This window comes from Delphinus delphis, chromosome 3 (genome assembly GCF_949987515.2).
Source record: "Delphinus delphis chromosome 3, mDelDel1.2, whole genome shotgun sequence".
Classification (NCBI taxonomy): Eukaryota; Metazoa; Chordata; class Mammalia; order Artiodactyla; family Delphinidae; genus Delphinus; species Delphinus delphis.
In genome coordinates this window covers 40,305,468-40,358,250 of record NC_082685.1, presented here as the reverse complement: position 1 = coordinate 40,358,250, position 52,783 = coordinate 40,305,468, and the positions used below count along the sequence as shown (strand labels likewise).

Genomic DNA, 52,783 nt, shown 5'->3' with positions numbered 1-52,783 from the left:
GACACTGATGAAAGAAATTAAAGATGATACCAACAAATGGAGAGATATACCACGTTCTTGGATTGGAAGAATCAACACTGTGAAAATGACTATACTACCCAAAGCAATCTACAGATTCAATGCAATCCCTATCAAATTACCAATGGCATTTTTTACAGAACTAGAACAAAAAATTTTAAATTTGTATGGTGACACAAAAGACCCCGAATAGCCAAAGCAGGGGAAAAAAACGGAGCTGGAGGAATCAGACTCCCTGAATTCAGACTATACTACGAAGCTACAGTGATCAAGAAAATATGGTACTGGCACAAAAACAGAAACATAGGGCTTCCCTGGTGGCGCAGTGGTTGAGAGTCCGCCTGCTGATGCAGGGGACGCTGGTTCGTGACCCGGTCTGGGAGGATCCCACGTGCCGTGGAGCGGCTGGGCCCATGGGCCATGGCCACTGGGCCTGCGCGTCTGGAGCCTGTGCTCTGCAACAGGAGAGGCCACAGCAGTGAGAGGCCCGCGTACCGCAAAAAAACAAACAAACAAACAAAAAAACAGAAACATAGATCAATGGAACAAGATAGAAAGCCCAGAGATAAACCCACGCACCTATGGTCAACTAATCTATGACAAAGGAGGCAAGGATATACAATGGAGAAAAGACAGTCTCCTCAATAAGTGGTGTTGGGAAAACTGGACAGCTACATGTAAGACAATGAAATTAGAACACTCCCTAACACCATACACAAAAATAAACTCAAAATGGATTAGAGACCTAAATGTAAGACAGGACACTACAAAACTCTTAGGGGAAAACACAGGAAGAACACTCTTTGACATAAATCACAGCAAGATCTTTTTTGATCCACCTCCTAGAGTAATGGTAATAAAAACAAAGATAAACAAATGGGACCTAATGAAACTTAAAAGCTTTTGCATAGCAAAGGAAACCATAAATAAGACAAAAAGACAACCTTCAGAATGGGAGAAAATATTTGCCAACGAATCAATGGACAAAGGATTAATCTCCAACATATATAAACAGCTCATGCAGCTCAATATTAGAAAACCAAACAACCCAGTCCAAAAATGGGCAGAAGACCTAAATAGACATTTCTCCAAAGAAGACATACAGGTGGCCAAGAAGCACATGAAAAGCTGCTCAACATCACTAATTATTAGAGAAATGCAAATCAAAACTACGATGAGGTATCACCTCACACCAGTTAGAATGGGCATCATCAGAAAATCTAGAAACAACAAATGCTGGAGAGGGTGTGGAGGAAAGGGAACCCTCTTGCACTGTTGGTGGGAATGTAAATTGATACAGCCACTATGGAGAACAGTATGGAGGTTCCTTAAAAAACTAAAAATAGAATTACCATATCATCCAGCAATCCCACTACTGGGCATATACCCAGAGAAAACCATAATTCAAAAAGACACATGCACCCCAATGTTCATTGCAGCACTATTTACAATAGCCAGGTCATGGAAGCAACCTAAATACCCATCAACAGACGAATGGATAAAGAAGATGTGGTACATGTATACAATGGAATATTACTCAGCCATAAAAAGGAACGAAATTGGGTCATTTGTTGAGATGCGGATGGATCTAGAGACTCTCATACATAGTGAAGTAAGTCAGAAAGAGGAAAACAAATATCGTATATTAACACATATATGTGGAACCTAGAAAAATGGTACAGATGAACCGGTTTGCAGGGTGAACTTGAGACACAGATGTAGAGAACAAACATATGGACACCAAGAGGGGTAAGTGGCAGGGGGTGGTGGTGGTGGAGGTGTGATGAATTGGGCGATTGGGATTGACATGTATACACTTATGTGTATAAAATTGATGACTAATAAGAAAAAAATGCAAACCATATATGGGTTTTATACAATTTAAATAAAAACTCTTATTTGTAAAGGAAGATTATACAGCTTTTGAGGACATGGGTTGGAGTACTTTTTAAATGTAATTAATCTAAAATAAGCCAGGCAGAGGAAGACAAATACTGCATAGAATCACTTATATGTGAAATCTTAAAAAAAAAAAAAAAAAAGTCAAAGGCTAGAAACAGAGCAGAAAAGTGGTTGCCAGGGTGGTAGTTAGGGGAAATAAGGAGAGGTTGGTAATAGGGTACAAAGTTTCAGTTATAAGATGAATAAGGTCTGAGCATCTAACGAAAAACATGGCAACTAGTGATAACACTGTATTGTATAATTGAAATTTGCTGAAAGAGTAGAACTTAAATGTTCTTACCTCCCCCCCAAAAGGATAAATATGTGAAGTGATGGATGTGTTAATTAACGAGATGGGTGGAATCCTTTCACAATGTTCACATACATCAAATCACCACAATGTACATTTTAAACGTCTTGTAATTTTATGTCAATTATACCTCAGTAAAGCTGAAATAATAGGTCTAAAAAAATGCAGACTTGTTAGAATGCATTTGAACTTAAGAGATTATTAACTTAATATAACTATATTTGATAATAATAATAATATATATAGTAGTATGATCATCACAGTAACCACAAACCAAAAACCTATAATAGCTACACACTCAAAAAAGAAAAAGGAATCCAAACATAACACTAAAGATAGTCATCAGGAGCTTCCCTGGTGGCGCAGTGGTTGAGAGCCCACCTGCTGATGGAGGGGACACGGGTTCATGCCCCGGTCCAGGAAGATCCCACATGCCGCGGAGCGGCTGGGCCCTTGAGCCATGGCCACTGGGCCTGCGCGTCCGGAGCCTGTGCTCCGCAACGGGAGAGGCCACAACAGTGAGAGGCCTGCGTACCGAAAAAAAAAAAAAAAAGATAGTCATCAAATCACAAGGGAAGAGAGCAAAAGAAGAAAAAAGGAACAAAAAATAACTACAAAAACAACTGCAAAACAATTAACAAAATGGCAATAAGTACATACCTATCAACAATTACTGCAAATGTAAATATACTAAATGTTGCATTCAAAAATCATAGAGTGGCTGAATGGATAAAGAAAGAAAACAAACAAGACCCATCTATATGTGGCCTACAAGAGACTCACTTCAGATCTAAAGGCACACATGGACTGAAAATGAGAGGATGGAAAAAGGTATCCTGTGCAGATGGAAACAGAAAGAAAGTTGGGGTAGCAATACCTATATCAGACAAAATAGAGTTCAAAACAAAGTTTTGTGATGATATAATAATTGTAAATATATATGCATCCAACATACGAGCACCTAAATACATAAAGCAAATATGGAAAAACATAAAGGGAGAAATTGACAGCAACATAATACCAGCAGGAGATTTTAACACCCCACTGTTATCAATGGACAAATCATTCAAAGAGAAAATCAATAAGGAATCACAGACCTTAAATGATACATTAAACCAGATGGAATTAATAGATGTACATATAGATCATTCCATCAAAAGCAGCAGAATACACATCTTTTCTAGTGCACATGCAACAGTCTTTGGGATAGATCACATGCTAGACTACAAAACAAGTCTCAGTTAGCTTAAGACTGAAATCATACCAAGCATCTTTTCCAACCACAATATTATGAAATTAGAAATGAACTACAAGAAAAAAAACAAAAAGTACAAACAAACGTATGGAGGCTAAACAAAATGCTGCTGAACAACAAATTTGTCACTGTAGAAATCAAAAAGGAAATCAAGAAATACCTAAAGACAAATGAAAATGGAAAAAACGATCCAAAAAATCTATGGGATGCAGCAAAAGCAGTTTTAAGACAGAAGTTTATTGTGATACAAGTCTAGATCTGGGAATAAGAAAAATTACAAATAAATTAGCCTTAAATCTAAAGGACTAAAAAAAGAAGAGCAAACAAAACCCAAAGTTGGTAAGGGGAGAGAAATAATAAAGATCAGAGCAGAAATAAAGACCAAAAAAAGAAAAAAAATAGAAAAGATCAATGAAACTAAGAGCTGGTTCCTTGAAAGGATAAACAAAATTGATAAACCTTTAGCCAGCCAGACTCATCAAGAAAAAGAAAAAGAGCCCAAATAAATAAAATCAGAAATGAAAGAGAAATTACAACCAACACCATAGAAATAGGATCATAAGAGATTATTATAAACAATTGTATGCCAATAAAATGGGCAATCTAGAAGAATGGATAAATTCCTAGAAACATACAATCTCCCAAGACTGAATCAGGAAGAAATACAAAATATGAACACACCTATACCAGTAATGACATTGAATCAATAATTTTAAAAACTCGCAACAAACAACAGTCCAAGATCAGATCACTTCACAAATGAATTCTATCAAACATTTAAAGAAGAGTTAACACCTATCCTTCTCAAACTATTCCAAAAAAATGGAAGAAGAAATGTTTCCAAACTTATTCTACAAGGCCAGCATCACCCTGATACCAAAACCAGATCTGCTATATCAACCACCTCCCCATCCTGACTTGATGGAGGAATAGGGCAGAGAGGGAGAGTTGCCTACCCTCCAGGGGAGCACTGTGCTCTTGACCAGTATTTGAACACCAAAACTAATACATTTTACTAACTGGGAAGGTATGGTTTTGGACAAGATTCTTTAAGGAAATTGCTAACCAACAACAAAGGAGAACAAGAGAGAGCAGTTATTAGGGGAAAAAATGAAGTTATTATTTATTTATATACCCCAATGAATTGAGACATCTAAAAACCCAATTTCATAAATAAAAAAGGAACTTATTGGCTTAATCTCTCAACAAATATTTATTGATTGCTTCCCTTGTGCCAGACACTGTTCTAGGTAAGGGCGATACAGCTTTGAAAAATATTAAACAAGGTCCCTGCTTTCCTGGAACTTATAAGAGTCTAGGAGTAGCACTGGCTCCAGGCATTGTGATCAGTGTCATCAGAAAATTTTTTCTCCATCTTTCAGACTTTTTCCTTTTGTGCAGGCTTAATTTGGAGCAGGGATGGGCTCTTCCTGCTTGAAGCTTTGTGGCTACCAGTGTAGCAACTGTAATAGGAAGAGAGTCTCATTTTCCCAGTCATTGTAGCACAACGCTAGACTGTCTCATTGACGTGGCTTGGGCTAGGTGCATATCTCTGAACCTGATTAGACAGATCTCAGTTATTAGTGAGGCCGCCACAAGTGTTTGTGCAGGTTATTCACTGCAAAGAGAACAAGCAGGAGCTGAGGTCCAGTGCAGGGCACACCATGTTTTTGCCTCGTGCAGAACTATATCTGCTGGAGAGGGTGCATTTTTCTAATTCACACTGTGACACTACAGTGGTTTTAGTCAAGTGCTCACCATGGAGCAAAGGTGGGATAGGGTTATCCTCACATAAACCAAATGGTCTGAGGGTGGGAAAAGGACAGTGGGGTGCCTTTGGCAAAAGACAGTAAAAGGGATGTTGAGTAGGCAAAAAAACAGCTATCCACTTCATTCCTTTAAAACATAGAAAGGCAAGGTCATAGAGTAGAGAAAACTTGGACTTGGCATCAGAAGGACTGGGTTCTAATTCTGGTTGTTGAAGCCATGGGATATTGCGCATATCACTTAACCAACTCCCACAGAGTTTGTTTCCTTTCTTGAAAAATAGAATTATTTTTCTGCCTCCCCCACACACTCATTGAAAGGGAAAATGAGATAATAAATGAGAATATGGTTTGAAAATTGTAAGTTTCTTACATCTGGAAGGTATTATGATTATTTATTACATTTTTCCAGTCAGTATCTTGACCAGTGCCCTTACACATTGAAGGTTCCCATTAGGTATTTATTAATTGCCTGATCCATGATATGGAAACTCATGTCACTCTGGGTCCTTTTCCAAAACTTTGTACAAGCAAAATGTTTTGGTGAAATATTCATTCAACATTAAAATTCAACGACACTAGGAACATGCAGAGCACGCTATCTTTTGACCTCATCATTCAGATCTCAATTTAAGTATTACTTCCTCAGGGGAAACTTCATGATTCATCCCCAGTCCCCCAATCAGGGCAGGGCCTCCAACCTGTTTCACAACACTTAACACAATTCTAGTTTAATGGTTACTTGTGAAATTCTTGTTTAATGCCTGTCTCCATCATTGGCCATGAACTCCATTGTGCAGGCACCATGGCTGTATTGTTTGATGTTGTATCCTGTTGTACATGGTACATAGTAGGAAATTAAGAAACATTTGTTCAATGAATGAGTAAATTCATGAGATTAAGTGGAACAAGGTCAAGTGGACTAGGAAACATACATCTAATTTCCCCTTTCTGTTCTCCTAATTTTTTAAAAAATATTTACTTATTTATTTATTTGGCTGCGTCGGATCTTAGTTGCACGCGGGCTCAGTAGTTGCAGTACATGGGCTTAGTTACCCCGCCCGTGGCATGTGGGATCTTAGTTCCCTGACCAGGGATCGAACCCATGTCCCCTGCATTGGAAGGCAGATTCTTAACCACTGGACCACCAGGGAAGTCCCTCTCCTAATATTTTTTTCCAAGCCCTCCAGGGACCACGTCCTCATGACTTACGGAACTGCTGCTAAGTAGAGAAAGAATGGGTAGTTGACTAAGCATGTCCCTTTAAGGACACACAATCAATGACTATTCAGAAATAAAATCCATTCACTCTGACCCATGCAAGCTACGTCTCAAAAATTCAGAATAAATGTATTATGGCAATTACAAGATGTGTAATCATTAATTTACTCTAGAATAATAGTTCTAAATTTTATACCTGTGTATGTCCTAGTATGTCCTAATGCTTCTCTCTGCCTCAAAACTGTGACAGAACTAGGCAGTTCATTCCTGGAAGCATATGACTTACTCCCAGCCACAAATTTGATTACAGTGGTTCAGAGCAGGGAAGGAGACTTCAGAGACAAATTATTCCTTCTTACCCGCCTCCACCCTAAATTTCATTTACATAATGCAGTTCTTAGTATAAATGAAATGAGTCAGCATTGGGGAAGACAAACTGAAACGTGACTTCCATACCAAAGGCAACTTTTCTTTCTGTCAGTCTTAGTGAGTAAATGATCTTCTAAGTAATAGAATTTTTGAAAAATAGAGGTCAGCATGCAGTTAGGTCATAAATATCTATGTGCAGAATTTTTTTAACTTTTAATTTTGGTAAAATACACATAACAAAAAGTTTACCATTTTAACCATTTTTAAGTACGGTTCAGTGGCGTTAAGTATATTCACATTATTCTGCACCCATTCCCCAGGCCTCTTTTCATCTTACAAAATAGAAATTCTATACTCATCAACAACTCCCCTTCCCCCACTGCCCCCATCCCCTAGCAACCATCATTCTACTTTCTGTCTGTATGAATTTGACTTCTCTAAGCACCTCATCAAGTTTCCAGAATCATACAGTATTTGTCTTTTTGTGAAAAGTGTCCCCTCCCTCAAAGCCCCAGTGCAGGCCAGGCCTCTTACTTGAAAGGGCTTGGAGTGGGAGGTCCAGGGTCTGCTCTTTCACTCTGCTCCCACTCCAACAACCTGGAAGGAGGTGGGAGGCACATTCTGGTTCTGAGATTCTCTGCATCACTCCCCTCTTTTCAAGGCTTAATTCCAATTGAGGGCTGAACTAGGCTGTAGACAAGGCAGTGGACTTCTACGTAATTGGCTGGGTGGTGGGAAGTCCTCTCTTCCTGGGTTGGCATGGTGCCTGGGGCCATGTTTTTAGCACCAGCCTGATCCTCCAAGGATCGCTTGAAGAGAAGCAGCCATAGCTCCCTTTGGCCCTTCGAGCTCTGTCTGTCTCCATATCGTCTCCAGGAGGGGCGACTTTACTTGCCCAGTGGCCCCAGAGGCAATTCCCAGCTCCTGCCCCCCACCAACCTCTGAGATCCTTCTTATGGGACTGATAATGATAATGATCTTTTCTAGGCCCCAAAAGCTGAGGGGGACTGCAGTGAGGTATCCCCATCCTTTCCTCAGCTACTGCACATCACTGCTCCTTCTCATCTACTGGGCTAGGCTGTTCCAGAAACCTCCAAGTGGTTTGATATGATTTCAGATCCACTTGTTTATGACTAAAGTGAAGTTGTTTTAATCCACTTGTTTATGGCAAAGGCAAAAAAGAGCTGTTTTTAGAAATAAAGTTGTTTCAGGCTTCCCTGGGGGCGCAGTGGTTTAGAATCCACCTGCCAATGCAGGGGACACGGGTTTGAGCCCTGGTCTGGGAAGATCCCACATGCTGTGGAGCAGCTAAGCCTGTGGGCCACAACTACTGAGCCTACAGTCTAGAGACCACGAGCCACAACTACGGAGCCTGCGTGCCTAGAGCCTGTGCTCTGCAACAAGAGAAGCCACTGGAGTGGGAAGCCTGTGCACCGCAACAAAGAGTAGCCCTGGCTCGCCACAATTAAAGAAACCCCACACGCAGCAACAAAGACCCAACACAGCCATAAATAAATAAATAAATTTAAGAATCTTTCTTTAAAAAAAAAAGTAAAGAAATAAAGTTGTTTTGCTATAAGAATGAAGTAAGTTGTGTCAGGATGTCATTATCTCATCTGTTGTCATCGATAAGCACCCAGCAGCTCAACTGCTGAGGGGCCCCACTGGGGGCTTATCAATAAAAACAGACTAAGAAGCAACTGTGGTGAGGAGTTTGTGAGGACTATCCGAGAGTTTTGAAGTGGGCAAGGTGACTCTTTGCTGACCTAACAGCTCTCTGAAGACCCTTGGAGCATAAGCTTCTGCTGGTAAAAGTGACTCTTTTACCAGCACTAGCGAAAGCTGTGCAGGGACCCAGCAAAGATCATATTGCACCTCAACACCAGGCTTCATTCCCTAACAACATACTCTAGCAACAGGGGACTTTCCACTTTCGTTTAGCTGGCAGCTGGACATCAACTTGTGGTTGGCTAAGCCAAGTCTCCTGAGAACCAACCACATAGGAAAGATACACCTCAACTGAATTTGGACTTTCTCTTATCTCCCCTTGCCTGGAACAATAGTGTAAGCAATCTATCATCTGGAGTATGTTATTTCTTTATTGGCTTATTAGGAGACATATCCAGTATGCTATTGGCTTGTGAAATTATAATTCCCACAGTGAACCTATAGTAAATAAAATATTAGCAAAGACAGTCTCAGTCTCTGAGCATAATTTGGCCCAAAACAAAACACATCTCTATCTCTATGTTCATCCCTGTCTCTATTTCTATATCTCTCCCTGAATAGATATGCAAGAAACTGGTAACAGTGATTGCTTAAAGTAGGGAGTTAGGAGTCAGTGAGAGGTTTACTTTTCACCATATATACTTTTATACTGTTTGAATGATATTTTTTTAGGGATATATATATATGAAGGTAATGAATTCAAAAAAGCTTTATAAATCATACAGCATCGTACAAATATGAGGGTTTTACTGTTACTAGTATCTACCAGCAACAAGATCTCAAGCATGAGTCTTTGTGAAAAAGTTGAATGACTTAATTTAGTACTACGTATGTTAGAATGAGTCCTTTTAATTAATTTATTTAAGTCACTCTTTGAAATATTTAATGACGTTGGCAAATACTCGAGGTGAGTGGAAAAAATACAAAAATTGCACAGGTGTCTGATTCCAATTTTGTGTATTCCCTGTGTAAACATACATATATAAAAACAGACCGTAAGGAACCTTCCACAGTGCTTTGACGGGGAGAGGGGAGGCATGAAGTGTTAATTTTCTTAATTATATTTTTCGAAATATCCCACATTTTCTACAACAAATACTATTTGGAAAGAAAAAAATCACAAACCTTCAAACTTGGCCAGAGATGAATTTTTTAAAATTTCGTGAGAATGATTTGTTGCAGGACGGAAGGAGACAGGCGAGCAGCTATGAGTAGTACTAAGGGAAGCATGGAACTCTCCTTCCAGGCCCGGAAGTCCATTAAGAACTACAAGGAGAGGCGAGAGAGATGCTGGCCTCCACTACGGCTAGACCAACCATGAGAAGACACAGGAACTTCCGGGGCGGAGCTCTGTGGTGTTTTCATTTCCGTGGGGGAAATGTGGGCTGCTGGCGCCGTGAAAGTTAGCGGTTGCTTGGCTGCCTTTTCCGTCACTTTGAGACGGTGCTTGAAATTGGGAGCGGCAATGGCAAAGAGCAAGTTCGAGTACGTGCGGGACTTCGAGGCTGACGATACATGCCTTGCCCACTGCTGGGTGGTGGTGCGGCTGGACGGCAGGAATTTCCATCGGTGAGTGAGCTGGGCTCAGGGCTGCGTGGTTCGCCAGTGCTTCCAGAGAATGCGACGCATTTGTCGCAGCCCAGAGCTCATGGTTACCGGGGTAACTCGGCAGCCAGTGAGCGCGCGGCACTGAGCATCACTGCGTGCTGGCTACAACTGGCTTGAACGCGAGCTGGGTGGGGTAAATGAGACACGGTGCTCCCCTAGTGAGGAGCTGGCTTGGGGTGTCCGTTAGCAAGACTGTGGTGGAAAAAGTCACTCTCGGGCCCATTATTTCAGCTCTTCAACAAATTGACAAGCTATTTTGGTAGGTATCTTTGAGGGCTGAGTGTTTTGCGGCCCGTTCTGGCCTCGCTGTGGGCACCACTGTAGAGTATGTTGTTTCATTATAAGTAGCAGAACACATGGACTGGATTCAGGAGGGAAAAAGTCAGAAAAAAAGAAAAGTGTAGCAGGAAGATAGGAATTTAAGTCTTAAAAGTGTTACTTTAGTAATGCTTATTGTAGTTAACATTTATTGAGCGCTTCCAAGGAGCCAGGCATAGTTATATTTATCTCCCTCTCATCTTCAGGAGAATCCTATGAAGTAAATTTATCCCCATTTCACTGAAAAGGGAATGGAGGCTTAGTATTTATGTTACTTTTTCTCAGTTGGTTAGAGCAAGAAAAACTAGAGTTCTTAACGAAATGGATCAGGTTGTGGCTACTGGAATGTCTGGACTCACAGCACACTCACAGCGCTCTTTGAGTAGCCCCTTTGATCTGTGGTATTAATGACAAGCTCTCTTCCACCCATACCCTTTTCCCTCTTCTTTTTCCCTTATGAAGGTTTGCTGAGAAGCACAACTTTGCAAAACCTAATGACAGCCGTGCTCTCCATCTAATGACTAAATGTGCCCAAACCGTAATGGAAGAACTGGAGGATATTGTGATTGCATATGGGCAGAGTGATGAGTACAGCTTTGTGTTCAAGCGGAAAAGTAATTGGTTTAAAAGAAGAGCCAGGTAATTTTGTGGCCTAGCTCCTTCAGAATATTTCCTACCAGCATTTGGCTTCTGCTTATCTTAATCACAAACTTACAGACTGTAGTATTTGCAACTGCAGAATGTATGTATATAACAGGTTAGACTGTTGTACTGCCATCTGATTCCTGAGCATTCTGTATACCTCTTTAAGTTTTCTCTGTATTCGCCATCACCTTAGCTTCTAGACTGATCTGGCATTGAACATTAAAACTAGAAAGAGAAACTAAAGTTTTAGTTAAGGAGGATCTCAGTACAAATTAGACAGATCTGATATTTGATTTGGCAGTATATTGAAACTCTCACAGGAAACAGATCACGTAATGAATTGGGATGTTTTTAAAACAATGGTTCCCCTCCTTCCAAGACTTGAAAAAAAACCTCTTGAACCATAAGTTCACGTCACACGCTATGGAAGAACATTTGACATTAGTAAATTACTTATAGGACTAGAAGGAGAGACAGGCTGCATTTTAAATATATAACTGAAATACTAAAATAGTTTTTCTTGACCCATCACTCTTGGCTTGCTAGACCGTTTGTGTTATCTCTCTGTTACACCCACAGACCCTGTCATGGTGTTGAATTAATATCATGTATTTTCTCTTTTCTTGCTCCACCCACTGTGCCTTTTGCAAGTAAGTTTATGACTCACGTGGTCTCCCAGTTCGCCTCCAGCTATGTGTTTTACTGGAGGGATTACTTTGAGGACCAGCCCCTTCTGTATCCCCCAGGCTTTGATGGAAGAGTCGTGGTGTATCCTAGCAACCAGACCTTAAAGGACTATCTCAGCTGGCGGCAAGCAGATTGTAAGTGAAACCAAATAAACAGATGTAGTTAAACTACTGATTCCTTATATTAGAGGTGATGATCTGATACATTTTTGGCCCATGTATTTTGTTTGGAATGCAGTATTTCAAGTTTTTTAAATTAGTTGAAAATACTTGAAAAATTGGAAGGTTTTATGTAAATACTACCTATTTCCAACTTTTTTTTTTTTTTGGAAAAATCAGATCTGGCAATACTAGGTCTATATTCCCACTTAGTATTGGTCAGAACCTGCATAGTGACTACTGCCTTTATACACGCAGACACACACACACATAAACACACACACGCAGGCACACATTCATGCACATAGGAGCCAGTGTGCCTCAGCCTCTACCATTCCCTGTTGTTCCCCTGGGAACTCTGCTTTACACGCCTATGTTTGTGCTGGCTTTAGTGGGTATTCAAGTTGTGACCCTTCCTTACATGACTATGGTGAAATGTTTGTTAGACTTTTATTCATTTGGTGTGTCTTGATTTTGCCAGGAGAACTGGAAGAGAGGTGGGAATAATATAAATCAAATAACTTGGAAAGTATTCCTTAGCTTAATGCACAAGTTAACAGATTTGTGTAAAGCACAACTGAAATGACAGGATAAAACTGTTAGGAAATAAGTTTTTTCTGCTTGACCACTTCCCCCTGTGTTCCCTGTGTATGGCTTTGCGCAAGTAATTATATGTCTCTGCGGGAGAGAGGTGGGGTTCCAGTACTCTTTGAAGGGTGAATATTGAATAAAGATTCTATGTGCGTACACAGTGCCAACTATGTTTTCCTTACAGGTCACATCAATAATCTTTATAATACAGTTTTCTGGGCACTTGTACAGCAGTCTGGATTAACACCAATACAAGCCCAAGAGAGATTACAGGTATAAAGATCTTACTGCATTAATACTTAAGGGGGGACAGTTTACTCTCTCTCATGACATTTGGCCTTCTTTTTAAGCTCTTAAATTTTTATGGTTTTGTTTTGAAAAGATAGAAAGATCATACTAGTAGCAGGTCTGCTGCTTGCTTGCTTTGTGACTGTGGATCAGTTGTTACTACTCCCTGAGCCTCAGTGTCCTCAGCTGGAAAATGGAATTAATAATGGCTCTACACTCCCACATGGTAGTGCTTAGCTGGAGCTGTGTATAGGCTGCCCCCCTATAAAGGGCACATGCTCTTCTTTTTTTGTCAGCCCCACCTGGCTGCTTCATGATTGTCAATCCCTGCTGGGGACCTGGAGTTTCTTGGGGTTAGGACTCCTGTGTATCATTAAGAGTTTAGGCTCTGGGGGTCAAATAATTGTACTCAGAGGCTTTTGTTTAATTTTATCATCTCTGCCTTAGTTTTTAATAGGTAAAATGTAGAAGATAGTAGTTCCTACCTCATAGGTTTCTGGTGAGAGTTAAATGGCATGATGCATGTAAAACACATAAAGGCTAGTACAGGGCACACTGTAAGTACTTAATAAATACTGGCTTGTATCATTAGATGACCATGCTACTTGTAGGAAAACTAACCGTGAAATGAGATGATGTGTTGTATTAGCTCCTAATACAATGCCTGGGACTTTAAAATGACGCAGTAAATGGTTGTCATTATTAACAATCATGATAAAGTTGCATATGTAGCAGTAATAGGAAGACTGGTAGATCTAGCCAGAGTTTGGAAGTGCTGAGATCAGATTTTGATTCTTATACGAATAAGAGCACTTTTGGCCTCGGAAAATTTATATAATCTTTCTAAGCTTCAGAGCTCTCATCTCTAAAATGGAGATGGTTATGAGGGTCAAATAATACAAAAACTATCCAGTACAGAATCGGTACTCTTACTATTAGTTCCTCTCACCCCATCACAGTAGTGACTTGTAAAGGCAGTTATTTGCTACAAAAGAGAATTTTATGAATTTTGATATTTAAATAAGATTTGAACTGCTTTTACGATGAAAATTCATTAACACCTATGTGACGTTTGATGAAATGCTTCCACTTCTTGATTTGTTGTGGAAGTCTAGGTAGAGAGTGGAATGGATAGGTGGGGTTAGGGGAGAGAAAAGACCTACAAAGCTTTTTATATGTGTTTTTATTTCTTCAGGGAACTCTTACAGCAGACAAGAATGAGATTTTATTTTCTGAATTCAACATCAACTACAATAATGAGCCACTGATGTATAGGAAGGGAACTGTGTTGATATGGCAGAAGGTAATGCTGTTATGTCTGAGGAAAAACGGAGGTCAGAAGGAAAGCCTGTGCCCATCCCAGGCTTTGTCTTGCCTGCTGCCTGTATGCTGATGTGACTCCAGTAACTAGCACAGATTAGACCCTTTCCAAAATGAGATGCTGTCGATTATTATTATGGATGCTCGTTTTGTCAGTTTGTCAGTGAACATTGTGATCTGGACTCCCCCATTCTGTAAGTAGAATCACAGAATTTTAGAATTATTACACTTTTCCATGTCATAAGCTCTCCCCAAATCTCATCAAACCCCTTTAAACAGGTAAGTGCAGATATGAGAATTTTTGCATTCAGAGAACATTTAAAAAAATAATTTCTCCTACACTGGATAATTCCACTAAATGGTCCATCCATCCCATGAGAACTGTAATATAAGGAACTGATGTTGCATGTGAGGGTTCTGTCCCTTGCAGAATGTTTGAGGGCTTCCCTAGACATTCATACTTAACTTAATATTCTGTCTGTGCATTCACCTGTATCCTTAATTCTACCAATATTTTTGCTCTGTTCCAGCTCCTGGGCATAATGAAGTCTCTAAATTTATTTCCTTCTGTCTAAAGTATTTTTTTCTGAAATGAATGTTTTCAAGTATTAAGGGGTATTAGGTATCCCACTGGCAGCTTCAGCTCTTTTATTAGTATTTTTAAAACATTTGTTTGGCACAGACTCGGATCCTTCTTAATGCAGGTGGGAGAGCAGAAATGTCTTTAATTTTATGGTTATTGCTAACAAGGAACATAGAATCCCTTCTTTGTTCCTAAGGTCTCCTTTCAAAATATAGCAACATAACTTTTTTAAAAATTATTTTAGTTGTAAAGAAATTCATGTATGGTGAGAGATATACATATATCTCTGATATATATATATATGTATATATATGTTCATATATATACATATATATATATATATATATATATGCCTGAAAATATGTATTTGTCAGAAGTACATAAAGTAAAAAAGTAAACTTCCCCCACTTCTCCCTCTTCTCTCCCAAACTGACTCTCTAGTTAATGTGTCAATATTTTAACTTTACCTATAGGTGGATGAAGTCACGACAAAAGAAGTTAGGCTGCCAGCAGAAATGGAAGGAAGAAAGATGGTGGTGACCCGGACCAGGACTAAGGCGGTGCCCTTACACTGCGATGTCATTGGGGATGCTTTCTGGAAGGAACATCCAGAAATCCTACATGAAGACAGCTGACCCTTTGCTTTTCATTACTGTTGTGCTTGACCATGCAGGGTCCCCCAAGTCTCCTGGCCTTAGGTGGCCCTAGCATCTGTGCCATGCAGAACAGTGTCCTGGGAGTGACATGGCTCTGGTTGGGAGGGGAACAGAGAAAGAAGGGATGAATGTGGGTGGTGTATCTTGTTCTGCTTTAAGTGGAACACCTATTTTTCGGTGTTGAAACATGGTTCCTTTGGTAGAAGTACAGTTTTTTAAAAATCGTGGTACTATTTTTATAAAGCAAGAACTATTTTATGCCTTGCAAAATGAATCATTTTTAGATTGTGGCGTAAGCCTTATAAAAACTTGTCAAGCTCTTTTCACCTATGATAGAAGATGAGCCCAAACTTTACTCTCACCCACTTATTCTTTTTTTTTTTTTAACATCTTTATTGGGGTATAATTGCTTTACAATGGTGTGTTAGTTTCTGCTTTATAACAAAGTGAATCAGTCATACATAAACATATGTTCCCATATGTCTTCCCTCTTGCGTCTCCCTCCCTCCCACCCTCCCTATCCCACCCCTCCAGGCTGTCACAAAGCACCGAGCAGATCTCCCTGTGCCATGCGGCTGCTTCCCACTAGCTATCTACCTTACTATGTTTGTTAGTGTGTATATGTCCATGACTCTCTCTCGCCCTGTCACAGCTCACCCTTCCCCCTCCCCATAACCTCAAGTCCGTTCTCTAGTAGGTCTGCGTCTTTGTTCCTGCCTTACCCCTAGGTTCTTCATGACATTTTTTTTTCTTAAATTCCATATATATGTGTTAGCATACGGTATTTGTCTTTTTCTTTCTGACTTACTTCACTCTGTATGACAGACTCTAGGTCTATCCACCTCATTACAAATAGCTCAATTTCGTTTCTTTTTATGGCTGAGTAATATTCCATTGTATATATGTGCCACATCTTCTTTATCCATTCATCCGATGATGGGCACTTAGGTTGTTTCCATCTCTGGGCTATTGTAAATAGAGCTGCAATGAACATTCTGGTACATGACTCTTTCTGAATTTTGGTTTTCTCAGGGTATATGCCCAGTCACCCACTTATTCTTAACCACAGAATCCAGTGACCTTGGTCACCTTGCCCACCTATCTACTTGCATTCATCTTTGGCAGACCTGGAGTTAATATGGGTTGATGCCTGCCTGATGCCTCTGAATTCAGGAATTCCAGGGCAAACTCAGGGCTTTGTGCCAATCTCCAGATTGGCAACTTGAGCTGAACAAATGAGTTGTAGTTTGGATGTCCTTGTGTAAACATTCCCTAGATTGATTTTGTGGAGTTGGCAGCCTGATCATCACGATCGTCTTGCCAGGGGCAATGATTACAAGGCCAGTTAACCTCTTTCTAAGAAGAAAGAGAATTACCTGTTTATGTGGGAGAAAGAAAACAGCGAGAATGAATGAATGAGGAGGAAGAAACATTTACTCTCTGTCCTCTAGACACTTCAGTTTTGAAAATCACCTTCCTGTGGACTTCCTGAAAAAGATTCTCAGGTAGCCTCTGGATAATTGGAACAGTGACATTTGAGTTGGAGAACAGAGGGACCAATCCTCATCTTGGGGTCACAGGTAGCAGGTGGCAGAGGAGTCCTAATAGTTCTGCCTGCCGACGGGCCAGTGGAGTTGGGCGAGGAGCAGCAGGAACTGCGTGTCGCCAAGCCGTTGGCCTCTGAAGAGGGGAGGCAGTGGGGGTAGGTGGTCGAGAACTCATGTCTCCTCTTGTCCTCATTTCATGTTGTAGAGGAAGAAGATTAATTTGGCTCTATAAAGAATTAACTAAGAGACAGCCCACATCCCTGTGCCTGGTCTTGCACTGTAGAATTTACAGCCAAGAAGAAAATGTATTTTTGAAAGGGCAACGGCTGGTCTCATCCCTCACCAATTGACACCCCATCTGTCAATGCCTTTTTTTCCCTTCCTGTTCTCTTCGCTTCGTGGGAATAGGAGACATGGCTCATGTTTGGTAATTGATAAGATTTCTTTGAGAGAAAAAAATAAAGCTTTCAACTCGGCCTAATTTTTCATTTGTTTTTTTTCATACAAACGCAGTATGAGTCCAACTTTCATGTGTGTATGTCTTTACATAAGCCAGGCTCACATCCCTTCATCACAGTGGTGGTTCACAGACTTCTGAATGCAACAAATTTACTTGAAATACTCATTTAAAATGCCAGTTCTAAGCTTTCCGCATGAAGATTTTGGGGTTCAAAGGCTTTTGGTGGATAATGGTCAATGTACCACACTTTGTGTAACAAGACCCAAATATGATATACCTAGGCTAGTACACTGTGATAGGCCAAGTAAGGCAATAAGAATGTAGCTCTTGATTGGCAAATTTAATTGTAAGTAAATTATAGCATTTTATATCAAAACAAATATAAGGTATTAGTACAAATTTTTAAGACAACTACCCACGGAAGTTTTGTGTTTTCTGTGGGTGCTATGTGATACCACAAAGGCTATCACTTGATTTTGTTACAAGACGGGGATGTGCACTTGCTCGTTGAATTGCCAGCAGTTTGCAGGTTTGACGTTTGTGTTGGGGCAGGGGTTTTGAGCAAAGGAATGACCCGGGTTTACCTATTGAGTTATGTAGTGCTATCAGAAGCATTGTTGGTAGTTTTTATGTTATCTTTTTTATTTTGCATCATGTATTCTAAAGTATACTTCACAGCTGTATATTTTCATCCTGCTAAGAGAATAGTATTCTCTGGGGCTTCCTTTCCAGGTCTTAAGGAAACTTTAAAATATGCACAAAAGCAACTAGTATAGAATTAATACCAGTTGATAGCAGTTTGGGAGAGTGGTGGCAGTTAGGAAAGTGATTTGTGTGGCCTGTAGGTGACTGGAAACACCTTGGCTCTGCTGGATGAGGGGGTAATATCTGGGCCTTTGGTGTAGAGTAGACTATTATTTTAATATCAAAAAACAAAAATATTCCGCTGAACAGAGGCTCCAAAGTACAACCAGGTTTTGAAAATCTTGTTATCTTGTCCTCCGATCGCGGCATCCTCATTTCCTCCAGGTGCTAAGCAATGCTTACAAGATCAGTGATAGTGAATTTGCCTTAATACTAGCGTCTTTCTGGTGTATGCGTAAATTTCTTTTTGCAGAGGGTGTAGGAAATGCAGTACCAGAGTCCACCCATCATCCTTCAGTTTCATTGTACACTTAACCAATATTAGTTAACATTCACAGAGCATTTATTATGCGCTCTATATGCAGTATCTCTTCATTCTTTGGACAATTCTGTGAGGTAGGCGACCATTTCTACATCTCAGATGAGAATGTAAAGAGCCAGAGAAGCTAAATAGTTGGAGCCCACCTAGGCTAAACCCCAGTGGTACTCGGCATGAGAGCAAACTAGGGCATTCCTTGCCCTCTTTCCCACTGCTTCCCGCCAGCGCAAGCTAGGAGTAGAGCGCAGTTCCAGAGAGCAGAGAAACACCTGGGGAGCTTGTTAAGCTGCCGGGCCCGGGCTCCACCCCCAGGGAATCCGCACCACTAGGAAACACCCAAAGTGATAATCATATAGATGGGGGAAACACTGCGTTAGAGCAAATTAACCTCTTCCCCGAACGCTGATGCGCTGCGAGGACCGGACGGGTCGCAGCCGCTCGCCACACCCCCGGAGACGCAGAGCGCGGGCAGATGCTGCCCCCTGGCAGCCAGGCAGGCGCAGCGAGACCCGCGTCGCGGCTGCGCAGTGCCGCCCTCTGGCGGCCCCCTCTCCTTCCCATCGGCCTCAGCTTGCGGGCCTTTCAAACATGGAGGAGCGGGAGAGGGGGGCGAGGTCGGCTCGCGCCGGCAGCCCTGCGCGCCCGCCCAGCCCGAGGCTGGATGTCAGCTCTGACAGCTTCGACCCACTGCTGGCCCTGTACGCGCCTCGCCTGCCTCCCATCCCCTACCCCAACGCGCCCTGCTTCAACAACCTGGCCGAGTACGAGAGCTTCCTCAGGACCGGGTGCCGGGGCGGCGGGCGCGGACGGGCGCGGGGCGCGGCCGCGGGCTCTGGGGACCCCGCCACCGCCGCCGCCGGGCCCTTGGGCAGGACCCGCCGCCGCCTGGACGTCCCCGCCCCGGACCCCGAGCGCATCCAGCGCCTCCGCCGCCTCATGGTGGCCAAGGAGGAAGGGGACGGGGCCGCCGGGGCGCGGCGGCGGGGTCCAGGTCGGAGCAGGAAGGCGCCGCGCAACGTGCTCACGAGAATGCCCTGTGAGTCCGGCGGTCGGGGCTGGGGCCGGGCCAGCTGTCGAGAAGGCGGCGGCCCTGGAGGCGTTTGCGGGGTGATAGCGGCTTGGTGCGGGTCTATGTGTATCGAGGGAGGGTCTTGGTAAAGGTTGAAGAGATAATCAGCGACTGTGGGGAGGGTCAGCTTGAGGAGTGAAGAAGGGTCTGTCTGAGCTGCGGGGGAAGAGTGGTAAGGCTGTGGAGGTAATAAATAGCCGTGGGGAGTGTCTGCTTGGATAACGTGAGTAAAGGTGATGGGGTCCACGGAACTGCCTACAGAGGTGATGAGGAGCCTGCAGAAAGGATCTGCAGGAGTGATGGGGGGTCCGGAGAGGTGGTGGGCCTGGAAACGGGACCTCACAGGTAGGGTTTGCAGAGGTGTTGAGGTCTTGGGACCACGCACGGTGCGGGGAGGGAGGGCATAGCCAATATTAGGGGTGGGAGAGTGCTTGGTCATTGAGATTTGGGGATGTTGGGATGCAGTGTGAGGAAATCTGTTCAGGTAGCACAGGAGACATGATCCCACAACCCCTGCACGTTAAGTGACAGCTCGTTCTCAGTGCTGTAAGCAGGAGGAGGGCTGCAGGGTGTTGATATACCTATGTTCACATTAGCAAGTCACAAGTCCTGGAATGCAGCAGGCACAAAATGCCAGTGAAGCACAGACGCTATTTTACGGCCACTCTGCCAGGCTGAGTGCAGGACTGTGTCTTTCAGGCTCATACTACCATATGCACAGGTTATTTCATGTTCTGAAGGTGTAAATGGCACAAGGGAATTTCTTGCAGCCTCCTAACAGATCCTTAGAGTAAAGCTGTAAACAGCAGAAGTTGCTAATGTGTGTTAGGTCTTGTATAAATGGAATAAAAACAGCCCAGGGTTATATCTTTGTCATCTGGCAAGCAGTTCTGACATCTGCCCCATGGACACAATGACCTACTTAGCCATTCAGAGCATCTGTATCCTGATAGCTAAATCTTGGCATTATTAAATCACTGCCTTTGGAATGGAGGGTTGTGCTAAGCAAAGGAATATTTTGTTTCATTTCTAGAAATGTGTTTGTTAAGAGAGAAACATCCTGAAAGGCTGAGTGCTGTTAGGGGTGGCTTTGTCGGATGATTTACTATGCTGGAGAATCCCTGCCTGAGCTAGGGTTTATTCCAGTTTGCTTGCCCAGCAGTGGCACAAAGATAGATTATGCATGTTCCTAAATTAAGAGCAGTTTGGGGGACCTTATTTTGCCCATACTTTTTGCCACTATCAGATCTTTGAAATGCACTCCAAGTCTCAGATTGTAACATTTATTTCCATTTTGCCAATCATTGCTTTGCTTCCAAGATTTTCAAGAGAAAAGAAATATTTCCATGTGGTGGGTGGTTTTGCCTTTACCTGTGGAGCACTTTGCTATATTATTGGTATGAAAGTGTGTGAAAGCCAACTTTATTGACTTCCCATGATAAATATATGCCTGGAATCAAAGTCTCAGAATGTGAGACTCGGCACTGAAAATTTTAATCCCACCACTGGAAACACTTGGGTGTACATGGTAAAGATGAGTAGATAGCACAAAGAGTTGATGACCTTCAGAAAGCGAAAAAAGTACAGAAGCGTGGGTGAGGATTAGATTTTTTCAAGAAGTAGTTCATGTATGAGGTCAGCTTTAGGTCTTGAAGTTAAGGAAGGGCATGGTTGAAGATAACAGCAATTATTTTAAAATCAGACTATTGACGTATAATTTACACATAGCAAAATTCACTCTTTTAAAGTGAGTTTTGACAAGTGTATGGTCGTGAGATCACCACCACAATCAAGATACAGAGCAAATCCGCACCAGAAAGTTTCCTCATGCCCCTTTGTAAGTCAGGTGGTAACTTTATTGTTGTTAATTATAGCTGCTATTATTGAGCCAGTATGTGCTATACACAGTGTTAAGCCCTTTAGATGCATTGCATCTCATTTTACCCTTGGATCCACTTTTATAGATGAGGAAACTGACACTCATTGAGTTCAACTTCTTGCCCAGCATCACATAACTAGTCAGTTTGCCGCTCATCCTGGGTTGTCCCAGTCCAGGGGCTATATGCTTAACCATTATGCTAGTCTCAGGAGAGGAAGAATACATTCTAATGTTTCCTTCCTTGCTTTTTTTTTTTTTTTGGTGGGTGGAAGGTGCTGCATATGTGGTTTGTGTCCAGATCAATGAGAACTGAATTTGGGTCCAGAAAGGGATTGGTAGCCAGAATGTTTTGAAGACCAAAGAGTTTTTCTTTGACTTTGTTATGAGAGAGAGTGGGAACCATGGTGTATATTCTTAAGCAAAAGGCTTTGTAGGGCAAATGTTTCTGATTGCTGAGTTTCTAGTAGTAAAATGTGTTTGGGGAGGTAGAGTAGAGCACAGCCTCAGGGGCTTGACTGCCTAGGTTTGAATACTTGCTCCTCCACTTTCCAACTGTTTTACTTTAAGCAAGTTAATTAAACTCTTTGGGGCCTCAGTTTCCTCATAAGTGAAGTGAGGACAATAATAGAATCTAGTTGTGAAGTTTAAATTAGTTAACACATTTAAAGGTTTACAATTGTAATGTGGCCTAGCATGTAGGGAAATACTCAGTGAGTGTTAAATGTCACTGTTTTTATTGTTGTAGATTGCTGTTGTGGTTATTATTAGTTTTAGACTCTCATAATTAAAAGCCCCAGGTCAGAATGCATATAACCTGCCAGTATTGACTGTTGGCTCAGCTGTTTACTAGGTAAGTTACTTTGAGCAAATTATTTAAACCTGTTTGAGTTGTGAGGATTAAATAATGTGTATAAAGTTAAACTTACCATAGGGCCTGGCCCATACTGAGGGCTCAGTAATTGGTGATAATGTTGGTGACAGTGATGATGATGCTGTTGCTGATGTGAAGGAGGGGAGCTAGGAGACTCTTGAAGTGAACCAGTCATCTGATGGACCCTGGACTGTATTGTTAGTTGTGGAAAGAGAAAAGAAAGGGCAGGTCTTAGTTATTGAGAATCTATTGTTTGGACTTAGTATTGGCTACAAGCAGGGAAAAATAAGAGTGGGGTTAAAAATGACCTGGATTTGGAAGTGTGTGGCCCAAGAGTAATGGCAATGGAGAGCGGGATTTGGAAGAATAACTTTTTCAAAGATAAGGCATATGTGTATGTGATATATATGTGTGTGTGTGTATCTATCTATCTATATATATAGAAGCCTGATTCATATCCATTTGGAGTTTGTCACAGACACTGCTGCGAAGAGATTCAGACTGTGCCTTCTGATTCAGAATGTGAAGTTCATTTTTGTCTTGGCGTTTTGCTCTGATAGGTGGTGCTAGTGTTGTATTTTTGATCACATAAGGAGAGAAATACTCCCTGGAATTACACCTTATTAAATCTTTGGAAGAAAAAAAATCAAAAGAAAAGCACACATGTGAGGGTGGAAAACCTGAGTTTGCCATTTAATTAGAATAAGAGACAGTTGTTAAGATACATGCCTGTCCTTCCTCTCTGATTTAGGGGTGCATGGGGAGAAATGGTGCCCCTGTTTTCTTTCAAGTTAGAAAAAGAGTGGTCTTTCCACCCTTTGTGGAACATATACATGTATGGTGAGAAAGGGGAGTGAATGTGTATAGGTAAACGGAATAATCCAGGCATTGTGATCAGTTTCTAAGAAATTGAACTATAAAGGCTTATTCCTTACATGACTCTAGAAGTTAACTAGTCTAACCTCATTTTATGAACGAGGAAATTTGGGCTTATAGAGAAAAAGTTGTTTGCCAAGTTCACACAACTAGTTATAATGACCTAAAAGTTGTTTACAGTGCTTGATTTGACACTGTCTATAACACATATCCAGATATATGTACATACATCTTTATATGTCATAGGTTCAAAGAATTTTAAAAGATGGCTAGAGGAGGGATAGGTGATGAAGATCAGACCAAGGTTCTCATGTTCCTTTCCAAGGCCACTGTTTCTGTCACTCTGCCTCCAACTGTGCCTTCTTGCTGAACCCTCAATCTGAGGGTGCTAAGTCACTTAATCCAAGCATATCTTCTTGTGTTAATTTATCACTGCCATCATTTATAAGCCAATCTATGAGTGAGGGGTAAGGAGGTTAAGAGTAACCACCTTAGTTATCCAAGTTGAAGTGCAAGACTTTTGTTCTCTTTTATGCTACTAGAAACAAAACAGAGATTTTTTGTTTGTTTACTGTCAATGACAATAACTTCCAAAGAATTGTGCCTTGCAAACTTGGGGGGAAGAATGAGACTGTGTATGTGTGAGTGTGAATGTGACTGTGAGAGAGAGAGTGTGTGTGTGTGCACGCGTGTGCTCACGCAGTTTTCTTTAGGGAGATTTTATGTAGTATAGCCAGCATATTTTGAAGGCTAAGTTAACATGAAATAATAAAAATAAAATTCAGCCTTGCTCCCAAACTCTGAAAATAAGAGTCCATCATAGTAAAAGCTGCAGAGTTTATAATCCCAGCATTCCTCCCATGAGTTGTCATACTGCTCTTTTTGTATGATGTTTATCAGCAATGTCATAAGAGTCAGATGCTCAGCAGGTGCCTTTATACCAGCAAGGCTTGGAATACAACCAGGCCTCTTCCTCCTACTGTAAAGATGATATACACTGAAACACTAGTGGCCCCAGAGAGCTCGTGCATGAAGTAGCTCAGACTTGAGAGGCCGAAAGGCCATTATTTCTTAGACGATTGCATGTGTTTCAGGGCAAATGAGTTACATGGTTCATTCCTTTAAACCTATGACGAGGGTTTTTGTTCTTTGGAAGGCTCAAGCTGGATATGTGGTTCATGAGCTTTATCCTGAAAAAGGTTGTCTTAACAGGGCACAGAACTGAGAAGAATCTAGCTGCTGATGCACACATTTAATGTAGTATTTCTTTTTTTCCCAAAAAAGTTTTAAAATGATGGTGCCTCTTAGAATCAGTGACATCATAGAAATAGGGTAGAGAGGTAGTGAAACATTTGGATGGTAGCTATACAGTTCGTTTATCCACGTTCCAGAGAATCTTGTTTCGATTCAGTGTGCATTGCCTACGCTAGCCATTTTGCCCACTGGGTCTTCCTGCTCCTGTGGTGTGGCTGACACTACACCGTGTTGCCTTGTGTTGCTGGAGATGGTTGGGTGGTCTTGGTTGTTAATTCTGGGAATGAGAGCAGGTGTTCATACTGTGCTGACTGTTCTTCTTGTTTCAGTGCACGAAGGCAGCCCTCTGGGTGAACTCCATCGTTGTATCCGGGAGGGGGTGAAGGTGAATGTTCACATCCGCACTTTCAAGGGACTTCGGGGCGTCTGTACGGGCTTCCTTGTTGCATTTGACAAGTTCTGGAATATGGTAATTAAACCTTTCTCAAGGGGCTGGAGAACCTTCTAGGGATTAAATTTTTCATATATCTCAAGGACCTTATTCAGCAAAACCTCCAGAATAACTTCCCAGAGGAGCTAGAATCTTTGCACTATCTTGGGCAATAACAAAAAAGTTCTTTTTATTGCTTTTCCCAAAGGCAGAGGCTTTCACCTGGAGTGATTTTGCCCATTCCTCCTTCCCAGGGACATTTGGCAATGTCATTTGTTTTGATTGTCACGACTGTGGAATGGGGTACTACTGGCATCTAGTGGGTAGAGACCAGGGCTGCTGCTGCTGCACATCCAACAGTACACAAAGCAACACCCCCCCCCGCCCCCGCCACCCTGCCCAACAACAAAGAATTATCTGGTCTAAAATGTTATTAGTGCCAGGGTTGAGAAATCTAGCCTTAAGGAGTAATTACTTATTTCATCTTTTAGTAATTTTATGTTGATTTCCTACCAACTATTTTTCATTCATTTAAAAATATTTGCTGACTTCCTACTTTGGCTGGGCACAGTGCTAGGTACAGAAATTTCAGAAAGGAACTTTTACTCTACAGCTTTCGGAAAGACAGATGTGGATAGAGGGGAAGCAGACATATTAATAAGCCGGACACTTTGCATAGTGTTTCCTTGTGAAGGAGTGTACCACGTGCCCTCAGTCTTCTAGAGGCTTACTGTCTATTTACTAAACATTTGTAGGAGAGAAGGGATATATTATAGCACAACTATGATAGGAGGCAGTTAAAATAACTTTGATAATAATAATAGTTGCTAATACTTATTAAGCCCTTGCTATGTGCCAGATACTGTACTAAGGGCTTTATATATAATATCTCAATGAATAAGTTGTGGGTCTGTCACTGTTTTATTTCACAAATGAAGCAATTGAGGCTAGCGATTTCGGAAGATTGGTCCCAGATCACACTGTTAGTAAGTGAAAGGACCATGACTTTATCCTTTCTGGCTTCGGAGACCATGTTTTAAGCTGTATGGAATCAGAAAACCTGGATTTGAATCCTAGCTTCACCATTTGGTAGCTGTGTGACTCTAGGCCAAGTAATTTCTCTGAGCCTCAGTTTTCTCATCTCTAAAGTGTAGGGAAAATATTTTATTATAATTTTACCTTTGAAGGAAAAGATTTAAAAGAATATATTTGATAACAGTGGTGGTAATCATAATACTGTCAGCTTATATTTGTAGGGTGATTCACACTTTTCGAAGTAATTTCTCATACCTGATCTGATTTGACCCTAATAGCTCTCCTGTGAGGTTGATCTCTCCACAACAAGAATTCACCAGCAATTCTATGCGTTACCCTGGTTAATCTCTATTAATTGCTGTCATAAGACATACAGACTGAAAAGGGAAAAGCAGCAGTAGTGTTTCTTAACGTGTGGTCTGAGGCTGTCCTGCATCAGAATCATGGGGTTTTTGGTTCAAGTAGAAAGTTCCTGGGCTTCATCCCAGGATGAAGAATCTCTAGGAGGATAGCCTTAGATTTGTATTTTAATAAACTTTCTAGATATTCATGCTCCCTGAAATTTATGAAGCTCTACCCTGCATTGGTAAAGTCACCTTACCATAGGGGAAACCCATCTTACGTGGTCATAGCCGCTTGGAATTCCTATTCAGAGGGTGCCACGTATAACCATTTGTTTCTGCCCAAGAGCCGAGTCACCTGTTAAGGTTAGTTCTGCTATAATTAGATGTTATTCTGCCTTTTAAATTTTTTCCTGAAAGCTATAAAAATAATATTTGAATGCTACCTTATTTTCCCCACTTTGGTCTGTTTTTCTCTAGGCACTTACTGATGTGGATGAGACCTACCGAAAACCTGTTCTAGGCAAAGCATATGAACGGGATTCTTCATTGACTCTCACTAGGGTAGGCGGTTTCCCCTGACTTTCTGAGTACCCAACATGCTTTCAAGCTTAGGAATTAAGATCACTGAGCCCAGGGACCAGGGTTTCCAAGTGGAAAAGCCCTATTGCTATCAACCAGGTGTGCCTGGACCACGGTCTTCATTAGTCTCTTCCCATGCATCCAGCGAATCAAAAATGAGTCTGTGCTTCTTACTTGCATATTGTTTGAACAACAAGTTACCTCTTATAAGGTTTAAAAGTCTTTCAGTTTTATACCATAGAAAAAGTGGGTGCCTTTTCTCTTGACATATTTATTGATTTATCTGAGTTACGGCTAGAAATAGAAAATTCGTTACTAACTTTCTTTTTTTTTTTTTTTTTTTTGCGGTACATGGGCCTCTCACTGCCGTGGCCTCTCCCGTTGTAGAGCACAGGCTCCAGATGCGCAGGCTCAGCGGCCATGGCTCACGGGCCCAGCCACTCCGCAGCATGTGGGATCTTTCCAGACGGGGGCACGAAACCGTGTCCCCTGCATTGGCAGGTGGACTGTCAACCACTGCGCCACCAGGGAAGCCCACTAAATTTTTAAAAATTGCAAAGCAAGCAGTCCACAGAGCATGATAAAGGAATCTAGTCTTTCTTCTACATATTGGAAGAGGGATGTTGTAAGCTAAAGGGAAGGCTAATACTTGTCATTGCTTTCCTTATAGCTCTTTGATCGACTAAAACTGCAGGATTCCTCCAAGAAGGAAACAGATTCCAAGTCTGCAGTTGAAGACTCCACTCTGTCCAGATACTCCCAGACATCCACCTGGAAGGTGGCTTCAGTGTGGGGACGAGGAGACACTGACCGGGGTTCACGCAAGCGTTCCCGCTCCGTCCCTTCTTCCCTGCAGGCATCGGCAAGGGAGGAGTCCAGGTCAGAGCTGTCAGGGAGGACTACACAGACAGAAGGGTCGAGTGCGGGAGGTACCTTTTCCAGGGCTACCACCCTTTCCAGGGGCCAGCCCCGTAAGAAAAAGCGAAAGCCCAAAGTGGATTACCAGCAGGTATTCACTCGACACATAAATCAGATTTTCATTCGAGGCGAGAATGTCCTGCTGGTTCATCTTGCACAGTGACCAGCTCGGCCTCACTTGAGCTTTGGTTTTTCGAAATAAGATGCATGAATCGCTGCTATGCTATATCCTAGTATCCCAGTGAAGCTATGAGTTGGAATGATTCCCTCTGGTCTGCCATGTGCAGAGCATAGAGCCAGGCTCGGGCCTTCTGGGAGATGAGGTCCCTGAAGGGGAAATGGGCCTTGAGAGGGTGGGTGGGTGTGTGCATTAATATCAAGGCAAAAGCTGTACAGAGGTACATGCATCTTATTTGGTATCTTGGTCTACTTCAGACACTCAAACCAAATACTAGATTTGAATTAGGGAGCATGGTATGAATTGAATTCACTCCACAGACACTATAGCACGGTGAAGAAAAAAAACACCTCAAAAAGAATGATCTCATTTCTAAAAGCTAGTGCCCTGAGTACTCATAAATTTGTTTCTAAGAGTAGCAGTATAAATCACCCTGAGCCCTGAACCCACATCTTGTAAATGACCTTTGAATTTTGCTCTACACCATTCTCTCTTGATCAAGAAATGTAATTTGTTATCTTTTAATATCTATAAGATATAAGAAGCCCACCAGTTTATGTAAGAGTGAAATTTGGGTAGGTGGTATGCTCAAAGCATCTAGCAATGAATGTTGTGTTTTTATGCCTCTCCACTTTATGGAAAAAAATATGGGACCTCGTTGTTGGTCTTCCTCTTGCCAGAGATAGCTTCTGCAGATGGTGTACCAGATGGGACTATAAGATGCTCTTGTCCTTCTCTTTCACTTCTGTGGCATGGTGCTAGTGCATGTACCCTGTGTATTGCCCCTCTGTATATAGTGTGACCTGTCCTGTGAGCTTTATGTCAGGAGACTGTGACCTTCATGTCTGGCTTCAAAGAGTTCTGCATGGACTCAATAATACACACTCATCATGTGGCCGAGAGTACTCTTTCCAGGCAGGGCTGGCCCCTGTCTAGAGTATCTTTTAGGATGGTTTCCATGAAACAGGGGTGGAGTTTTATTCCCTTGTTTCAGACCAAAGAGGTTCTCACAGAGTACAGCGGTGGTGTCTGTAAGGGACACTTTACTCAGCCTGGCTTGAGTAACAGGAACACTAGACCACCCGCTACTACTTCTACTTGAACCATATGCTTTTCCAATCACCAGTGCAAAATAGGCTATATCTTGATACAGACTGTTAGGCAATGTTGACCTTTTGTTTTGTTAGTTTATACATTATTTGGTTTTATTTTAGATAACTTAGGTTCAAAGTGAGAATGATAAATAGCTAACTAGTTAAAACGTTTGAAAAGAAAAACTTCCTCTGCTGTATTTGTCGTGTTACTTAAATAAGCCTTCTGAGAAGCTGGTGAATCAAGTTCAAGGAGCTGGGACTCTGGCTCATCATGTAGTGAGAGGAGAGCAGACTAACCCCTCTGTGCCTCAGTTTTTTCCCACCAGACACCTACCTCACAGGGGCACTGAGTAAAAGAATTTGGGGAAGGCATTTTAAAGTCTTTTAACACGTGTAAGTGCCATGAGTGATTTTTACTCACCCTGTTTCATAGCTTGGTAAAAGTTCAGTGTTTCATGAGCAAGGTAGGTGCTATATAATATCAGAGAGTAATCTCCATAGGTGTCACAGTTACGATCTTGTTATCAAAAAGCAGTGATATCTTCAGGAACTGTTTTCCATATTCCGTTCCTTCCTCCTAAGGGACAATGGAAGTGTTCAGAAGAGTATCTTCAGTAAAGGAAGAGGGGCATTTCATTGCTGCCCGCCCCCCCCCCCGTATCCCAGCCCCCACCCTCTGCTGGTCAGGATGAGAGGGAATTCCACTGCACTTTCTGAGGGGTTTCTATGACAGCACCGAAGGAAGGATGCGCACCTAAAAACAACGCATCCCCAAAGAGGCATCTGTGGAAGTTGTTTTGTTTTGTTTATTTGATTTTGTTTCAAAATGCATTTTAAATATACTCTTTAGAGCCAGATTAGGTGCACTAAACATTTAGAGAAGTTCTAGGTTACAAACGCTCGTGAACAATTATCTTTGGAATCTGCCAGTCTAAATCTCTTCTAAACAGTATGGCTAAAATCTCAGTTCCCCAATTAGTAGTTGTCTTGTTTAATCATCAGGCACCCCTGCCTCTACCGCTTTACCAGTCCTCCCTGTTTGGCAGTCGCCATCTGTCTGTCCTCTTGTCCCTCAGCTAGAAGGTGTAATGGTTACTAGATTTTCCCAATAAAGTGGAAATTTGGAATCAAAAGGAATATAATCAATTTCCATTCATTGTAGTGCCTGATTAAATCTAACCTGATTTATTTTAAACACATGCTCGTTTTCTAGTTTGCATTTAATTTTCATGTATCCATATAAGGATTGATTTACTGCTTTTCTGCCCAAGTTACTAATTCTGGATCTGAAAATTATTTTAAAACTGTGTGTCGGGCTTCCCTGGTGGCGCAGTGGTTGAGAGTCCGCCTGCCGATGCAGGGGACACAGGTTCGTGCTCCGGTCCGGGAAGATCCCACATGCCGCGGAGCCGCTGGGCCCGTGAGCCATGGCCGCTGAGCCTGCGCGTCCAGAGCCTGTGCTACGCAACAGGAGTGGCCACAGCAGTGAGAGGCCCGCGTACCGCAAAAAAACAAAAAAAACAAAACTGTGTGTCATCTGTCTTATGTGCCCATATACCCCCATTTATTTGTTTGGTTTGGACAGTGATTCTGGAATGAGTATTATCTAGTAAATGTGCTGTTGTGTACAAAGCATGATAACCATATTTTTAGAGAAGTAATTTTTTTTGATTATTGCTTTTTCTTTATTATGGGAGAAATTGTTCAAAAGGAATGAAAAATATGTCCTAAAAATGTATATGCTGCTCAAAAATGTGGTCATCTAGGACATTTAAATAAGTTGCTATGGAAATAGCTGAAGTCTTCCTCAGAAGGCAAGAAAAGAAAAGGGGAAAGTAAAAGCCAGAATGGTAGATTTCTGGAGGCCCCCCATCAACTCGTCGAGGGGGTCCTAAGCAGCCAAAACACAGCAAAACTGGCTTCTGGTATTCTCTAGGGATTTGGGCTTGAGACACTCGTACTTACTTTTGAACATTCAACTTTGATTCTTCAAAGTAATCTCTAGACATGGCAGTGTGTTTTCAGGGCAGTTCACAGGGCAGACCTGTACACTTGTTGAGGTCTTCTCAGGAGTATCCAGCTTTGTTAGGAAGTAACAAGGGATCGAGAAATGGAAGGTGTGGCTGCACCCCCAGAACGATTTCATGAGCCATTCTTTGTACACAGAGATGGTTCTACTGCTTCACCACTAGGAGAGACTGTACTTTTGGTTGTTTGTGCTAGTATTTGGGAAGTATTTCTGCTTCCTCTGAGAGACCATTTACAACAGGTGGGCCATTTGTGCGATGGTTAGCTGGAGTTACCAGTGTCTAAGGCAGGTGGCCTTGGACTGGTTGGTTCCTTGCTCTCCGTGCATGGCGCATGTCAAGTCAGAAAGCCTAGAAACCATTAGCGTTAAAGTCTAGGTGCGTAGAATCCTTGCTAGAGTCGTTAGCGAATGAAGAAGGGCTTTACCTATCCTCATGGTGAAATAGTCCAGGAGTACTTTTCGAGATTGTCAGGCCATGAGCTATGAGCTGCCCTTCATCCTCAGAAGGCTTACAGAAACCTAGGTGTACTGCTTCTATCCCTTGAGAAAAAATGGAAACCTAACTTGATCTAGAGTGGCTATTTGTATTTCTGTTTGTACTGTTTCCATAGCAGCTGACATGGGCAAAACCATGAAATAGAATCTGTTCTGTAAATTACTTCTTTAAGTTTCTCTTAATTTTGCCTTTAGGAAAAAATTAAAATTATTCAAAGACAGCTAGCTGTCACTGGTGCTGCCCCAAAGCTTTCTAAGCCTTTGTGTATTTTTTATGAAAGAAATGGTTGCTGAGGGAAGGTAAAGATTCACCTAAGAGTATCGTGGTATAAATGTAATGGTTTCCAGATGTTTTAATTTTCGTTTTCCTGTGCCAGATATAGAATGCAGTCGACCCCTTTTCAGTAGCTTCTGTTCATCAGCCTGTGTTCTTCTGGGCAATAACTCCCAGAAGGCTTTTCTTAGTGATTGTAAAGAAGGAAAATCCCATCTAGGCCTGTGTGGCAACGGTGAGTGGTCTGTCATGACTTTCTGGCAAATTGAGTTGATGGATTTAAGATAAGCCTTTGGGGTTCCTGTCACAGTTTTCTGGGCTCTGAGGAAGGGTTGGGCCTCCTTTACTGTCGGTGTTTCGAGTATTTTTCACATGTTTGTAAGTTCTTTTGCACTCCTCTAATAAAAATGAAAGCTCTCTGTCAAGAAATGGCTTTGGATGGTTTGGAGATCTGGGGGAGGGGGTGTGTGTGGAAGAAGTACACCCGAGACCTTCAGTTGGTCTTATTTATTTAGAATAAAGAGTAGTCTGATAAGCTACCAGAGTTAGTGCTTCTTTAAAAACATTCTCTGAAGAGATAGGAACTGTCCCTCAGGAAAGCCGTAAAAGCTGTTCCGAATACACTGCAATTGATTTTGATTTTTAGTCCTTCCGAGCAAATGTCTGATGTTATGTTTTTAGAGCTGTCGGTGGCGGGGGGGATGTGTTTTAAAAAAATTTAGGGGTGATTGAAACAATGATTGTCTGGCTGAATTATGTGTGAGCTAAGTTCTAGGGCAGCAGTCCAGTTCTTGTTCTGTTGTCCTGACAGCAAAGCAGATAGTAAGCAGTGTCTTGAAAAGTGATTTGCTTATTTCATACTGACATCTAAAGGCATTAGCCTTCTGTTTGGCAACCCTGGGGATACCCCTCTGCACCGTGACTTATTAATGTTTTTTAGACAAGGCTAAACCTGGATGACTCTCTGTATTTATAGTTTCACTGTTCATATACCAGCTGCTAAAAGAAAAAACATGACTTTTATTCTTGTCTTGAAATTACTCCTCATTGTTAAATTCACCTAAACCCTTCCTCCCAGGAAGGGTTTAGGTGGGTTGCTGCTAGTAACGTCAGCTTGCAGTGTTCTTCTGCTTTAGGTATTTGTCATATGGGAGTCTGGAAACTGTAATAAATATGATTAATACAATATACTGGCTGCTTTGTGTCTGCTGATTGGAGAGGGGTGGGTGCAGAGAAGGAGGCAGAGGAGTCTGTTACCAAGGGAAGACACTGATCTAGAAAGCTGAAACATCTCAGGCTTTCTGCAGTCTTATTGTTGTAACCTTGTGCCTTCTCTTTACCAGAGCTCACACACCTACATCACTATCCTTGAGCTTGCTTTGTTGTTCCAAGTTTATTTGAAGTTCACGCTTAGAAAAGGAAATTGGCCCACGTTGTGAATTATCTCCTCTAAGCCCCAAGCAGTGGTAATTGCTCTGTGAATTTATTCTACCTAATAGCTCACTGGCATTAATCGACTCTCTTCACAACCTGCTGAGATCACCATTGACTCTGCTCACCTCAGAGGATTTTACTGCGTTTGACTCGTTGATCCTCATATGCTTCCAGGAATATCTGAATTTGCCACCAGCTCCTCTGTGCATGTACAGGAAATTGATCTGCAGAGATTTGCCACATTGATTACTTGATCTCCTCTGTGTGCTTCTAGCTCTGAGTCACCTGAGTAAGGTGGAGAAGCAAAAATGACGTTGATTCTTAGAGGGGGAAACCTCAAGTTAATTGTCAAGACCCGATTCCCTACTTTCAAAGAACACATTAAGTTGGGCGCAGCTGACATCAGGAAGTTTCTAACCACCACGGTGGAGGAAAGGGAGGCAAGACCCAGGTGCTCCAGTTCTGGCCCTTGCTTGTTTGTTTTATATCTCAAAGGCTTGTGATTAAATGAAAATGTCCTCATTAGTCAAAATAAAGTCAGAAGAGTCCGCTAGCTTGACATATAAAATGTACAGTGATGGTTAAACATTGGCAGGGAGTGGAGGCCAGTGGAATGAGATTCATCTTCTGTCACTTCTTTCCCTATGCTTCCTGGGTAGGGTGGCAGGGAAAAAACAAGTTCCTTTTTGCCCATCCCCATTCTCTTGTTGGACATAAGTGAAGCGCATTTCAGTCTGCTCAGTTACCACTAGGTGGCAGTGGTTTAAAGAGAACTGTTTAACTACAGAGTCCCAGGGGGGGATCTGAGTCTCCAGATCTCCAGGCACTGCTACAATTTATTGTTAAATGCTCACCAGTCTGGACTGAGATAATCAAGAAAAACAAACTATAGTCAACCCAAGTGGCAATATAAACATCTCTTACCACTACTGAATTTACATAATGTGAAGTTAAGGAAGCCTGACCGATGGCAATCAGCCAGCCAACGTGCCCGCGGAAGAGTGATGAAGAGAGAGACGGCCCGCTGTCCACTATGTTAGGGAGTCTGTTGCTGTTCTCACATTGTGGGCTCCTCATTTCTTCTCAGAATACTGTCCGCTCCGCCTGGCCTCTTCCCACTGGGTAGGAGATTACTCCAGGAAAACTGTCTTGATACCCTTATTTCTTAGCCGCTGTCTCGCTTTTGGAAACAATTCAGTTTCCTCCAGTGTTGATGCCTGAGAGCCCATTTATGAGAGAGGTTGCAGTTCTCTCACAATTCTGTGACCAGAATTAAGCCTCCACTCCAAGGCTGCAAGCAAGAAAATTTCTAATAGGCACAGAAAAGTGTGTTGTTTTAGGCTGGGCACTGGGGGCAGGAGGGGTGGGTGGGCAGTGCTGGTAAGTCTTCTAAGCACTTCACATCAAGGCCTTCAAAAGACCTTCCCCTCTCTATGTCAAGGAATAACTTCCCAGCAGCCTGTGGTGAAGAGGAATACAGTATGTGAAATAACTAGACGCTGGTCTTCAAATGAACAACTAAAAATAAGATGATAATAAGGAGTTTTATTTCATGCCTTTTTGGACCATGACAACTTGCATCACATTTCACTCAGTTGCGCTCCGTGAGGGGGCAGAGGACAGAGCATGCGATAAGAAGTACTGTCATTCTTGAGCATTAGAGCCCTGTGTGCCAAGTGTATTACACACATTGCCTTGTTGAGATACAGCCACTGTGAGGGGAAGATTTTATCCCCAGTATATATGTGAGGGAACTGAAACAGGTTAAATAACTTACCAACATCTCTCCTGCTAATAAATGTCAAATTTGGGACTCTGTCTCTATCTATTGATTAGATATCTATCTATCTGTTGATTGTTAGCCAGTTGCACCTTAAAAATATCAAATTTCTCAGGCATTGAGTAGGAAGCTTTGAGGACAAGCTGAGTCATCCCCTTAGACTAATCAGAAAACAGAGGGCTGAGTTAAACTAGGGCTTTTGTTTTGTGCCAAGTGTCTCTAGTTCCTTTTGCCCTGATCTTCGGCTGGAAGTGGATACTCACATGGGCCTTCATGGCTCCCAGAAAGGACTGTGGCAGTGGGCAGCCCCAGGGCAGTGGGCCAGCTGCGGCTCTGGTAAGAGTGGCTGCCAAGTGAGGGCCACTTGGTATTTCATTTCACCCACCAGTTAGTTTGGCCCTGGAAGGGGTATCAATCCAATAGTCTTGTTAAAAAAGCAGGGGGAGTGGCTAGTGGGCTTTCCCAGGTCTTCAGAATGCATATAGAAAGGCTGCCATCCCTTTCTTTCCAGTGTTCTCCAACACCTGGGAAGAATGCTTTCCCTAGGCCTTGCCTTCTTAATCTTATTATTCATCTTATTAAAAAAAAACTTTTCTAAAGGCTACACTGTGGATGTGCTAAAGCAACAGAAAAATAAAGATTACCTGAAGGCCTACAGTCTTTACCCTGAGACCTAAAAGGGGGCACAAGCAGAAAGGTTTGGCAAGCTGTCTGTCTGGTAATATTTCCCTTCTACTTGGTGATGTATTAATTTCCACAATATGGCAATCCTAGGAGGAGTGCCTATCTTAGATGCTTACTAGTGACTTCTGAGCCTCGGTTTCCTGATCTCTAAAATAGGGATAATACCACCTACCTTATAGGGTTGGTGACAGGAAGTGCTCAGCCCAGACAGCAAGCACTTACTGTCATTTATGCTATGATAAACTTGCTGTGTGATGCTCAGCTGCTTTCTTCACTTCCCTGTGCTTGCATTTCATGTCCTGAGGCCAGGCCTTTTTCTAACACACAGATGTTTGAAAGATTGTTCCCAGGCTTCCTGAGTTCTCCGTGCCGCCTCAGTTGGTTCTCCCTAGGTTAAAACTTCAGCATGTCATCAACTTCTTCACTGCTGGGAGAGCTGTGTGCTCCCCCGGGAATGACATTAGGCTCCACGGGACATTGATTAGTTGGGGTTACGAGAGGACCACAGGGCACTGGAATGGTAATTTCCTACATGGGACCCCAGTGACCCAGAGCGAGCTAGCTCAGCTGGTCTGAGCATGTGGCTAATGAGGGAAGGGTCATGGTTTCACTCCTGTGTGGGCCAATTAGTGTCACGTGGAAAAGCACGCTCCTGGGGCATCAGGCAGCAGCTTTACGTGTGTATGGCACTGGTCTCCAGGATGAATGTGTGGCCATCATCGCTATCAGAAATGCAACCCAAAGCCTACATCTTCCTTCTTATTATTACCTAGCCCATGGTTTCCAAGACTTGGGTCATTTGCAGAGCATCTCCATGATTTTTGCCTTATCCCAAATAGACCACTGCATTTTTATTTATTTGATATGTTTTATACATTGACTCACTTTTTAGCTAACACTTAAAAAGAAGCTATGCATCACTACCATTAGTGCAAAATAGGGAAATTTGCCTTAAATTGAAAGTATACATGAAAATAAATAGGCAACTATTGAAATTAAAACGTTTATCTTCAGACTATAGGCAAAGACCTCCTGAGCCACAAGTGGTCAGTGTCCTCCTGTGTGTTATGAAATGCATGGATATAAGCTGCATGTGTTACGTAATACACACTATGTTCTGTAATAAAATGGTCACGTCAGCAAAAACAATATTCTAAAGCAGTTGCTTCCATGGGAGAAGTTGGAATGAGTGACTAGGGAGTTTCACACTTGAAGTGATGAAATTATTCTTGCAGGAATTTCAACACCAAAGATCTTTCTAATAGCCATAAACGTGTAGCTATAAAACCTATAGTCTGGGGTTTAATTTACATCCAGCTCTTTCTCAGAAGTCATGGCTTTTGTTCACACTCTCCATCGGCACTGTCATTAACACTGTGCTTCTTACACATCCTTATCATTATCGCCCATTTTATGATAAACAAAGCACAAACGTGCAAAGCAGATGTGTTGACCGCACATCTTTGTTCCCCTCCAGTCATGAGCCAATGCACGCTAATCTCCCCAGTTGGCCAGTTCCTTATGGAGATCAAGATATAACCGTTAGTGGTGTTGGTAATAAAAGTGTATTCCTTAATTAATTGAACATGTTACATCCAATCCACTTATGAAAATGTGCACTGGAGGACAAATACACATAAAAAGACACACACAGAGACACACACGGGCCTCTTCAGGGTAGAGAGAGAGCCTGGCCATTTCCATTATTTGAGGCTTGCAATACATGAAAATAGTGAAGAAATGTCAAAGAGTCATAAATGTGGTGTATTTGTAAAATTCAGGCTGAATGACGTACAACTTCCAATCCTCACTGTGTACCTGTGAGTGGGTGCATAGCCTCATTTGGAGGTAGAGCCACAGTCTGTATGTGAGGCGTTTGTGAATGTGAAGTCCAAAGAGTCCTCTCTCCCTGCTTCCAGGTCCAGAGATGAGCCCCAACCAGGAAAATTGTCTCATATAGGAATCTGGATTCAAATATACCATAAGGCAGAGTGTAACATTTTAGCGGTATGGAAACACGAAGTTGTCAGGGCCGTAGAAGTGTCAGCAGGTGAATAGCTTTTCCTTTTCTTTTCATGTCTCCCTTACCTTGTGGGTTCTTGCTGCACAAGAACAGCCCACAAGAATAACTCCTGTTGTTTCAGTGCTGCTTGGGTTATCCCACTTTTGTAGCTTTCTCATCCTTGGAAAGCCATGAATTAGTAACAAAAGGGCCAGACCATTTTATAAGTGCCAGAAGACTTACTCAGATTAGAAAATCAAAATGTTAAGAAGTGGGAATGCAGTTGTATCAGCTTTCTTCCCTTGTGTGTGGACCTGATGACTACTTTAACCACAAGAACTACTTTGAACGACTGCGTGCGCGTGCACACACACACTTTAAATATGACTCAAAAGTTGTAAAAAATTTGGAAGGATGTCAGAAGAATTTTTACTTTTATTTATATCACTTGTGTGAACAAAATTTATTGTTAGTGATGACTATCAAGAATTTGAAGAGACCGTGATTAGTAAGTATTGATTGGATTAAAAGTCTTCAGGAATTGCTATTTCAAGCATAAAATCTGATATTAAAAAACTATATTCATAAAAAACAAATTTTTCATTAAAAATCAGAGATTATTTTTTAGAAATTTTACACAAATTCAGTATTTAATATCTTCCCTAAATTTTGAATTTTATTTTCTTATAATTATATAATAAAGAGTAGTGAAGGCTTTTGCGAAGCCCCATATAGATGCCCGAGTCCCCTCGCATTTACCCCAGTGTGTGCTTTAATATTATAATTTTCTATGTGTGCTATGAAATGAAAAATGTTAGGAGCAGCAGTCTAGCCAGCAGCTTTCCCAAGGAGTCTGAAGCAAGTCATCTGCTTTTGCCCACTGGTGGCTATAGAGGATATTGGGATTTGACTTGATAAATCAAGGCATGACTGAAACAGGATTCAACCATGGTGAAAACTAATAGTACTTCATAAAGTTGTTGAACTGGTTACATGAGATGCTGCATGTAAAGTGCTCAGAATAATGCCTGGAACATAGGAAATACTCAGTGAATGGCAGTTACCATTACCTGGTACCTTGGATACTAGTAAGTTGACAAATTCTGTTGATTCTGTGTCCACAATGCCTCAGCTCTGTTCTTTTATTTTTTGATAAATTTATTTATTTATTTAGTTATTGGCTGCGTTGGGTCTTTGTTGCTGTGCGTGGGCTTTCTCTAGTTGCAGTGAGCGAGGGCTACTCTTTGTTGCGGTGCACAGGCTTGTCATTGTGTTGGCTTCTCTTTGTTGCAGAGCAAAGGCTCTAGGCACCCAGGCTGCAGTAGTGGTGGCACATGGGCTCAGTAGTTGTGGCTCACGGGCTCTAGAGCACAGGCTCAGTAGTTGTGGTGCATGGGCTTAGCTGCTCCGTGGCATGTGGGATCTTCCCAGACTAGGGCTCGAACCTGTGTCCCCTGCATTGGCAGGTGGATTCTTAACCACTGTGCCACCAGGGAAGCCCCTCAACTCCATTCTTGACTTTACTTTCCATTCGTCTTGTTCCACCCTACCATGCTTAGCATTTTATCACTGCTCACCTGACAGTTATATTTGCCTCTTAATTTGCCTCTCAGCTTCCAGTATCTTCATTTTTGACTCCTCTGGTTCAGTTAAGATGCTTTAGGCAGCACGTAACAGAATATTCAACTTAAATTTATTCTTTCATATTTTAAGACATCCAAAGTTTCTAGAGTTGGTTCAGCAATTCAACAATATTAGGCCTCAGGCTTAGGGAGTATGTTTGTGTATGTATGTGTGTGGCTTTGTTCGTTTGTTTTGTCTTCCCCCTCATGGTGTCAGTATGGCTGCTATAGCTCCAAGTAGCACCACCACTCATGCTAACATCCAAAAGCATAGAGGAAAGGAGTGTTCTCCTTGTATATTTCCTTTTCCATTCTTCAGAAAGCCTCTTTGAGTTCCTCAGAACACATCTACCTTAAACCAATCATAGACAAAGGGCAATGGGATTACAACAATTGATTTGGACTTCTCATCATTTATCCCTGGGCCTTGGCCTACTTTCCCTGAGCATAGTACTAGTGCTATACCCAAATAGAACTGGGATTCTGATAGCCAGGAAAGAGTGATGGCTGTTGGGTAAACAACCAGCATTTCCAGCCAGTCCTTCCTACATACCACTGGCAGGTTCATCAGGGATTTCCTGCTTGAACAAGAGCTCACAGCCTGCTGGGTGAAGTCCCAGCCCCTTCACCTGGAATTAAGTGTTTGATCCCTAATCTAGCTGATGAGGTCAGATTCCACCAGCAAAATCCTGTACTTTTCCTTCATAGCTCTTTATTACCTTTTGTAATTATACATGAGTTTAGGGAAGTTTATGACTAGTGTCTCTGCCCAACTAACTCCAGAATATAAACGCCATTAGGACCATGTCTGTTTTCCTCACCATTATACTCAACACCTAACAATTCTTGGACAATTCATTCTTGAGTGAATGAATGTCTGTACCTGTCAAAAGGGAGCAAGCAGCAATTTCAACAGTTAGATATTTAATCTGGCAGAAACAGGTTTCTATGCAGCTGTCAACAGAAGTTGAAAGAATTTGGTACCTCAGCATCACCAACATTTTGTTAAAGGAATAATTGCCAAGCCCCATGTGCACGTGGGACCATTAGTAATTCTGTAGCTATGCAAATTAAAACAGTGATGTATGATTTATAGCTTTAATAACATTCTGAAGACTCTTAAATTTTAATCACCTGCAACATCCTTTTTAATATTCAATTACTTTATTAACTAATTAGGTCACTTGCTGAAAAAGCATATAAGGCTGGTGCTATTTTAATATCAGCTGAGCCTCACAAAATACCTTTGAAATGGTGCAAATGGTTTATTTATTTTAAACAGATCATTAAGATGCTATAATTAATAAACCAATTACTAAAAAAAGGCCAGATAGTGATAGATGCACAAGTACAATAGCAGTGTCCAATGGATTAGTCATTTTTATACACATACATCAAGGGGCAAAACTTAAATGAAAACCCACTTTAAAAAGTGCTTTCCTAAATAATTAATTTGTTCAATGACTGATAACCCTATCACAGCAAACCTGACTTGAGGCTTGTTCATTACGAAAACCTGTACTGTGTACTTTCATTTCATCCAATGACACTCACGATGGAAAACCCACAGCACACTAAGCTTGGTGTTCCTTGATTACTTATGAGGGGCTTAATTTGCAGACCAAGCTGGGCACTTCATGACTTATCAGTGTGTCAGAGTGAGCCAAGCCTCCCGGAGGAGAATCAGAAGGAGATACACGCAGGGTTGGCAGCATCCCTCCTTATTGATTTCTCAGCACCGTGTTAAGGTCTTCAAAGCAAACAGTGTGAACAAAGAAAGCTGAGGCCAAGGCTGTGGGGATTTTTCACCCAATATTCTCAAAGGAGACTGGATCGTAGCACTAAGCCTGCTTTTTTTTTTTTTTTTGGCGGTACGCGGGCCTCTCACTGTTGTGGCCTCTCCCGTCGCGGAGCACAGGCCCCGGCCGCGCAGTGAGCCTGCTTTTGAGGGCACAGAGGTGTTGGGACTATGGCTGAGGATGGGTAGGATGCAGCTCTGAGGCCTGGGGACAAATTTTATTTCTAGGATCAGGGTGAGGCAAGAGGAACCAGATTCTTTTGCTGGCCTGGGAAAGAATGTGGTCAAATCCTAGAGGCCAGGTAATTTTTCTGGCTAACAGCAGTATAATAATAAAACCATAATAACCACCATGTATTGAGTCCTTACTATCTACTTCCTAGAAACTGTTGGTTGCCCATGTCATCTGTTGGATATTTCAGGGTATTTGTTGAGTCAACATTTATTAACTGAGCACCTCCTGGGACCAGGCACTGTTCTGGGCACTGGAGATCTTGGAATGAACTGGACAGGCAAATCCCCCGCTCTCATGGTGTTTACATTCTATTAGGGAAGAGAAATAAAAATCATACATCACGAGAAAACAAAATACAAACAACTACTTTAGACAATGCAAAGTGCTAGGGAAAAAAGTCAACCAGGAGAATGGGAGAGTGTGATGACGGTGACTGGGGCAGCTCTTTGTGACTGAGTCATCAGGGGAGTCCTCTCTGAGGAAAGTAACATGGCAAATAGACAGGGGAGTCTTGAACAACTCAGAGTTTCCACCCCCCCAGCCACCCCATTTCACCAGTTGTTCAGTTCTTTTCTGCTTTGTGTCCTGTTCATGTTAGAGCAGGAGGATGGCGAAGGCAACCAGGGAGACAGACAGGGAGGCAGGGTGGGAGTGAGAGTGGAAGGTGAGAGAGACTGAAAGAAAATGGAGATGGCATCATTACGCTGCCATCATTAGCATTACTGTTCTTTTGCAAGTGCGGGCTCTTTTTTGCAATCAGACCCCAATATGAACTTGTGTGCATTTTGTTGTTAGTGTGTGTACGTGAGAAACTGCAGAGAGAGCTATTTCTCTTCCCTTATGTCTTCCTGCCACTGTCATCCTCTGCAAGTGGTTACAGCTATGTTTTATGTATTTCCAATCTGTTTTAGCGCCTTCATGATGTGTTGATGAAACTTTAAAATATTCATAAATTTCCACATTGTCCCATGGATTCTAAGTTCTTTGGGAAAAGCGACCTAGCCCAAACAATAAATCTGATGTGTGTGCTCCTCAGATACGTGGAAAAAGTATCATCCTGCCTGGGTCCTTAAGAGAAAGCCTCAGAAAGGACCCCCATAATCTCTGTCAATTGTAAACTAAACAGTGGTCCAGTAAAGTGGAACCTTAGCTCGTGAACCATTGGGCCTTTTTTTTTTTTTTTTAACACCCATGAAGAGCAGTATATACCCAACTCCCAACACCAGCTGAATTATCTCTGAGAGGTGTGTTGAGAACATAATATTTTAATGAGACAAGAAAAGGTTAAATATAAGCAGACCCTTATATTAATGAATAATTACTTTGGTGGGTGAAGTTCTGTCGGAGTCAAATGAATCTTTGTTCTTTCCGTCTTTACCAACCCAAGATGGATGCTAATCATGAATGTAAGTGAAAGGAGTATACTAGTGATACTCTAGTATTAAGGAAGAGAGGCTCTGTGAGTTTTGCAGTGAACTTGGACAAGAAAAAGCCAGTTCTGTGTATCTTTCATGTCCTCGAAGGAGACTAGAAGCCATTTTCCAAGTCTTCATGAAAGTCTCTATTTTTCATTCTCATGGTTTTCTCTACCTACAACATGGTTCAAAATACATTACTCAATTTTTGTTCCATTAATCACTAGTATTGTAACAGCATTATAATCTGTAAATTGTCATTGCAAATGTCTATTTCTGCCATATTGAGTATTAAATAGATCTCTTCTAAGAAAATGAATTACTATAAGCCATTTTTATAGAAAAATTAATTCTGAGTTATAGATGAATACTAAGAAGATTTGGGAACCCAGTCCATTTGTGGCTTGGGTCTTCTTTCCTTTTTGAAATTTGGAACTGGAACAAGATGGTTGGGTTTTGAGATCTCCAAAGGACTGTAAAAAACAGCATATGATCCTTCACATGTGAGGGTGACCTCTTGGACACACATCTTTTATTCAAGGGTGGCTTCTTCAGGGTCTTCTGCCCTCTCTCACTTCACCCTTCCTCAGGGATAGATAGGGGGGGAGAGAACAAGCCTGCCTAGAGAAAACAGGTCGCAAATACACCAATAGTGCAAGTCCTAGATCTAATCAACCCCTTTCTCACATCTGGTAGTAATCATACCTTTTTGATTGAATGTCCTATTTGTAAAATGGTGTTTAGTGTCCCACTCCCAAATGTGTACACTTATAAAATAGACATCTGCTCTATTGTCAGTCTGTGTATTAATCATTAGCAAATTTATTTTTCTGTATTTTATTTTATTTTTTATTTTTTTTTGCGGTACGCAGGCCTCTCACTGCTGTGGCCTCTCCCATTGTGGAGCACAGGCTCCGGACGCGCAGGCTCAGCGGCCATGGCTCACGGGCCCAGCCGCTCCGCGGCATATGGGATCCTCCTGGACCGGGGCATGAACCCACGTCCCCTGCATCGGCAGGCAGACTCTCAACAACTGCGCCATCAGGGAAGCCCTGTATTTTAGATTAAAAAAATACAAATAGATATTCCAGCCTTGTCATGCCTTGCAGATCCTCTGGCATTCACCCAGGGCCTGTGTAAACCTACCTTTGAAGATCACTGCACTGAACAATTGACGTAACTTGTGGTAAATAACCAAGGGTTCTTGAAGAAATGTGCCTTATGTTGATGGGGAACAGATCTACTGCTAGGAGCACCTTAAGAAGATTCGGGGTATTTCTTGCATAAGAATCTGGATGGAAAGTGCATTAAACAGAACATTCTGGCCTTTGACCTTCCCTGGAGTTTCTTTTGGGATCACTGGTCAAAGCTTTCAGAGATATGCAGTTATTTCATATGCCAGTGTTTCCCCAAGTTCTGCCCTGCTCATATTACCATCACAATTTTTACCTTGTCAAAGTACCATGGTATTATTATTTTAGAAACACTTGTCTTTAAATTTTCTCATTTTCACTTAATATATTCAAAAAGATTTTTTATATCACTGCCATAAATGGAATGCCAACCTTACTTGCCATAAATAGGAAGAAATTTTTTAAAACAACTAAGTGTGTAATTATTAAATGTTTTAAAACCACAATGAGATGTCCCCTCACACCTATCAGAGTGGCTATTATCAAAAAGACATGAGATAACAAGTGTTGTCGAGGGTATGGAAGAAAGGGAACCCTCGTGCACTGTTGGCGGGAATATAAATTTGTGAAGCCACTGTGGAGAACAGTATGGAGGTTCCTCAGAAAATTAAGAACAGAACTACTGTATGATCCAGCAATTCTGCTTCTGGTATATATCCAAAGGAAATGAAAATAAGATGTTAAAGAGAGAGCTGCGCTCCCATGTTCACTGCAATATTATTCATAATAGCCAAGATATGAAAACAACCTAAGTGTCTATCAATGGATAAAGAAGATGTGGAATATATATACAATGGAATATTATTCAGCCACAAGAAAGAAGGAAATCCTGCCATTTTGAAAGCATGCATGGAGCTTGAGGACATTATGCTAAGTGAAGTAAGTCAGACAGAGGAAGACAAAACTGCATGGTATCACTTATATGTGGAATAAAAAAAAAAGTCAAACTCATAAAAACGAAGAGTAGAAAAGTGAGTGACAGGTGCAAGAAACAGGGAGAGATTGGTAAAAGAGTATAAACTTTCGCCTGTATGGAGAATAAGGTCTGAGGATCTGATGTAAAACATGGTGTCTGTAGTTGATAACATTGTAAAATTGAAGTTGCTAAGAGAGTAGAACTTAAATGGTCTCACCAAAAAAAAAAAAGTTAAATATGTGAGGTGATGGATGTGTTAATGAACTAGATGGGAGAGAATCCTTTCACAATGTATATGTGTATCAAATCACCATAATGAACACTTTATATAACTTACAATTTTGTCAGTTATACCTCAATAAAGCTGGGGGGAAAAGGCTTTAAAAATGCCCCCCGCAAAAAAAAAATCTTCCGTGTGCTACCCCAAATCACCAAACCAACTCAAACAAGCAAAAAACCCAAAGCACCACATGTTGGGAAAGATTGCCTTAAGCTATTTAAAAACTAACAATGTATCTGCTAGACCTTCTTTAAAGGGTTTTGCTGGCTATCTTGACACGTGTAATCAAGCAACAGATTATATCCTCAGCTCCATGAGGAGCTTTCCTCTTCCATTTGGAGGCTGTAAAATTTAGTTCTCAGGCTCCTCCTAGCTCTGCCATTGATTGACGTGCTGTGTGATGCAGGACCTCGCTTCCCCCAGCCATTCACTGATCTGAATCACTGAGAAGTCAATATTCTCAGCTCTGTCAATGCCGATGGTTCTCCTCCCATATCATAGATTTCTGTTTAAAAAAATGATCTCATTTGGTGTTAGCAGTGCTAAATATTTGAGAATTCACTTGTATATTCTCTGGAAATATTTAGTCCCAGGTTTTCTCCTAGCTCTATTAAGAACGTTATGGGACCTCAGTTTCTCCTTCTGGAAAAGGAAGTTAACTTACTAGTCAGCCTAGGGTAACAAGCATGATGGGCAGAAGAGTCCCTTTTTTAAAAAAAATGTTATTTTATTTATTTATTTTTGGCTGCGTTGGGTCTTCGTTGCTGCGTGCGGGCTTTCTCTAGTTGCGGTGAGCGGGGGCTACTCTTTGTTGCGGTGCACAGGCTTCTCATTGCAGTGGCTTCTCTTGTTGCAGAGCACGGGCTCTAGGTGCGCAGGCTTCAGTAGCTGTGGCACGCAGGCTCAGTAGTTGTGGCACACGGGCTTAGTTGCTCTGTGGCATGTGGGATCTTCCTGGACCAGGGCTCGAACCCGTGTACCCTGCATTGGCAGGCGGATTCTTAACCACTGCGCCACCAGGGAAGCCCCGTTTTTTTTTGAAAAGAAAAAAGTATGCTGCCTGGTGACGGAAGAACCAATCTACGTAACACCCAAACACCCAGACAGGCATGAATTCTGGCAGCCCAGCCATCACATTTCCTCAGGGCTGTGTCCCGAGTGCCGTGGCAGGCCAAGTCAACAGGGCCTGTACGCTCCACACATTCAGTATTGTGGAGGAAAGACGATGGATAGCCACAAGTCAAGGCAGCATGTGGGAAACATACTCAAGCGCAGCTAGAAGGGGCCACACTCCACACCTTCAGCAGCCTGGTTAGCAGCGTGAGCTTGGGAGTTAGATCTGGTGCAACTGCGGGGGCTGCCAGGACCGTGAGCCATTTTCTCCAGCCCTGCTGAGCCCCAGTTTGCTCCTAATCTGGAAAATAAGGCGTACACTGTGGATTTGCATGTTACTTCAGTAGCACTTGAAAGAGTATAGGCTCTTTCAAGGCCCTTTCTTCTTCGTGCATGTTTGGCCTGGAAGGGATGATGGGAGACCCAAGTCTGCTGTTTCCTCTGCTGGGTTCAATTTCCACCTGACTCTCATGTGAACTTCGAGTGTGTCCTAGTGTTTAAAGACGTAGGGCCGGGAATTCCCAGATGGTCCAGTCGTTAGAACTCCACGCTTCCGCTGCCAGGGCCTGGTTTCAATCCATGGTCAGGATTATGCTCCACTTACATATGTTTATTATATGCTGTATATAACGCTATATGTTTATGCATATATAGTTATGTAGGTTTATGTACACAAAACCATGTACAATTTAAGGGATTTTCAAGGGCAATTCTGACCCTACCCAACATCTACCATATTCCTGCTTCTACAGTCAGACCTCCACAGGAGCTGTAACTTCATTGTAAGACCAGCTGACAGGACATCATGAGAATTCAATAGGAGAATGTATATAAACTTTTTGGCATAGTGCCTGACACATAGCTAATACTAAAGGTTAATAGAACCATGATTATAATGTTATTATTGTTTTCCATCCAGAGAGGGAAATATCAGCTGTAAGTGCCTACTGGTTATTATTAATATAATTATCTAAGGAAAGAGAGACAGAAATCACTTCCCCTGGGGTTACTCAGTCTTCTCAGAGAAGTATGGGTATTTCAACTGATAGACACTGAGTCCAGGTGAAGGCCTCCAGGGTCCTGGTTCAGGAGTGGCCTGGAGCAGCAATGGGGAGGAGAACAGGCACTGAGTGTGCCAGGACTGGGGAGCAGTTTCCTTTGGTTGGCACGTGAGAGCAGAGCCAGTGGATAAAATCTGGAAAAGTACCCTGGGGTTAGATGGCCTTGAATATCTAGACTTGATTCATTTGGGAGTGGGGAGCCACTGATGATTTATGAGCAGGGAGAGATGCATAGGATATCTGAAGTGAAGGTTAGTGAAGTTAGAAAGTGAAGGTTAGAAACACGGAAACCAGTTAGGAAGCTGTTACAAGGTGTTTGTGAGAAGTCTTTCTGAGCTCAAACGAGAGATGGCAGAAGGAATGGAAAAGATATTAGTTGATTCAGAGCGATTATAATCCTGTATATTTCCTGAGCAGATCTTGGATTTTTTATTGTTCTTTTTTGCTATAAATAGTTATATATTCTCATATTTTCAACCAATAACAAATTTTAAAAAATCCTTTTAAAGTATAAATATGTAATTTTGAAAGCTACAATAGGAATTTAAATAATGACTTAACATTACTGAAGAATTTTACCAACCCCAGCACCGATGGCTGAATCCTGAGAATGCAAGTGGGAAGCCCATGGAAAAATCCCCAATGTGGGGACCATACTTGCCATATAACAATAAGAATATAACGTATAACCTTGGCAGAGAAAAATACCATCATCTCAGATTACACTCCTAACTGAAACCAAATGAACATATTATCTGCTCCCAAATAATTTTGTAACGTGGTGAGGTAAAGGAGGAATAAAAGAATAATAAAAGGAAGTTGCCTTGCAAATATGTTACAAGGGGTGAATGAATATTATTATTTACATTGTCTAAGTCATTTATTTGTTAGTGTTTAAGATATGCAGGTGTACGTACAAGATGCAGCACAATTTTCAAAGAAATTTTTTTCTTTAAAAACAAAAATTTAATTTTTGTAAAACTTGTATTGAAAATGCTACAGGTATGATTGCATCTGCCTAATAGTGTCAACCTGAGTATGGCCTTGGAACTCCTTCAAATAAATGTCTCCCCTCCCATTCAGAGTTAGAGAATATTATTGCATATCCAAATATATGATTTCCTACTAGTTTGTGGTATAGAATATTGTCGTAGTGACATGAACAGTACAACCTGTCCTTCCCTACAAAACTACTTCCATCCAGCACTGAGCCAGTCCACCATTTGAAATTTTTGGTGTTTGGCTTTCCAACTGTAATGTGAGCATATTAAATGGGGTGGTAGTTGTGGTGTCAATTTTTATAGAGTTTTGGGGGGAAATAGATCTTACATTCCTACAAAAAATGTTATAATTTCTGTGTAGGAATTCAAGGTGATGTTTTATTTAACAAAGGAGTCACTCATACAACTGAGAGATTACAGACTTTTACATTTGTATTTGATGTATGGGTTCTTTCAAAAACAACAAAATTCTCAGCTTATAACAGAATACCACATTTGTAATAAATCATTTTCCTGTTGCGGGCAATGGGGCTGTCTTAATTCCCATTTTTAAACTTATTCCCATGGTGTGCATTTTCATTTATTTTCCAGCCATGAAATGAGAAAAAAAATCAAAGTAAAAAGAATAAAGCCTAAGGTTGTATTGGGCTTTTTCCTTGAAAAGACCAAGGGGAGAAAATGGAACCTGATTAAGGGCCCCATATCAAGGTAAGATGAACAGAAATCCAAAATAAGCCAAATGACACTTCCTAAAACATAGAATTATTACATGATCCAGCAATTTCATTTCTGAGTGTATACCTAAAAGAATTGAAAGCAGAGATTCAAACAGGTATTTGTGCACCCATGTTCACGTTCACAATAACCAGTAAGTGGAAACAGTATACATTTAAAATAGACTAATGGATAAACCAAATGTGGTATGTACACACTATAGAATATTATTCAGCCTTAAAAGAAATGAAATTCTGACATACTCTAAACCATGGATGAGCTTTGAGATATGCTAAGTGAAATAAGCCAGACGCAAAAGGACAAATGGGATACGAATCCATTTATATCAGGTCTTTAGAGTGGTCAAATTCAGGCAGAAAGTAGAGTGATGGTTTCCAGAGGCTGAGGGAGGGGCGAGTGGGGAGTTAGTGTTTAATGGGTACACAGTTTTGGTTGGGGGAGATGAAAACGTTCTAGAGATGGATGGTGGTAATGGTTGCATAACAATGTGAATGTATCTACCAGAACTGGACGCTTTAAAACAGGGGTCCCCAACCCCCAGGCTGGAAACGGGTACCAATCCACAGCCTGTTAGGAACCGGGCCGCACAGCAGGAGGTGAGCAGCGGGCGAGTGAGCAAAGCTTCATCTGCCGCTCCCCGCCGCTCCCCATCACTCCCCATCGCTCGCATTACTGCCTGAACCATCCCCCCACCCCCATCCATGAAAACAGTGTCTTCCATGAAACCGGTCCCTGGTGCAAAAAAGGTTGGGGACCAATGCTTTAAAATGATGAAAATAGTAATTTTTGTGTTATTTTACCACATTTATACACATAAATTCACCACATTATACACATAAAATATGTATCTTTTACCATAATTTAAAAAGAGAAGCCAAGTGAAATAGAGAAGGTAGTTGAATTGAATTTATGAGAATTAATGTCCAATTTTCCTCATTGCCCTTAACGTTCTCCCAAAATATATATGTAAGCAAGTACTTCAGTGAGAACAGAGTGATGGGTACACATTTAGTTTTGAAAGTGCAAGCTCTTTTAGGTATAATCTCCCCTCATCTAGGATATAGTCTCAAACAAGTCTTCCATGAATATGTCCCTCAAGAAATCTCATCGATAAACTGGGGAAGTATGGTCCTGATCACACAACTATTAATATTAGGTGGGTGTACCACTTACTTGAGGGTCTCATTCAGACAGCTTATCAATATCTGACTCGCTGCCTGCACGGGGAGTGAAGGGTTCCCTTAGAGGGACCCAGCAGTACCCAGGTTACCTGCAGACACACAGAATTTTCATTCTAAATAGTTTCTAATTCACTGCAAGTCCATCTTGCACCAACTTGACCCTGATATTTCCTGCCTTTCCCATTTGGAAAAGTCTCCTTTGTTTTAAAAGAGTCTTGGCAAACGTGTTGTTTAGTGGAATAAAACGGAAGACATTTTTGAAACACAGACATTGTAAGCCTCAAATCAGGTGCGCAGGAGAAAGAAGTGGTACACTGGAAACGTGGCCACCAGTTTGGAGAGAGTGTTAGCACGAGTGTACAGCTACAAAGACCTGAGTAGCTAACGGTGGATTATTAACCTCCCAAACTCGATTCAATGTGACAGTGACACTTCACAGCACATTGCATCCAATCTCATTTGAAGCTGACAAAGATTGTTTCTGCTTTACATCTATTGGTTTATTAATGGTCTACAGCCTCTTAAGCAGATGCATATTCATTAGGTAGCCAGCTGTTAGGAGGTTCCCAGGTGTCGAATGTAACTCTGTCTTGGAACATTTTTTTTTTCCTTATCATGAAACAAAGTAATTGAGGCCCTATTAAAGAACCAGTTAATTACTAAAGCGATACCTTATGGCACCTTTTTATCATTCAAATTTGAGAGCTCTTGGGACATCTAAAAAATTTGGTAAAGAGACAATATTTAAGAGCCAACCTTTATTATATAATTATAAATATAGAGAGACTGATATTGTATGTGTGGAGATATACATACACACCCTTCCGTGTTGGAGAAATTAAAAGTAAGTGAAACGTTCCTAACAACTGAAAAATTTCAGCTACAATATCCTTTCCTTGGTTCATTATAGGAATTAGGTCCAAAGGACAACACTGATGAACCTAGTAAATTAATTAAAGCTACTTTAATATTTCTTTAATCTTAATCACTTTCCTATAAAAGATGACTTAAAAATGGGTTTTGTGTAACTTATGCTTCAAACTTACTTCTTTTTAATTTAATTTAATTAATTTATATTTTATACAGCAGGTTCTTATTAGTTATCTATTTTATACATATTAGTTTATATGCATCAATCCCAATCTCCAATTCATCCTACCACCACCACCATCCCCCCCACCCCCCCGCTTCCCCCCTTTGCGTCCATACGTTTGTTCTCTGCATCTGTGTCTCTATTTCTGCCTTGCAAACTGGTTCATCTGTACCATTTTTCTAGATTCCACATATATGCGTTAAGGTACAATATTTATTTTTCTCTTTCTAACTTCACTCTGTATGACAGTTTCTATGTCCATCCACATCTCTACAAATAACGCAATTTCATTCCATTTTTATGGCTGAGTAATATTCCATTGTATACATGTACCACATCTTCTTTATCCATTTGTCTGTTGATGGGCATTTAGGTTGCTTCCATGACCTGGCTATTGTAAATAGTGCTGCAATGAACATTGGGGTGCATGTGGCTTTTTGAATTATGGTTTTCTCTGGGTATATGCCCAGTAGTGGGATTGTTGGATCATATGGCAATTCTATTTTTAGTTTTTTAAGGAACCTCCATACTGTTCTCCATAGTGGCTGTATCAATTTACATTCCCACCAACAGTGCAAGAGGGTTCCCTTTTCTCCACACCCTCTCCAGCATTTGTTTTTTGTAGATTTTCTGATGATGGCCATTCTGACCGGTGTGAGGTGATACCTCACTGTAGTTTTGATTTGCATTTCTCTAATAATTAGTGATGTTGAGCAGCTTTTCATGTGCCTCTTGGCCATCTGTATATCTTCTTTGTAGAAATGTCTATTTAGGTCTTCTGCTCATTTTTTGATTGGGTTGTTTGTTTTTTTTTAATATTGAGCTGCGTGAGATGTTTATATATTTTGGAGATTAATCCTTTGTCTGTTCATTCGTCTGCAAATGTTTTCTCCAATTCTGAGGGTTGTCTTTTCGTCTTGTTTATAGTTTCCTTTGCTGTGCAAAAGATTTCAAGTTTCATTAGGTCCCATTTGTTTATTTTTGTTTTTATTGCCATTTCTCTAAGAGGTGGGTCAAAAAGGATCTTGCTGTGATTTTTGTCGAAGAGTGTTCTTCCTATGTTTTCCTCTAAGAGTTTTATAGTGTCCAGTCTTGGATTTAGGTCTTTAGTCTGTTTTGAGTTTAATTTTGTGTATGGTGTTAGGAAGTCTTCTAATTTCATTGTTTTACATGTAGCTGTCCAGTTTTCCCAGCACCACTTATTGAAGAGACTGTGTTTTCTCCATTGTATATCTTTGCCTCCTTTGTCATAGATTAGTTGAC

At 41.5% G+C, this 52,783-nt stretch overlaps 2 protein-coding genes across 3 annotated transcripts; both read left to right on the top strand.

The window, feature by feature from the left end:
* The first annotated feature begins 9,986 nt into the window (after positions 1-9,986).
* On the top strand, positions 9,987-17,480 carry THG1L (tRNA-histidine guanylyltransferase 1 like). 2 transcript variants are annotated; one of them, XM_060008450.1, is made up of 6 exons: positions 9,987-10,177; positions 10,997-11,173; positions 11,831-12,000; positions 12,800-12,888; positions 14,099-14,206; positions 15,280-17,480. In XM_060008450.1, the coding sequence occupies exons 1-6, from the start codon at positions 9,987-9,989 to the stop codon at positions 15,439-15,441; spliced, it is 897 nt and encodes a 298-aa protein (XP_059864433.1). In that variant the 3' UTR covers positions 15,442-17,480. The 2 variants fall into 2 exon arrangements, with proteins under 2 accessions (XP_059864433.1, XP_059864434.1); XM_060008451.1 differs by having other exon boundaries at positions 10,054-10,177; positions 11,926-12,000.
* Positions 17,481-19,240: 1,760 nt separating this feature from the next.
* On the top strand, positions 19,241-28,132 carry LSM11 (LSM11, U7 small nuclear RNA associated). Its single transcript, XM_060006828.1, has 4 exons — positions 19,241-19,688; positions 24,931-25,070; positions 26,888-26,971; positions 27,660-28,132. Exons 1-4 carry the CDS (start codon positions 19,241-19,243, stop codon positions 28,068-28,070), a joined length of 1,083 nt encoding a protein of 360 aa, XP_059862811.1. The 3' UTR covers positions 28,071-28,132.
* Positions 28,133-52,783: the final 24,651 nt, after the last annotated feature.

Bases quoted from the DNA above. Each gene is read 5' to 3' on its own strand.
- LSM11 (XM_060006828.1), top strand. From the start codon at position 19,241: ATGGAGGAGCGGGAGAGGGGGGCGAGGTCGGCTCGCGCCGGCAGCCCT. The intron at 19,689-24,930 runs GTGAGTCCGGCG...TTCTTGTTTCAG, and splicing joins CGTGCTCACGAGAATGCCCT to TGCACGAAGGCAGCCCTCTG. The intron at 25,071-26,887 runs GTAATTAAACCT...GTTTTTCTCTAG, and splicing joins TTGACAAGTTCTGGAATATG to GCACTTACTGATGTGGATGA.
- THG1L (XM_060008450.1), top strand. From the start codon at position 9,987: ATGTGGGCTGCTGGCGCCGTGAAAGTTAGCGGTTGCTTGGCTGCCTTT. The intron at 10,178-10,996 runs GTGAGTGAGCTG...TCCCTTATGAAG, and splicing joins GACGGCAGGAATTTCCATCG to GTTTGCTGAGAAGCACAACT. The intron at 14,207-15,279 runs GTAATGCTGTTA...CTTTACCTATAG, and splicing joins CTGTGTTGATATGGCAGAAG to GTGGATGAAGTCACGACAAA.